General features: G+C 40.4%; 9 protein-coding genes across 10 annotated transcripts in view; 4 read left to right on the top strand and 5 right to left on the bottom strand.

Moving 5' to 3' along the window:
- frmpd1b (FERM and PDZ domain containing 1b) overlaps nt 1-18679 on the bottom strand; it is a 24301-nt gene extending 5622 nt beyond the window's left edge. Inside the window, 16 exon segments of the mRNA XM_054597392.1 lie at nt 1-124; nt 387-534; nt 860-1042; nt 1310-1402; nt 1759-1885; nt 2510-2643; nt 3351-3470; nt 3576-3701; nt 4742-4837; nt 5046-5150; nt 5481-5526; nt 6006-6108; nt 7514-7686; nt 9438-9548; nt 11765-11915; nt 18622-18679. The exon segment at nt 1-124 is cut by the window's left edge and continues 839 nt beyond it. Coding sequence (XP_054453367.1) covers nt 1-124; nt 387-534; nt 860-1042; nt 1310-1402; nt 1759-1885; nt 2510-2643; nt 3351-3470; nt 3576-3701; nt 4742-4837; nt 5046-5150; nt 5481-5526; nt 6006-6108; nt 7514-7686; nt 9438-9544 — 1685 coding nt within the window. The 5' untranslated portion in view covers nt 9545-9548; nt 11765-11915; nt 18622-18679.
- Nucleotides 18680-20071: 1392 nt separating this feature from the next.
- On the top strand, nt 20072-20938 carry tomm5 (translocase of outer mitochondrial membrane 5 homolog (yeast)). Its single transcript, XM_054598006.1, has 2 exons — nt 20072-20296; nt 20619-20938. The coding sequence occupies exons 1-2, from the start codon at nt 20176-20178 to the stop codon at nt 20651-20653; spliced, it is 156 nt and encodes a 51-aa protein (XP_054453981.1). The 5' UTR covers nt 20072-20175; the 3' UTR covers nt 20654-20938.
- A 985-nt stretch (nt 20939-21923) lies between these two features.
- On the top strand, nt 21924-24432 carry LOC129090358 (zinc finger and BTB domain-containing protein 5-like). 2 transcript variants are annotated; one of them, XM_054597994.1, is made up of 2 exons: nt 21924-22222; nt 22328-24432. In XM_054597994.1, exons 1-2 carry the CDS (start codon nt 22216-22218, stop codon nt 24340-24342), a joined length of 2022 nt encoding a protein of 673 aa, XP_054453969.1. In that variant the 5' UTR covers nt 21924-22215; the 3' UTR covers nt 24343-24432. The 2 variants fall into 2 exon arrangements, with proteins under 2 accessions (XP_054453969.1, XP_054453968.1); XM_054597993.1 differs by having other exon boundaries at nt 21924-24432.
- Nucleotides 24433-24736: 304 nt separating this feature from the next.
- grhpra (glyoxylate reductase/hydroxypyruvate reductase a) lies at nt 24737-28435 on the bottom strand. Its single transcript, XM_054597518.1, has 9 exons — nt 28332-28435; nt 27999-28129; nt 26835-26907; nt 26610-26726; nt 26426-26514; nt 26171-26272; nt 25873-26008; nt 25553-25683; nt 24737-25416 (listed from the first exon to the last, which is right to left on the bottom strand). The coding sequence occupies exons 1-9, from the start codon at nt 28415-28417 to the stop codon at nt 25295-25297; spliced, it is 987 nt and encodes a 328-aa protein (XP_054453493.1). The 5' UTR covers nt 28418-28435; the 3' UTR covers nt 24737-25294.
- Nucleotides 28436-29403: 968 nt separating this feature from the next.
- On the top strand, nt 29404-40293 carry si:ch211-203d1.3 (protein phosphatase Slingshot homolog 3). Its single transcript, XM_054597517.1, has 17 exons — nt 29404-29584; nt 30630-30798; nt 32235-32272; nt 32388-32574; nt 33931-34046; nt 34183-34251; nt 35015-35080; nt 35261-35443; nt 35622-35715; nt 35806-35934; nt 36179-36225; nt 36386-36532; nt 37371-37571; nt 37760-37976; nt 38068-38151; nt 38286-38372; nt 38751-40293. Exons 1-17 carry the CDS (start codon nt 29463-29465, stop codon nt 38886-38888), a joined length of 2094 nt encoding a protein of 697 aa, XP_054453492.1. The 5' UTR covers nt 29404-29462; the 3' UTR covers nt 38889-40293.
- A 2408-nt stretch (nt 40294-42701) lies between these two features.
- Nucleotides 42702-47342, top strand: LOC129090546 (uncharacterized). Its single transcript, XM_054598194.1, has 9 exons — nt 42702-43162; nt 44018-44608; nt 44721-44811; nt 45042-45163; nt 45383-45442; nt 45726-45794; nt 45975-46198; nt 46627-46786; nt 47275-47342. Exons 2-9 carry the CDS (start codon nt 44095-44097, stop codon nt 47340-47342), a joined length of 1308 nt encoding a protein of 435 aa, XP_054454169.1. The 5' UTR covers nt 42702-43162; nt 44018-44094.
- A 4160-nt stretch (nt 47343-51502) lies between these two features.
- Nucleotides 51503-52392, bottom strand: mrpl18 (mitochondrial ribosomal protein L18; the record flags this gene model as incomplete). The annotated part of the gene is made up of 2 exons (XM_054598042.1): nt 51503-51977; nt 52078-52392. Coding segments are annotated over 2 exons (393 nt in total), but the record flags the coding sequence as incomplete, so codon positions are not given.
- A 1205-nt stretch (nt 52393-53597) lies between these two features.
- On the bottom strand, nt 53598-61730 carry tcirg1b (T cell immune regulator 1, ATPase H+ transporting V0 subunit a3b). Its single transcript, XM_054597171.1, has 21 exons — nt 61581-61730; nt 60468-60590; nt 60091-60169; nt 59838-59986; nt 59619-59714; nt 59431-59492; nt 59219-59345; nt 58997-59079; nt 58795-58888; nt 58371-58583; nt 58127-58277; nt 57863-58002; nt 57498-57655; nt 57317-57407; nt 57102-57220; nt 56761-56974; nt 56036-56146; nt 55863-55958; nt 55629-55749; nt 55283-55454; nt 53598-54452 (listed from the first exon to the last, which is right to left on the bottom strand). The coding sequence occupies exons 2-21, from the start codon at nt 60582-60584 to the stop codon at nt 54359-54361; spliced, it is 2487 nt and encodes an 828-aa protein (XP_054453146.1). The 5' UTR covers nt 60585-60590; nt 61581-61730; the 3' UTR covers nt 53598-54358.
- Nucleotides 61731-62469: 739 nt separating this feature from the next.
- Nucleotides 62470-68366, bottom strand: prpf19 (pre-mRNA processing factor 19). The gene is made up of 16 exons (XM_054597681.1): nt 68180-68366; nt 67845-67994; nt 66670-66746; nt 65935-66076; nt 65687-65760; nt 65510-65575; nt 65350-65391; nt 65122-65196; nt 64948-65023; nt 64749-64858; nt 64439-64594; nt 64270-64339; nt 64005-64178; nt 63695-63777; nt 63377-63482; nt 62470-63275 (listed from the first exon to the last, which is right to left on the bottom strand). Exons 1-16 carry the CDS (start codon nt 68196-68198, stop codon nt 63178-63180), a joined length of 1518 nt encoding a protein of 505 aa, XP_054453656.1. The 5' UTR covers nt 68199-68366; the 3' UTR covers nt 62470-63177.
- Between the last annotated feature and the right edge of the window lie 350 nt (nt 68367-68716).

The following is a 68716-nucleotide window of genomic DNA, read 5'->3' as shown; positions in this document are numbered from 1 at the left end:
TCCTCTCTCCTCCTTTCTTCCCAGTCTTGGCTTGCTGGGTCTGGGCGTTTGTAATTCTGAGAATCCATTGGGTCATCCTCATCTGTTGAGTCATCTGAGTCACTGCAGCAGCGAGACACATAACCTAATAACACCAGAAAAATACAGGAACAATAGGTTAATAAATTAGTAGAGCAGGGTATGATTTAAAATGTGATAATATTGCATGACTGGCTTTTCTAACAGTACCCGTACTGGCTGTTGACATACATCACTATGTGATGTGAAAAAAATCTAATCAAATGGCCAAAAGCCAGAAAGTGATTATTTTAAGTGAAACAGTTTTTGCTCACTTGATAGGGATTCATAGCACACGCCCTCTATTACAGCGAACCTCCCACACACACCTTCTTCAGCAGGAATCCGGTGCACCCTCACTTTTGGGCGCCCCAGACGGAAGACATTGACACTGGGATCCACAAGGAGTTTGCAGTAGCCTCCCAGCAGACACCCTAAGTCTTTGGCTGCCAGGGAGTCCATCAGTAAGGCAAATGGCTGAAAGGGGGAGGGCATTGCAGAAGATAAGGTAAAGTGATTAAGGCCAAAGGGTAAGGGAGAAAAGGCAATGGAGGGGGACAAAGAGGGAGAGAGAGTGTCACGTTTGAGTCCAGAACTAGCTTTGTATGGCTTCCACACTCCCCTTTAGGCTGTCTACTGTTCGTGTATTGGAGGAGAAATGCTTGACCTATATTTACTCAACCATGAGCTTCGGTGTGAGTATGGTGTGTGGAGTGAATATCCATTTTTTTCAATCTGTGTCAGTGTATGGGGCCCACGTGTTTATGAATAAAAGAGTCTTGTATTTCAATGTCTTCCTTACCTTCATGTCGTGCAGTGAGATGCGCAGTACACTGACTTTGTCTGACTCCGAGAGCAGCTCCACTCGGCTGATGCTGCTGAACTCAACCAGTGTAGAGATCATATTGAGCTTGTGGTTGATGATCTGACTCATCCCATATTTGGCACCCACCAGCAGGCTGACCAACACCTCCCTGTCCTGAAGCTGAGTGCGAATGAGAGCAACTGGAGTTACATAATGATACAATTTGAGCAGAAAGGAGGAGGTAGAATAATGAGGATTAAGGTAGGGATGCAAATGTGGTTCGATATGGAAGATAACATCTATAGTCATGCTCAGACGGATTTGTCGAGCCTTTTGAATGGTGACCTATAGAACATAGATGCAAGACTCAATTCTGATTAAGTTGTTCACATAGTTAATTCCTTGACAAACAGACCTACCAGGTGATATCAGGCTCTTAACCCTTACCATCATCGTAGCTGTGTAGGACCGTCCCCCATATGAAATGAGCTCTCCCAGCTGAGTGAGGTATGCCAACCGAGCCTGACTTGCAGAAATGACCTAATACAGAGCAATAGACAAAGAAGAAGAGAGCGGAATATCATTGAGGTGGACAGCAAGGGGACATAATGAAATAAAACCAGGGGGATTTTATGGTTTACTCACTGACCAAAACAATTTTCCACAGATAAATAGTCCCCATGTATTTTCCCAGAAACATGACCTAAGCCCCAGACCTTCTTTTCCCTTTTTAATCATCCTCCCAACCTGCTCTCAACACTTTACCACCACTTTAAACCTCAGGAAGAAGGTAAGTGTCAACTGAAAAGCACCCTGAAGTTATAACTAAACTTTCACCACCTATCCCTTTATGTCTCTCAATGTGTCCATCCACTCATCCATCAGTCTGGATCTACCTTCTGGCGTGGCTCTAGCAGGGACTGGATCTTTTTGAGGTGGTAGCTGATGGCTTTCCTCAGGTCCTTTTCCCTCATGTTGCTCAGCAGTGTTGGAGAGATGAAGCTGTCCATGCCAAACTCCCTCCTGTCATCAACACACACACACACACACACAGAGTAATAAAAATCACACAAATAATGAAGAACTCTGTAGCCCCACATGTACAAATCACTTGATTCAGTTTCCTAATAAATATTGGAACAGCATTTGAATGGAGAAGGAGGCTGGGACTGAGAAAAAGTAAAAGCAGTTTTGTGCTGTAGAAATACCTTCTGATGTTTTTTTTATCTTCCCTGCTGCCACTAGATGTTACTAAGAAGCCATATTTTAACCCAACTGAAACCGTGACTGAATCATCAGTTTATTTTGAGGTGAAAACAGCCTGCGTCTGCGATACACAGAGTATTTATGGCTGCAATGACGTATAAAATCACATTAATCTATGACTCACTGAGATGGTCCTTTGGGAAATAGATCTGCGCTAAGGTGTGTGCATTTATAGCTTCAAATGTGAGAGAGAGAGAGACTGAGAAAGACAGAAAGGGAAAATTGAAAAACCCAAAAAGACACTTTTTATCCACACGCTGGAAATAGGGCCAATATGCAAACCCTTGTGCACACATGAAAAGCATTTATCACATGAATCACATTAATAGATTAGGCATTTAGAGTGCACCTTTATCTTTCACACACACACATATGACTCACGTAATACTCTTGATAGAGGCCCTGGTCTGTCCACAACTATCTAGCCTCTCGTGCATGTGCAGGGCAGCCAGGCGGAGCGCAGTGTTACACTTCATCTCTACTGCAAAACGCTCCAGCAGCACGTCCCCAACACTCTGGAAACAGACATTACAATTCACATGTACATTACAGTAAACAAATCAATGTACAACTGAAAAGCATCATATTTTCATATTTACTTGTTTAATATACCAGCTTGCACTAGCAAAATTTAACAGCTCATGAGCATCTTTAGAAATAAACCAACACTGGGACACCCAAAGAGTCTCTTATACAGCAAAAACAAATGCAGCATGAGGCAAAGACTCCTCTAGAACAATAAATCAACATGACATAAGTGGCACTCCCAATGCTTTACTGTGCAACACAAATATGCAAAGACAAACTATGGCTTTGAGGCTTTTCCTCCAGGGTTGACATATGGTCTCAAAGTTGAGCTACATAACAGCACGTACCTGACAGTATGCAGGAGTTTTTGGTAACTCAAAATATGTACAAGGCCTCAGGTATAAACTGTGTTATATTGTTAACTTCAAACACCTTCTCCACTTTGATTTTGGCTCTATTTTTGTAATGTTTTACGCCAGGTTTAGAGTACACTAGAGCAAGTGAAAATATCGGATATACAGCTGCATTTGGCAAGTGGGTACAGAACAGTTCTTTTTTTAATTGAACTTTTAGACTTGGTTTCCACAGAAACTGGTCTTCTGAATGATGTTGAACAACACCTAGTCTCTCAAATGGATGAAAAAGGAGACGGATAGAAGGTTGTACTGTGGATGAGAGAATTAGCTTCTCTGACCTGTAAGAAGAGGTACTCAAAGGTAGAGGGGTCATCCTGCAGCAGGTCCATGGGGTCTCTCGGGATGAAACACACCCTGAACAAACATCTGTAGTCATGAGAGTCTTTTTTCTGCACCACCTGGTGAAGACAAAAAAAATAAAGGTAAATTACACCTAATATGAAAAGCCATTCACAACTACAGCATTTTTGTGTGTGGATTTGTGCATCCATTGTTTCCTTCACCTTCTGTATGAGCTCGTCTTCATGCAGCAGCAGCAGTTTGGTGATGCTGTACTGTTGCTCTAGCACCAGGGCAAAGTACTCAATGGCCCGGATGGACAGTTTATCCTTCAGAGTCAGCACAATGTCCTGGAATGGTGAAAAACCAACAGTTCAGACCCCCTTAGACAAACATGCTTCATCCCTGTCTGCTGATGGCAGATGGTCAAATCTGATCCCACTCTCAGTTTCCCTTTGGCTGGAAATACAAACTGAAACACAAAAACTGTTGTAATAATAATGATGTGCTCTTGAAGACGACAAGAGATATGGACCTAGAGCTACTGATCCAGTTATCCACCTTCTATCTCATTATGATGATTGTATACAGCAAAACTCTCAGTCTGCAAATGTCCAACTGGACTGAGAGATGATATCTACAGCTACGCACAAAATCCAGCTCTGCCTTTCAAACAAACAAGTGCTTCATGGTTTTGAATCACAGCCTACTCTTCTCCTCACTTTTAAATGTTTCATAACTTCCTCCTCCAGAAGCTATAAAATATGGCAGCTACAACAGCAACAGCCTACCCATATTCTTACACCCTTGGGGCAATCAAAGCATAACTTGTGGTGGGCTTAATTACAAAATACACCCACTCGTTTCCAGAAAGCCTTTCGCAAATAGATCAAATGTTTGGTCACATGATGAGAAACTGAGGGGGCCGATGAACTTTCTTCTGAGGACACTAATGTAGGCAGCGCATAACACAATTTAACTTTCTATATATACTCTTTAAATCTTTATTTTGAATCTAACGGTTGCTTATTGCTATAGTTACAGTATGATATGAACATTCGGCTTATTCAGCTTGGTATATAATGAATATGAATAAGAAGTTGCTTCTCATTGGCTTCCATAGGGCGCACCGGTATTGACAAACATGTCAGCCGCCCAAGAATGATGCTGCCACCTCTTGGACCGGCTAGTAACGAGATGCATCGTCCAAATACCCCTCTGCCTTTAAAGTTTCATCAAAGGTGATCCAGTAGTGTAGCAGTTATACAGCCATTTAAAGGGTCACATTTTATCTTCCATTTTCAGTATACACACAGTAAAATTCTTATAATAGGTTGGTAAAATTGCCTCTCTTCTACTTTCAATAACTAAAACCAGTTTAAATACACACCTTGACTGTGGTGCTGTTGTCAAACTTGAAGGCCTTGGTCTGCCCATTCTCTAAATAGACTTTTAGGACGTTGGGCAGAAAGAGAAGAGAGTTTCCCTGATGGAGAGAAGTGAGAGATGTCATTGTGGTTAGACGGGAATCAATTTCAAACTAGGGACGTTATAATAGGAAAATGTCATCTTAGAAAAGTAGAAAATATAAGTCCAAATGAAGACTGATCGAAAGACTGAGAGATCCAGAGATTGGAGTCATTCATCAGTGGCTCACAACAGCTTTATTTCTGTGTCAAGTAAGGTTTTCCCACCTGAGTGTGCCCGTTGACCACCACCTCCTCTGCAAAGCGCACTTTAACTGGATTACTCCTCAGACGAGCTCTCTTCTCTGCCGACATGATTGATGACTTGGGATTCTGCAACACAAAGACAGGCACCAGTGCCATTATGCGGGGACTGAGACGCACACTTGTCAAGCTCAAACAAGTGCAATGATATTCATTCTGAGACGAAGAAACTTTGAGACACACAGCCGTTATTAAATGGTCGACACGCATATATTTACATTTAAACATGACGATCTAAAAGCAATGTCAAGGCAGTAAATCAGGTCAGAAGACACGGGTTTAGAGTCACATGCTTGGAGAGCTTATGTCTTACAGTAATGAAGGATGGTGTAATGACTCTTGGGGAATGCAAGTGTGTTTGAGTTGATGGGAGGCCATCAATGTCTTCTCTGTACTCACTGTCATGTGCCGCAGGATAGTCACATTGATACAATCCTCCAAGTCCCTGGGCGGAGAAACAATACATACACATAAACACATACACAAAGAAACAGACTCATATGCAAAAAAACACACCCACACATGGTCCCACGCACATGCACACGAAAGAGATCATTATCTTTCTGTCCAGCTGTCAAGTAAGCACTTTCTCCTCTGACCTTTGCCCTTAACTTGTTAAGTCTTTCTCTCATACACACACACCCTCACGCATGAATCATCCACACACATGGTCAGAAATGCACTCAAGCAAGCAACTATGACAGTGTGTTTAGTCACTGGATGGACCGGACATACTGGTAGTATGACACTGGTCCCAGTGACTGGGATAGATAGATAGATAGATAGATAGATAGATAGATAGATAGATAGATAGATAGATAGATAGATAGATAGATAGATAGATAGATAGATAGATAGATAGATAGATAGATAGATAGATAGATAGATAGATAGATAGATAGATATCTCTACAGTTATTCTCACCTCAAGAGGTTCTCCACCTGCTCAGCGCTCAAGTCCTCCAGCACTGTATCATTAATCTGCAGCACATGGTCCCCTGGGTACAGTATCCCATCTGCAGGACTCCCTACATGTAGGCACACACACACACACACACACACACACACACACACACACAAACAATGAAAAGACTGAGCGCTTACATGAAACAAAAACCCAGATGCACATGTGGGCTTGCATTTTCAGTTCAAAGCAAGGGAGACACACACACACACACACACACACACACACACACACACACACACACACACACACACACACACACACACACACACACACACACACACACACAGTGACACATATGGTTATTCAACATGGCTGACTCAACAGTGTTCAGCTGAGCTCTCCAGGATGTGAGGGGTTACAGTTTTTCTGGGTCTCATCCAGCTCGGCTCCGCTCTGCTTTCTCTAGTTATTTATATTCATTTGTCTTCAGGCAAGAGAGCACGACTGAGACACAGCGGTTAGAGCTCACTCTATTCCACATCCACAGACACACACACAGACACACACACGCACACAACATACTAGGTGTATGTATGTGTAAACACATATTTTCACACACCCTGACTGACTGGCAAAGCCCCGACTGTCCCTGATTTTTGACCCACTGACGGCATCCCACACTGCTTTGCGGGCTTACACACACACACACACACACACACACATACACACCCACACCCACGTACACACACACAGGGAACACTTGCACACATTCCCTCTCTCTTGCCAGAGAACTACCCCCCCCACCCTATTGAGCTTTCATGTCAGCCTTGCCAATATCCTGATCTGTGCGGTTTTTCAAGTCCTCTCCCTTTTTCGCTTCCTCTCTCTTTCTTCCTCATTCACCACTTCTCACATTCACCTCGTCACATGGCCTGTCCTCGCTGACTCCTCCAACACCCAAAGGTGTCAACTCCCCCCTTTTGGTCTCCCTGCCAGCATCTTCTCTGTCTATTAAATCTTGTTTTCTGTTATCACTTCTCTTTCTTTTTTGGCAGCAGATAGCTAAAACAGAGCTGGTGGCAGGATAGGACACGTTATCAGCTTATCTTACAGGATAAACATTAAAGTGATGGATCAATCTCTCTCTCTCTCTCTCTCTCTCTCTCTTTTCTCTTCCTCGCCTATCAAAGTTGCCTAAATGGAAAGTGATTTAATTTATAAAGGATGAGCAAGTTGCTCTGCTGTTTCTGTGGCTTTTCTGGCACCGTGCCCTGCAGTTGGAAGAGTTAATCAATGGTCAGTGTTTCTTAGTGTGTGTGTGTGTGTGTGTGTGTGTGTGTGTGTGTGTGTGTGTGTGTGTGTGTGTGTGTGTGTGTGTGTGTGTGGAGAGTGTGTGAGAGGGAGAGAGAGAGAGAGAGAGAGAGAGAGAGAGAGAGTGCACTGTTGCATAAAGCAGCTGCAGTTATCCCCCCTGACAAACCTGCCACACTCAAACACACACCGTCACCAGCTCACAGCCCATGTACCTGCGGCGATGTCCCTGACCAGCAGGGGTGCATTTGTGGTGAGGATGAAGCCATGTCCAGTGCTGCTGTCCAGGACCGGGTCCCTGGTGATCTGCAGCGTCAGCTTAGCCTGGAAGTTCTGATTGGATAGACTGTTGGAGCGCTGCGACCTCCCATCGCCTAGCAACCGCTCTCTGAGGAGGTCAAACAGGGTTAACAGGTTAACTTTCTAGAGAAAAACACTGTAGTTATCAAGAGATAAATTTAGGCTGATCAAGAAAGAGGAGAAGGATCACTGCTGTATACGCTGTCTACACTTTCATCACTTTGTACAGATAATATTTTTACTGAAATTTGACTAATCATAACCATTTTTATTAGGCAATGGCTGACTATTAGTCTTCACTGAAGGTTTTAACAGAGACTTTGTGATTGCAAATAACAAAATATTTACCATCAATTAGTAGTAGGCATTTATATTCCGATTGATCAAGTTCTCATTACCAGCCATGACAGTAATGCTGGTACTGTTTTTACAAAATTTAGTTTGGAGGTGAGGTTTGAGCACAATTGTCTGAAGTTGTGATCCACTTCGAAGATCTCTAGTTTTATATTTTTTAGTTTTCACATTTTTTGCTTTAAAATTGACTCAACTGAATGAAGACCCCTATGATCATAAAACAACATGAAAAGAAGAGTTTACAGCCATGCTAGTGGCTCTGTGATGCTGTACTTTGACACAGCAGTGCTTTGAGGTAACATGCTCACAACGACAATGTCAACATGCTGGTTTGTAGCAGGTAGAATGTTTACTATGTTCATCATCTTAGTTTAGCATGTTAGCATGCTAACATTTGATAAGTAGCACTTAACACAAATTACAGTTGAGGCTGATGGCAGTGTAATAAGTTTTACCGGCATTTCATCATAATTCAAAGTATAGTATTTAAATTGATCTGATGATGGTGTTGTAACAAAAAATTAAAGATCACTAAAGCTACTGCAATTCCTGCTGAAGGAACCTTTATATAATATCTGGCCAAAGAGCCAGAGGTCACATTCATATAAACTGCTACACACCATCAGCTTAAATGCACCCTGGGAATACACAGTATCCAAACATGTTGTGTTTAAATCAGTGGCTTCATTTCCTTCAGCCTGCTGTCCTGATCAGCTGGTTACATGGTGAGACTTTTTTCCCAAGAATGACAAACAGGGAGTTTAGTGGGCTTCCTCTGCACTGCCTCCATTGCTGAGATGAGAAACCACTTCATGGACAACAAGGGAATGGAGGGCCCTTGAAGCATATTTGTGGTCAACTGTGGGGTGTATTTGTGTGTGAGAGAGAAGGACAGTCAGGTTTTGAATATGTACTCAACTATGTGTTATGCGTCTGAGTGTGTGGGAGTTGGGAGGGAATATGGTGTGAGTTTTATGACAGGTTAAGAAATCAACTTTTTCACATTTTCTTATGATTTTGGGGTATTTTTTTCTCTTTTAGAGAGAAATTTCAATAGCAGTTTATTTTAAAAAACGCACCATCTGTACAACCATCTCTTTTAAATCTTAAATGATACATATCACACCTCCCACACTTCTTCTCCACTACAGAATCTGGCAGCATACCTAGAAGTGGATGGAGCTGTTTTCTCCACTCTCCAAACTCGATTGTTTGGTTGTTTGCTATATAAATTGTTTGAGTTGCTGCTGCAGTGGTTTGTGTGGGGTTGGCATTTTCTGCTACTACTGGCTGTGTGGTGCCAACATTTTCTACTGCAAGCTCAGTTGTTTTTCCATGGAAATCTACTCCATTCTCACTCAAAAGCAAATGTTAGGGCAACCTCACAGGGGGTTATTGTTCATTCCAAAGTATTACTTTTACAAACATTTCCTGAACTTTGGATTGGATTTTTGCCCTGAGCTCTGACCCTTGTTCATTCTGTACCTGCTAAGCGACTCTCGGGTACGTCGTATTATTGTTCCCACCACCTGCTGCACCCGACTGGTTCTCCGAGCTGGAGACCTGCTCCTACATCGCTCCTTCTCCTCCATTTATCTAAAGAGACAAAAGAGAAAAGCATATGAGCTCCAGACATAATCCCAACAAGATGAACACAGAGAGAAAAGGAAACGTGAAGAGAAGATGAAAGGATTTGGAGACACAAAATAAGTTATAAACTCTTTCGAGTTAAGCTCCTTCTTGTTGGACTGTGCATTCAGCACCAGCATTAGGCTTCAGCTAAATTAGCATTTCATCTGCTCTGTTTTTATATTCAAAGCATGTAGCTGCCTTGAATCCGATGAATAATCCGATATGCGAACAAAGGCTGAATGAGAAAAAGAGATGGGTATGGGAGTGTAGTCAGCATGAACAACAACATGTCCCACACACACATATGCTTAAATGACTTGATTCTCAACAACTGCACCATCACATAATAACAGGATTCACAAAAAGTTAAATGTAAATATGCTTCAATCTGCATGTTCACTACAAATCAGCAGCTGTGCGCTTTCCTTTTTGGCTGCCCTTTAAACAGGGGACTGCTCGGACATAATGAAGAATGGAGGACTCAGTCAAACCCCAGGGAGGCAAAGCTGGTCAGCATTGAATCCTTACCAAACCTCAAGACTTACGATTCCCTTCAACTGTGTTTTGTTTCTGTCAGCGAATCAATGCGCTGGCTTTGAGCTTGTACAGCCTCTGATAATTCCTTTACAGGGTTTATTGAAAATAGGATATTTTCGGGGTGCTGCATTATTCATGTTCATGTTTCTTTTGTGTTTTGTGTAACAGCAAAACATATTTTAGAGGGCAGGGATGTGTAGTGGAATCAGATTTCAATGTGTTTTTGATTATTTTGTCTAAGAAGCTGTTTCATTTGTATGTGGCATCATATACTTCATCTTCCTCTCATTTCTGTGTTGGACTGTTTCACCCCATGAGGCAGAGTAAAGCGAGGGAAACTTTGGCAGGGATGTGAAAGAGTAGCAGCCCAGACCTGATCGATACAGCTAATGATGATGAATGTGCCCCTGAATCCTAATGATCGGTAACTTGGCCTCAACAGACAGCTGCAGAGAGCTTAATTTGATCAGCTCTCTGAAATGATGCAGGTAACTTTTGCAAGCCAAGACCTTTGTGAATATCTTAAAGGAGCCCAACAGCTTTAGCCACGCTTGTACAAGACATTTTAAGACAAGCCTTTGTGAAGTGAGAAGAAATTAAAAGCCCTTACATCGCAGTTAACTTATTGAACTTTGAGTTTTGAATTGATGGAAAGACAATACACCCTGCATTGCAATGAATAGAGGACTTCAAGCAGTTTAGGTCATAATTGTGAGATTGAATACTAAATTCATTTATCTTCACTTTACTTTAACCAATCAGCATCTACAACGGATTTCAGCTCGTCTCTGCCAGTGATGACTAGCCTGCGTCAGTATTAGTTAAGCATGCAGTGAAGGTCTGTCCTTTAAGAGGATTAGAGGCCCTCATTCTGCACAGGCCCACGCTGGTCAGGGTGTCACTTTAGCACCTCCCGCTGATCTGGATTGAGGCAGATTGATGTGGATGAGGAGGGATGAGCGAGGCTAGGTGGCTGACAGCTGCACATAGTGATTATTGACACAACGTTCGATCACCGAGGGAAGCGTCATATAGATCATGAAAGATGTTTGGACTGCTAATAGAGACTTCCTTGCATTGTGTGGAATGTGCAGCATGCTTGCAAGTGCATGGATGTGCATGTGTTTGTTGTAGTGCTGCAGTCAGTGCTGAGTCAGGCGACAGATTTTCTGTCATTTTCCTTCTTTCTCTCTTCTGTCTTTTATCTTGTCCCCTCCCTCTCTTTCTCTCTTTCTCTCACCCTCACTGTCCTTGCCGAGTCAGGTAGTCATCTCGGATGACAGTCTCTGTGGGCAGCAGCAGCCAGCCATTTCTTATATACATGCACATCCTTTGCACTTGATCCACGGGTTTACTATCCTCCCTCACACAATAACAACCCACCTTTGTAACGTTACTAAAGCAGGCAGTGTGTATTGGTGTATATGGTTCGACCCTTTAAATGCATATCCTAAGTATAAGATATTCTAAAAAATAAAGTAGGCCTACTTCACATTCATTTCATGTGGTAAGCCTCAGAAAAATGCCAAGAAAGATTTTAAATAGCCCTATGTTCTGTCCTCAAGAAACCTGCACTTTCAAAAGCTCCACATATTTTAAGAAAGAAGCGCATTTTAACTGAAGGCTGTGAGAGTGTGACTCACCGTGATGTGGCTTGTCTCTTCAGGACTCCAGAACACAAATACCCTCTCGCCCTCTCAGACATCAGCTCTGCCGCCCCTCCAGGATTGGCTGAAAAGAGGTGGAGGGGGGTCCTTGTGATCATCAGGGCCAATCCCAATCTGGTGCGGCCACCTGTGCAGAGCAGAGCAACACTATCAGTAAGACCTGTCAAAACCCATAAAGAAGATGCATAACCCCACGACGAGTTTATTTTTATAATTGGAGCGTGAAGCGAAACGTTATCAAGTCTGATTAAGTCAGATCAGCTGTATCTGCCTTGATTTTCTTTTACCTGTTTACAACTTACAGAACTATATTCTAGTGGTTGATGTTTTTAGAGTGAAGACGCAAGTATGTCAAGCAAAGCAGATGTGAGTCTAAACCAGCTATGTGGTTGTGGTTTTCCAAGAGGCCCCTCCTCTGGTCCCCAAGGCTCTCTCTCTCTCTCTCTCTCTCTCTCTCTCTCTCTCTCTCTCTCTCTCTCTTTCTCCCTCTCTGTACTCCTCCACAGTCTCAAAAGCACATGGCGATGTAGAGACGAGGCACTCCATCTCCGCCTGGTTGTCTAAATTAAAATTTCATACCGCCCAGTTCAGTTAACAGTTCTTACTGGGTGCACTCTAAAAGCAAAGAGGACAGCTTGTGAATTCTGATGTGGTGAAGAGAGAGACAAGCTGCAGGCAGAGACAGATCTTGGCCAAGGAGAAAATAGGACAAGTCTTTCATACGAACATCATGAAGGATATGGATTGAAACCTTAGCCGGCCTCTGGTTTGGGGAGAAAAACATACCCTTGGGGAACGCTTTGTTGCGAAAAGCTGGACTGTTAAATTAGGAGAGACACTGAATAAACATTCTTGATCTCGTCCAAGGAAACCAACTCATTTTGTAGTTAAATGTTGATCTGCGAAGTAAACTTTCCCTCCCTGGAGCTTTCATCTACAAGAGGGAGCAGAAATCAAGGAATTGATAGTCTCGTCTGTGCAGCTCTTCCATCAGGCCCTGTGTCTCACACACAGAGCTCTTTCACGAGGCCCAATGTGTCCAAATGAAAAGCCAGCAGAAGACCTAGACCCACACAGACTGCAGGGCACATGAATAATGTATGTGGCTAATGCAGCTAGCCTCCGACCGCCTCCTTCTACATCTTTGCCAACACAGGCAACAAGAACAGCGGAGGACAGAAGAAGAGAGGCACACACACACACACACACACACACACACACACACACACACACACACACACACACACACACACACACACACACACACACACACAGGAAAGACATATGGGGGTTGCAGAGGTGAGGAGGGGGAAGAGGGGAGGGGGACTCTGAGGGGCTGAGAAAAGGGGAAAGGATACAGAAAAGAGAATTGGTCTAGGCAAAGAAAAGAGAGAAAGGACAGGATATGGCAGGGGGAGGAGAGGGGGAGCATTTTAAAGAGGGTGAAGAGGGCAGAGTCAAAGAAACAGGAGAGTAAAGCTGCGGGAGAAGAAAAGAAAGAACAAAAGTATCTACAGTGAGTTTGTCCACAAGAAGCAGTGGGGAAAAAACTGATAAATGCAGCATTTCTCCACCAGCCGAAAGCAAACAAAGCCAGCCAACAGACATTGATGTATGGTTAAATAAATAAATAAACAGCAGTCCTGTAGCATTGTGACATTTCTAATGCTGTCATATACTTTCTTCTATTACTATATGGTCTCTTAAAGGAAGAGCTTGTTCCCCCTCTCTAATGATGTAGCAGTGGTTTTCAAATCCAAGTAAAACATGTGTCTGCAAGCTGGCCATGAGTTTGCTCCTAATCTGGTTCTGAATCAATAGTAATCGTGGATCCTGTCCTCCGCTGTCCTTTAGTCCCCAAGCTGCCCACAAACACGGCTCATCTGCAGGCCTTTCACTCTTTCTCACTTCTCTCCTCCATTTAACCTTCTCACCCCTCCACCAATCATAACTGTACATGGAGCATAAATGTATAAAGTGCTGTTAGGTAATTAAGGCAGTCTGTATCTCTCTGTGTCGATGTCTGTGTCTCATTTTTCTGACACAATGGCTGCCCCTCTCTGCTCCTTTGCCCACACAATGTCTCTCTGTCTCGGTCAGTCAGTCAGTCAGTCAGTCAGTCAGTCAGTCAGTCAGTCAGTTATTCAATCCTGTCGCCTGGTATGATATGAGCACGAATGCAGTTCATAGACATACACTCTCTCCTCAGGGGTTGAGAGGTGGCACTGAGCTCACAGCTGCTGTGCAGCCAGCTGGATAGAAAACAACCCAATTAGCACTACTGGGCTGGACTGGGCCACGGCAGGTCAGACCAACCTGGACAGGATCTGGTGAAGTTGCATTAGGACAAGAAGTAGGAGAACAATTGGCCCGATACAGCTGCTGTACTGCTAAATGACACAATCCGAGTTTATGGATATGACAATCTGACTGACGGGATTATTTGATCAGTAACAAACTTAAATTCTTGTCAATCAGCTCTCCGCACTAATAAATGATGACTGGACTCAGCACTTGGACACTCAGTTAATGTGGTTACAAACACACAAGAGCACACCACATGCATGCACAAAGACACATACACACAACTCACATGGCTTAATATGATAAGCAAGTGGAGTGTTATACAATGGGTAAACAGATTCCAGCAGAAGCCTTACTCGCTGACTGAACGACAGCTTTTACTTAGAAAGGGCCAGTTGGCTGTTATTGACAACTTGTTCTCAATCTGTCACACACACACACACACACACACACACACACACACACACACACACACACACACACACACACACACACACACACACACACAAAGAAACACACACATACACCCTCTAGCCGAATATGACACACCGGATACAGCTGCACCCCATGAGGCGCTGGGTAGCAGCAGCAGGGGTCGGTTCAGCAACTCAACAATTCATTTTGGCTCATAGTAGCTGGCACCAATGTTGGACACTCAGTCCAACAGCAGCAAACTTGGCACAAAATACTGTGATGATTTGAGGTGTGAGTAATTTCGATTCATATGGGGCAGCTGGATTGCTTCAGATTTTCTAAATTGTAGTTGTAAATACGAGGAGCAACAAGTAAAGTCGACAGTAAATACTCCAAAGATGCATGTTCGCTTAACAGCAGACAAATTAAATACAGATGATATGCTATGCTTTTAATTCAGGGTTTGATTCTTGTGGAAAGTTTACATAAAGGTCAATAAACCTTTATTGAACAGGCTATGGGAGAAAAAATATCTATATTATGATTCCCAACAAAAGTTTGAGAAAGTGTCAGAAAATGTCGAGAAAGGTCACAAGAGCCAATTCAAATACATTTACACTCATCAGAGACTATATGCTGCAAATATTTCTTTCATTTCATGATCGTATTACAGTTATTGTGCAACATCATGGCCACAAGCAGCTTCTACAATAATAAATACATTTGAATTTTGGATAGGAAGCCAATAAGATCTCCCCAATTCCATGTTTTCAACAAATAGACTTATCCTTAACGTCTAAATAACCAGGCTCCTGAGGTACTCTGCCGTGTAGTGACTCAGGGTGCGTCGAAAGGGTAAGATGTCTTTTCATAAAACCCCATGTGGAAAGTTTTTTTCAGTTGAGATGATCAACATGTGGAACTCCTTATTCAAAAAACCCAAAATGCATCATGACTGAAATTATATTTAACTCGAGTTAGACTGAAAATGTTTATGTTTGTGACTATCAGACACATACAACAAAATACATCTCAGGTAAAGGCAGACATTAGACAGCATAGTGCCTAAGAACAACATCACCATTTTAAAAAATCAAGTACAAGAAAAGGCAAGTGACACAAACCATATCACAAGGATTTTTTTAACAGAGCCATACAGGAAGGTATGAAGGATCTCTGAGAACAATTACATTCATCCTGATAGGAACAACTCATATTCACCATAGAGAGGATCTGATTTATCACTGAGGACTACACTCGTCCTCACCATTTGGTACTGACATGCATGCTCCCCAGAGGACAAAGTCTAATAACTTTATTGATACCCTGCCACCAGAAAGTCCAAACTTTTTCTAATCCAGTAAAGTATCTTATTTTTTACTATATGAATAGGCACAGGCAGCTACCACGGTTGTAGTTTGTGTTTTTATAAAGCTCCATGTACGGACGTTGTAAACAAGCTAGGCTATATATGCTTTCTATATGGTTACTATGTATTCTACTTATCCCTGTGAAAATAACTCTTTAAATAAAATAATTTTGCGCTGAGGTTCACCAAAGAAATAATAAAAAAAAAACAGTATTACAGTCAACTGCCAAACAACAGCTTGTTTACATCTGGTGATTGCTTCACTGCTTGTTGTGTTTTGCTGGTTAATTTTCTGTCCTCCAGACATAATCACGTCTGCCTTTACTTCATTCAGCCAGTCAGCTCATTCCATTAGCATTATGAAGACAGGACTCACTGTGTGCCGCTCATTTCATTTCCCCTTTCATCTGCGACCTGGCGAGGCTTGAGTTCCCCAGTGCACTATTAAATAATGGGTCTTTTGAAGATTAATAGTGTGCTGCATTGTGTTACAGATCTCTATCGATGGTTCTGATGGTTCCGGAGAGACACAGACAGCGAAAAAGAAAGAAAGAGGAAGATCTTGATGTTAGAGGATGATAGATTCTGCAAGTCTGGAAAACTGTCTGCCTCTTCTCTTCTGTTGCTGTCCGAACCAATTTCCTTCAACTCAGTGATTCTTCAAAAACTGCACAATAGAGGTCTTATCTTTAAATAAAAGTAATATGAGGGCAGCCAGTGAGCTAGCAGCTCAATAGGCCTCTGGGCTTTGGAATAATACTTACATATAGCCAAGGTACGACTTTAATATTTCATATCACAAAGCAGAATAAAGGGGGATAAACTTAGTAGAGCTGATTATTTACTTCAAGGCTTTATGATTGATTTAGTCTTTTCATACTCTCAATGTTTCACTATATAGTCAGAAATAGAGTTGGCCTACATTATGGCGCCACTGCCAGTCAAGTGTGCCATCACCATGGAGCTGTCATCTCAATGAGGTCATGTCTCATTTTTCCTCTGTAGGAGTAATACTGGTACAGTTTGATGGAAAACACATAATTACAGTATACTCGTTTGAACTATACATCAATCAATCCACCCATCCATCAATATATCCGTCTATCCATCCACTACCATTATCATACACCAATGTAACCCCTGACCCATGAAATAATTGAATTCCTTTCCTGAGAAACACCCGTAATGATTGATCAACAGCTTCAAGTGGCCAGTGGCTGTAACAATGTGAATCACATTTCTGAACAGCTTCAATTATAGATTTATCTAATGATCAGTTGGTCCATGGATTGGGCTGGAGCAGCAAAATACCAGGCCAGCTATACACAGTTTGCCCTGGAGACATGAAGCTAAGATTTAAGAGGAAGAGAGGGGGAGAGGATGGCTGGCGTGGCTGCGATATAAGTGGGGCAGAGGAGCAGTCAGTGGGGCAGATCGAGGCTAATGCAGCTAGGCATCAAGGCTCTCCTGATGTGCAAGTTCTGCCCTGTTTCTCCTCCGGCAGACTGACCTCGGGGTAGCAACTCCCATCACATGTTGTAGCATACATCCCTGAGTCACAGCACAGTGGCAGAGCACAGTCACACACTCTCAGTGACCACAAGAGTGAAAGGAAAACACTAAGCAGCCACAGCTAGGCTGCTCATCGGGGATAAAATGGCATTCATTCATTGAGCGTGCATCTGTGTTTTGTGTGTGTGTGTGTGTGTGTGTGTGTGTGTGTGTGTGTGTGTGTGTGTGTGTGTGTGTGTGTGTGTGTGTGTGTGTGTGTGTGTGGCTGCATATGAAACGCTCAATGATTAACTCAAGTGATGTCTCTATGCACAGTTAAGGCTGCGGTATAACACGTGTTTAAATGGAACCATAACCGGCGGTCATATTAAATCATGTCATGCATTAAATGAAGGCCCCAGAACAGCAAAACGCATTGTTCCGGTCTAGTTGTGTTGCGCTTGTCATGCCTGGCACGGCACGGGAAAGCGCAGGGAAGAGGCTGCTTCTGGCCAAAGGATATGAGGAGAGAAAGAGAAGGAGAAGGCGACTGTCCCGGTGTGGCTGCACATCGCCTACGCCCATTCACAATGTGCGTGTTTTACAACCCAGACTCATGGCAGCCCCCCCCCCCCCCTGATCCGTCAGGATTTAGTCCGTTTATTCCCAATCTGTAGCCAGTGACGGAGATTTCACTGCGCATAGGGCAGCATGGATCTCCACTATCACTGATGAATATGTAGAATAAATACCATTCAGTGTGGTACAAAACAAAAAAATGGCCAGAATTGTGTCTGTAATTCTGTATAGTATCTCACGATGTATAATACCAATAACCTGAATGGACTAACTAGTCTATGCATGGTATTGACCGTGTCTATTGCTCCTAAATGCGTTAAAAATTCCCTTTAAATTATCAATATTTACCATTGCACTGACCGACCACTAACTCTGATCACTGGTACAGCCATGCTGATCAAACCAGGGGTCTAAACAAAGAAAAAAAAAGGTCAGTCTTTTGTTACCTTTATAATCTTAATCGGATTTAAATCTCTCCTCCGCCTCCCTCAAACAGAGACATGGGTGTTGCCTGCAGGCGTTGTGAAAACGAGCGTCATTTACATTATTCATTTAGATGTGATTAAAAATCAGTCCAAATGGCTGCAGGAATGGATGCAAGGTGCAGGCGCCTCCGCGAACAGCCGGGCGCTCCTTCATCAGACAATAACACCGGGAAATACCGAGGAAAACTCACCTAGTTTTGTCTGAGGAGGAGACAGACGGACCGGGAGTCTGGGAAGGTTATCCCCCCAAAAAAGAGCAGCGATGCGGAGAACCTGAAGGGAAACGATGTTTGTTTCGCCAAAAAATATCCTCGGCGTCCTCCCTGGCCGGATGATGGTGGTGATGTGGTCTGGGGGGTTTGGCTATACGCTGGATGCTGTCATCGTACTGGGACTGCTCTCTCCCTAATCCTCGGCCCTGAGCTCAGAAATAACCCACCCCCTCCCTCTGCTCGGCTCTCTCATCCCTGCCTCCTCCGCCGTCTGCCCGGAGGACCCCCACCCTCCTCCGCAAGGTCAGCTCATCCAACGAGCTACAAACAGTAATAATAATAATAATAATAATAATAATAATAATAATAATAATAATGTAAAAATATAATAAAAAATAATAATAATAACAGTAATAATAATAATAGTAGTAATAACAGTAATAATAATAATAATAAAAATAATAACAATAAATAACAATAATAATAATAAAATAATAATATAAAAATAATAATAATATAAAAAATAATAATAATAATAATATAAAATAATAATAATAATAAGTCCACGTTTTATGTTTATTCATAAGGACGATGTGGGGGAATAAATACAGTTGGAATTGATCCAGTTTGACAAAATAGTTGACACCATGTTATCACCTTGATTCAATGAACACCATGATTCCTAAAACAAAGCAGGGCTGGATTACCCACTCGGCAAAGTGGGAACTGCCCCAGAAGCCCCAGAAGCCCCAAAGGCCCCATATTTATAATGTGTCAGCTGCTCCCTGGTAATTTAATAAATTGCATTTTTTGGGGCATTCTGCACCACTTCATCACGATATCAGCCAAAATGATAATTTCCTCAAAGCTGGTCCTGCATTGCTTCATGTTTTGTAAGACCCTGTGTCAATATTTAAATGTTCATACTCCTAACCTTATTTGTTAAACGTTCGCCTTGTTGACTGATCTGAACATATCCAAAAGACAAAATTAATTTAATTCTTTCTTAGAAATTATTGAAAGTTATGTTCCTCAATAATAGAAAGCTTTGGTTATCCGAGTTGAACTGTCAAACTATATTTAAGTGGATATATGACTATGGTGTTTCCTCCCCTAACAGGACGTACACATCCATAATATGTACAGGACAACACACCAAAACAAATCATACAAATAATACAGCCAGAAAATCCCTTTCAAACGGAAGAAAATGAAATTCATTTAATTTATTAGAAATGATTAAAAGTTATGTTCCTCAATAATAAAAAGCTTTGGTTATCCGAGTTGAACTGTCAAATTACATTTAAGAAAATGAAATAACGATAGTTAATCATATATTTCTGCCATATTTAAAAAATAAAAATCAATATTAGGGGGCCACATTTCGTCTTTGCCTTTTGGATTTGTCCCTCCATGCGCGCCGTCGTTCTACGTCACTTCCTTTGTGTCGTACTTCCGGTATAGATTATCACATCCATGCTCCTGAGACGGTGAATTGTGAACAGAACCAGACCCAGTTAAACCAACGCGACCATGTTCAAACTGGAAGGACTCGGGCCTAAGATGGACCCAGAGGAGATGAAGAAGAAAATGCGACAAGATGTCGTCTCATCTGTACGAAACTTCCTTATTTACGTCGCCCTTCTCAGAGCCAGTGAGTACAAGCAGATGACATTGAGATGAAGCGAAATACTAACAAATCAATGACGTTTTGAGTGCTGCTTTGATAATTATAATGGTGTTTGGCAAATGTATGCACTAAAGGGAACAGGAAACATATTCTGGTTTGTTGAGCATTTGTTTGTTTACCACATAATTCCATATGTGTTCCTTCATAGTTTGGATGTCTTCAATATTAATCTACAATGTAGAAAAATAAATTTAAAAAACCATTGAATGAGAAGGTGTGTCCAAACTTTTGACTGGTACTGTAAATGCATCATAAAACTAATCATCTGTGTTTTCTGTGTTTACAGCCCCATATGTTTTAAAGAAGCTGGACAGCATATGAGCGGAGCATCAGGTTTCTTCTTCCACCATCCACTGAGAGTTTACTCCATCAGAGGCCGTATGGATCATCATCAGCAGACAACTGGAGCCAATTGTGTTGGAGACGACCAGTGTCTGTCCATCACTGCACCCCCGAGGAAACACCTTTGTTCTCATTTCAACTGTCCTATTCCTTTTTGTAAACTTTAGTTTTCCTTTTTTGTTCAACAAATTGTCATTTTTCTTAAATGCAAAGTTTAAGAGTGTGTATGCTTGCCGTGTTCGCACATTAAAAAGAATCCATGTCTATTTGTTGGTTTCTTTTTACATAGCAGATCTGCTCATGCACATATTGAACGTACACTGTAAAAATGCATCACACATGTACACTGTTGGGTGAACATTTTCATGAATGAATTTTAAATCTTAATGTCATGATGAAATAACTGAAAATAAAAATGGAGACAAAGAATGGATTGAGAAGTGTTTCACTGTCTACTTATATTTTATAACTGACATCTGCAGCAGCAACAACTATTGTGTGATACCTGTCTATGTTTCAACTTTAGGATTGGCCTTTAAATGCATTTTTTAACCTGTCATGATTCTTACCGGTATTTAAAGTGTATGCCATAGTGCTCAAAGACACCATTTTTGTATTTGTGTACATCTCTCAAAGTAATAATAGTGTATAGCTTTTCCATGTCATTTACTCCAGTGATGGCTGCTCATGGTCTTAAGGTGCTCTACTAAGCATCTTCATCTTTATATTTACAGTATTGACTCATCATTTGGCAAACCATCAGTTCAGAAAGGGAATCTAAATGAGTTTAAGCACACAATACAATTTACATTTTGATTTTAAAATGTCTGGTTGATACAGTACCAGTCAAAAGTTTGGACACACCTTCTCATTCAACTACTTTGAAGAATCTAAAATATAAAACATATTCTGGTTTGTTGAGCATTTGTTTGTTTACCACATAATTCCATATGTGTTCCTTCATAGTTTGGATGTCTTCAATATTAATCTACAATGTAGAAACAAAAAATAAATAAAGAAAAACCATTGAATGAGAAGGTGTGTCCAAACTTTTGACTGGTACTGTATATACAAAGCATAGTTAAAATAAATCAGACTTGCAGTGTGCTGGAACCATTACAGTGTTATTTTATTAGCCAGATATCACCAGCTATGACAAAAGGTGTACCAAAATAAAACTCTGCTGCACTTCCACAGGATCACCACCTGGGGGCAATGTCGTTTAATACTATAGCTGATGAGACAACAGACGATGGAGGCGTCGATAGTGGAGGCTTAACCGGCTGATAACATGAATAATAACCATAGAAAAGGTACAATTTCGGATATCATATTTGATTTCTCAGGAGAAGACCCGCTGTGCAGACATCCGGCTGTTCTTGGAGACAAAGCCTGAGTGCGCGCCGCATCCTTCCGTGTTATTGTCGGACGAGGCCCGCCCATACTCCAGAGCATCAGTCGGAAACCCTGCTGCAAAAGACAATACACATCACATCGGAGGAAATGTCAGAGTCCTGTCAGCCGGATGACATTTTCAGCAGATGAGAGGTGGATCAAAAGAAGCGTTTTGCCAATAGAGCAATGGATGCTTCAAAATAATAACCTGCCATATTAAATAACAGCACATTCCACCTCCTATTATGGACTTTCCAGGTCATTTCCAGCACATTTTCAAGCAGCTCAACCACCAGCGCCTCCATGCTCAGCTGTGTGACTGTGTGGTGCTGGTTGGAGGCCAGAGCTTCCAGGCTCACCGCTCCATCCTGGCCGCATGCAGCTCCCACTTCAGGGCTCTTCTGAGCTCCAATGACAGTGGTGATGAGGTTGGCAGACCAGGAGCGGACTCGGGTGGAGGTGGGGACCCCAGCGTGATGGAACTAGATCCAGAGGTGGTGACCCCAGAGGCCTTTTCCACCTTGCTAGACATGATTTACACCTCCACCCTCTCCCCTGGGGCCTCCAATGTGATGGATGTGCTACTGGCGGCGTCGCACCTGCATCTCAACACTGTGGTCAAGGCCTGCAAGCTCCACCTGTCCAGGAAGAACTTTCCTGCATCGCCCCCGAAAGGGTGGAGGTCGGTGCAACAGCAGCAGCAGTTTCCATCGTGCCCTGCAGAGAGGTCAGCCGTGCTGCATCAGGCGGAGTGCATCGATGAGGAGGGAGTGGGAGTGGAGGTTAGTCAGTCTGGTGGGGTTGAAATCCATGGCGTGAGGGGGATGGTCAGTGGGGAGCAGAGTGCTGCACCTATTTTGAAGCACAAGAGGAAGTCTCAGGAGGACGGACTCGCTGGCAGAAAGAGGTCCTGCAGGCTGGCAGAGGGAAACTATAAGGAGTGTTCAACTACTGTAACTAGAAGCACCGTCAGTGCAGAGGAGGGTGGAGAGGAGCTGCTGTCCCCGGACTGCCTGAAAACGACAGACGGACTCTGGGAGAGCCAAGGCGAGGAGGAGGAGGTGGAGGAGAAATATGAAGCAACTAAGGGAGAGTCGGAGGAGATCCAGCTCCCGAGCCAATCGGACTGCAGCACGGGAGGTGTAGGTGCATGGAAGATGGGTGGAGATACTGAGGGAGACACTGTGGTCAAAGTAAAGGTGGGAGAAGAAGGGGAGGAAGAGGGAGAGGAGCCAAATATGCTGATGATTGAGGTGAAAAAGGAAAATCTGAGCTCATACTCCCCAGGTTTAACAAACAATTCTCCTCTATCTCCACCACAAGACTGCACAGACACTTTTGAAGCACAACTAGATGAGGAGAAAATGGCCACAGCCTGCCCAACCGTGTGTGATGTTAGCTCTTTACAAGCTCAGCTGTGCACAGATCTTCAAACTGATGCACAGAGAGAGGCTGGGAATTTGGGTGAGGGGTCAGTAGACAGTGAGGGACTAGACAGCCTGTCTGAACTTGCCTTTTCCTGTTTCCTCAACCCCAGTAGTGAAAGTGTAATGGGAGCTTTGGAGGAAGAAGACAGCCTAGCTAGTCTCACTGCTGCTGCTACTGCTGCCGCCACTGCCAGTGATGCTCCTGCAGCGGCTAATGAACTGTATCAAAACTCAGAAGAAGTCTCTTCTGCTCAGTCTTCTGATTCCTCACTAGTTTTTCCAGTAACGACTGTCCCCTTGCAGCAGCTTCTCCCAACTCAGGGCCCTGGTTTCAGTGACACACTCATCCTCCAGCCCACCCAGAACTCTTTAGCTGGGTTCCTGAGTGGCATCGGACCAGGCCTCGGTCTGGAAACCTCCCTCGTCCAACCCTCCAGGGCCGGGAAGAACTCCGTGGCAACAACCTTCCGTCGCATTGCCCCCAAGGTGCCGCCTGGATCAGAAGCGGGCACAGACTGTTCCTCAGCGTCGGCGGGGGATTCTGCTGAACGTCCGCCTCTAACCAGAGCTTCAGAGGACGTTCTGTCCAAGTGCAAGAAAGCAGCCGCTGAAGACCACGTGCTGCTGGTGGAAGGGGAGAAGAAGTACGCCTGCAAAATCTGCTGTAAGACCTTCATGAACCTGACTGACTGTAAGAAACACATTCGTGTCCACACAGGAGAAAAGCCCTATCCCTGCCCCAAGTGTGGCAAACGCTTCAGCCAGTCCTCTCATCTGTATAAGCACTCGAAAAATACCTGCCTAAACTGGAAAGATGATCAAGCTTTTGCAGATACACTGCTGTGACCTGCACTTACCTCATAGACGTTTGTTGAGTCGCAGAACTCAACACAATTCTTTGAACAAAATGAACTCTGTAAACTAGATTATTTATTACCCCACACACTTCATTTTTTATTTTATGTTACATGAATTAAAAGTCAATTAGCTAATGTTATTCTATTCTATTTTAATGTTTTTAATGTTCTCAATCATGTTGGTTTTTAAAATTACTCGACAAAATGGAACAAATACACATTTTGCCAATCTGAAGTGAATGCACTGAAACTATCCTACTTGACTGGTGCTAAAAATGACATTGAGTGATAAAAGAATAAATTATAATTTTTTTCTTAATTGATCTTCAGTTTATTTGAGCATTATACATTTCTAAAAATAAAAAATACACAAACACGGAGCATTACATTTAAACTGGCCCAAAACTTTTTATTATTCAGAGAAATCACATTTTTCACAAAACAGGAGTGTTGTACTGTCAAGTAGTATTTTTGACAGCATTACCATCTGAATAAAGTGCAAACAAAGAGGTATAATGCTAATCTTTTAGTTTCATCTTGAAGGAGACATTTTAAATGCAAAGTTTTTCACAGCGTAACTGCAATTCTAAGCACATATAGTGTGTTCTGATATGAGCTAATTTTAAGGAGTGCTTCTTGGTTATTCATTAGCTTCATTTTTGAGAACATGACAAAACCTTCCAACCAGCATTTACTTTCTCAAAAATGCACAATGTATATTAAAATTCAGTAACTGTGACAGGATGAAATGAAACTATCAAGTTAACACTGACATGATGTAAACATGTATCTGAGCATTACCTGAACTACAGTAGCATTCTTCTTCTTTCATGCCTTCATTTTGATCTCACATAGGAGACCATTACTAGACCAGTACATTACTTCTATCTGTTATTGCAGCACCAGAGGAGGCAGTAGGCCCGGCGGATCAGATTCAGCGGCTAGAAGGCGAGTTCACTGGGCATGTCTCCGCCCTGTAAACCTCCCAGCAGGTTTTGAGCTGACAAAGCTCCCATGATGCCTCTCGTGGAGTAGGTGGCACTGCCGATATGTGGCAACACCACTGCACAAGAAAGAATAGCACAGAAAATTCCATTAAAAAAAAAATCGGATGAAACAAAATAACATTCTTGTCAAATCAGGATGTAAAGTGGGAAAAGAGGCCAAAAATAAACATGTCTCACATCCTGTCTACTCACCACAGTTTTTAAGCGTCAGAAGAGGGTGGTTTGTTGGGAGTGGCTCAGGAGTTGTGACATCCAGTCCGGCTGCAGCTATCTGTCCGTTGGCTAAAGCCTCGTACAGATCCTCCTGGTTCACCACGGTTCCCCTAAAAGCAAGAATTCACCACATCTTCATCTTTACGTTTTTTAACCGCAAACACAGATGGTGTCAGAACTACGTGACATATTTTACACCCATAAAAAAGTAAATCAATCAATAGAGAGTATGTTTTTCAAACCAATGCTTTTCCCATAATGCAGAATGTTCATTGCACAGCGCTGCTTTGGAAGCTTACCTGCTTGAGTTGACGAAGACTGCTGTGTTTTTCATCTTGCTGAAGAAGGCCTTGTCACACATCCCCTGGGTCTCTGGCGTCAGGGAGCAGGAAACAACTATGAAGTCGCTCTCAGAGACGAGTGTGTCCAGAGGAACTGTCCAACCGAGAGTGGAGAAGGAGGAACAAAAGAGGAAACATATCAAATGTGCAGACCTTCTAAACAAAACCCCTTATTTATATCATAGTTTGATAATCTTATTGGATTTTTACTTCTTCTGTCTCCTGTCACTATGTAAGTTTCTCTTCGTTTTCTTACCAAACTCTCCATTCAGCTCAGAAGCGTAAGATTTGGTTGTTCTCCCAGAGTAAAGCAGCCTCTTCACTCCAAAGGGCATGAGTCTCCGAGCAATGGCCATGCCTGAACACAAGCACAGCAAGCAGAGATTTAACTATCAAACACACACGATGCTAGTTATGTTTGACAACACTGGATTCGGCTACAGGATCTAGTCATATGATATTAAATCCTATGATACTGAAGTTACAGTGACGCAGCAACAGCAAGCCTTACCAATGCGTCCCAAGCCAATGACTCCTACTGTGCTGCCAGAGAGACCATAACCGCACAGCCACAGAGGCTTCCACGAGCTCCAGCCTCCACTGAGAGAGAAAGGAAAAAATATATATATGACTGTTGTGTCAATCAATCAAATTAGACACGAATGAGTGTAAATGTGGAACTAGGTGAGACGTACTTTTTGACCTCCTCCACTCCCTCTGGTAATCTGCGAGCAGTGGCCAGCAGCAGAGCTACGGTCAGTTCTGCTGTGGCGTCGGTCAGGACATCTGGAGTGTATCCAACACGTATTCCACTGTTGAAAACAGACACCGATTTAACTCAGAAGCCACTTGACACTTCAGCCTAAGAGTTGAAGGTTAGTTTAATAAGCACGAGCTGCAGTTTTTTTTATGTGACCTACCGTTTCTTGATTTCGTCAAGAGCCAAGTGGTCAAATCCCACGGACAGGGTGCTGATTACTTTCAGGTTTGGCCCTGGAATCAGAGACAGACCAGTTGAAACACTTAAATCTAGACGCTTAATGAACAAACTATTTCTACTGTTTGATATGTTTTCATTAGAACTGAAATTATCAGTGGATTGAACAATAAACTGATCAAAAGATAATTAATCTCCAACAATTTAGATAATCAATTATTACATTTATTGAATTCACTATGCATACAAACTCAGGTTGTTTGAATGTGTTGCTTTTCTCTGTTTCTCATCATTGTTTCCTCTTGGAATCTTTACGTTTTGCTGTCTTACACCGTTGAATCAAAGTAGGGGACCTTTGTCTCTGTACTCAATGTTCTACTACTATCTGTAATAAAAGCATAAAGTACCTCCAAAACACTATAGGCTCTGATAATATCGTATAGACTGATTAATAAAAATAAAAATAAGAATCAATGGGTTTCTCGATAATGAAAATACAGTCATTGTCACTTGCAGCCCTAGTTTTATTTGTCTTATTTGTTTTTAATTACATGTAATGTATGTGTGTAGTTATGTTCTTTTTAGATTGTACTGCATGTTTTTAAGCTTGAATGGTCAAGCTGCTGCCTATATCTGCTAACTCCCTTTCAGCATTGCTTGTACTTGTTCAATACGAGCCATGCCATTTTTTCATCTTGTTGGGAAACTGTAAAGCACTGTGTTTGTTTTAAAAGGAGCCATATAAATAAAGGTATTATGGTTATTATATAACTATGTACCCATGACACCCTGTATCATATCATAACCTGTTGATAGAAGATTACATAAGCCATACTACAGGTCTGTTGGGCAGTGGGCCCACCAGAGAATAAACCTTCATAGAGGCAAATAAGGTGGTGAAATATATTGATTGATAAGAACAATACACACAGAAATATTATGAGTATGTGTATGAGTGCTTTTTCAACAATATTTCATACCATATGTATTGTCTTTTGTATTCGTTATAGTATTGTGATTTTTTTAATATTATATAGGTGGAGGCTTTCTGCCTCTTCCTGCACTGTAATATCATTTATCAATGTTGTGTTTTTTATATTTTTCAATTGTGCAAGTAAACTAAACTAAACTAAACTAAACTAAGTACCTGCAGCATCCAGAACCTCTGCATCGATCTTGTCTGACAGCAGACACAGAAGACCATGAGCCCCCTGCACACCTTTAAGAAGGTCTGCCCTCGGCACCGGTTCATCCGAGTCCCACAGGGACACCTCGCACCTGTTCACGTGGAGATCATACATCAGATCAGACATATGTGGATCTGCATGAATGAGTGTGTGCCACGAATACAAGCAAAACTGATGACTTTCTTCACACATGGTTGAGAGGCAGTCAGCTGTGAAGGACAGACACGTGGCCTGCAATTAGTAAGTAAATGCTGCCATGCAAATGCTGTAAAGTGAGCGTTAAATATGCATACACTCCAGACGCTGACAGGATCTTCATCCCCTCCTGCGGGATGCGCCTCGTCACGAATACTTTCATGAGTTTCCCGACTGTCTGCATCTCATCTAAGGGTCGAAATGAAGTGAAGTGAAGACCGTGTCACTCTGCGGGGAAGGTGCACGTCCACGCAGTCAGCCCGGACAGATTATATATAACCTTGAAGGTCTGCTCAACACTGTGCCTGTGAGAAAACTCCACTCTCCTCAATAACACATCAGGAAGTACTTGTGTTCATAGCACTGCGCATGCGTGGGGAGCAGACTGCTGGTCTGCTGCCTGGTGGTGGTTGTGTAATCTGCTCCTCTGATTGACGTATTTTATTGGTATTCCAATACTTATTAACTGTCCAATTTAATATCTTAGCCAAAGCATAATCTTGTTTATTAGGTCAGTTGTTGAATGTCGTAAAAAGCTAAATATATCAAAAGTCTATTAACACTTGGCTCTGTCTTTATCTGGGTTTATCTTTTTATCTTCTCTGATTTCGACTTCTGGGATCGTGTAAAAAAATGTAGGAGCGGACTTTGTCATATATATATATATATATATATATATATATATATATATATATATATATATATATATGTATATATATATATATATATATATATATATATATATATATATATATATATATATATGTATATATATACATGTATATATATATATATATATATATATATATATAATATATAATATATAATCAATCCTTTATTAGTCCCATATATGTATATTATTTCTCTATATATATATACCCAACCCATATATATATATATATATATATATATATATATATATATATATATATATATATATATATATATATGTGTATATATATATATATGTATATATATATATATATATATATATATATATGTATATATATATATATATATATATGTGTATATACATATATATATATATGTGTATATATGTATGTGTGTATATATATAGCCTGAAATCCAATAACTGTATTTGAAACGTGAGTTGAAATGAACTACATGTGGGGGGTCAACGTGCCTGGAACTGTCTTTGCGTGTGACGTCACTGTCCACTCCTTCGCCTCGTCCTCGGTGCAGCTCACGGTGCGGCCGCTGAGCCGTACATGGTGCAGACTTCACTCTCTGAGGCGACAGAGGGCGGAATAAGAAGCAGCCGATCATTTGAGGAACAAACAAGTAGACGTCGAAAGCAGGAAATACGAGGACGGGTCCCAGTCTGGAAAAGGTGAGAGGAAAACGCATGTCTTATTTATGGAGGGTTTCATGATGTTCATGTCGGGAGCGTCAGCTGTGAGCGTGAAATGGTTGTGACAGGCTGGCTGCTTGTTTGTGGTTGAAGTAACGAGCCGCTGCCTGTTTTCTAGCCAGTCAGCAAGCATCAAAACACTGCTTTATGTTAACTCAGCTATTAACAATGCTGGGTATACAATAGTGTACTATGGGCATTCAACGAGCTGAAGCCATGTCGCATTGTTGCGGTCAAATCACGCAGGCGTTACCGCACTGTCTCTCCCACAGACCCATGAAGCCCTTTATGGGAAGATATATCATTAATACAATTTAAGATTTATAATGACTAAGATTACTGTGCACGATGATACATGCACATACTTATATGTAAGACGTGATTAACCAACCCACACAATTATCAATATTTTTACTTATTTAATTTTGTGTTTATTTTTATAATCATTTTCTCATTTTTTTGTTAGAGTGCACAAAAAAATGGGTTGCCCTAAAGGAATGCATTTTTTTTTAATTTGATTGATAAAAATCGTTCACCACAGTATATGTAATTTTATACCTTGGTATTTGCATGTTTCATGAACATGTTATGACCTTTTTTTTTGAAACTCAATTGAAAACCCTTTTAAAGATTAAATTACCAGATTAAAAAAAAATCTGAATTCTGCTGCTAAAGGGGAGTGATTTACTTAAATATCAAGGCTCATCATGCCACATTGATGTAAACAGAGCCTTTAAATCCAATTAGGTCATTGAGCATGGATGGCCCAATACAACTAGAGATGTGACATCATATATTATATTATCATATATATATTATATCCCGTGCTATATATCCTCACATTGCCCAATGTTACCTGTACTGTGCTTAACAATAGTAAAACTATTATGAAACTATTCCTTCTATTTCATTGGTCGCCCTGAAATAGACAATTCATTTCCTCACACTTTTTTTTTTAGTAGTCTCTGATGTAACGCCTATTTATAAGTTGTAATCAAACCCCAATATCCACATTTCATTTCAGACAAAGATACCTCTATTCGCCACGCCCCCACAGCAGTCTTTGGTCTCCGAGGAAAACCTGCAGAGCCTGTCTGAGCCTGCCATCAACAACAGGTTTAGTGGAGACAGTCCTGCACTCTGCAATGGCTCTGTTGACCGTGCATAGGCTCCCATCCATCTCCACCGCTCCAGTGAGTTCAATCATCCCCTCGCCTTGTTATACACACAAGTTGGGCATATTGCATTATATCCTAAGATATGTGATTTTTTTTTAAAGTTTGATTTACAAAGTGGGATTCAGAACTACATGTGCTGTTCATGCTGGACCCTCTACGTTCTGCGTAAAGAGCAACTATTCCTGGATGTGTCTCTCATCACCAGATTTGGCTGAAAGAAGGAGGAGTTTTGTTTTTCAATTGCTGCCAGGGAAGTTGTATTGGCGGGTTTACAGGGCTAACATGCCTCAGATATAGTCATCATCATCAAAGTGCCATTCACATTCATTACAGTGATGTCAGAGCATGATTGGATCAGCTTTTGTTTGTCTAAATGCTCATCGCCTCTGTAGTTTTTCAATGGATACATATAATCATATAATCACTGTATCATTAGCCACTGTCTTTAACTTTATCTTCTCTCATTCTTTTACTCTATCATGAAGATTATTTAACTTTACTCCCCAAGTCATGGCTTTTCTTCTGGTCTTTGTCATTGCCAACTAAACCATAAATGACCTGACTGTGGGTCCAAGTCTAATTTTTTTGCATATTTTGTCACAGTATCTAATCACTCTGCTCTCTTAACTTGTGTTCTCTCCTTTTTTTTTTCTCTTCTTCGAACCCCCATCATTCCTCTCCTGGCTCCGGCCCACTTCTCCTCTTTAAGTTCTTTTTTTTTTTTCTTGACTCTGTCTGGACTTGTCAGTTGCGTAACAGGTAATGTTACTGTCTCAAGTTTCTTTCTCTGTAAACCCCTTGTTACTACCACTACTTCTCTCTCTCTCTCTCTCTCTCTTGTTTCCTCCCCCTCCCCTCTGTTGCACTGTCGTTCTCCTTAACTTCTTATCCTTTTATGAGTTTACTGCCAATATATTTTTATTGTTTTTATCCCAAACCCTCTTAGTGTCCTTTTCCCTGTGCTTAAATATCACTCTTTGTGTCGGTCTCCTCACTTCCGTCTTCCACTGCACCTTATCTGTGTTGCACCATATTTCACCCAAGGAATTACTGAACATTCTTTCCAGACCTTTGTGTCCACACTTTGCGAAAGGAAAGACATCACACACACTGCCTCCAATGTTCCCAGGAAATGTGTTAGTGTGTCAACACTTTAGTACTCATCTAGTTAGAAACGTGCTGCTTTGGGAACATTTTGTGTTACAACTCCAGCATCTAATAAGAACTTTCTTTGTGATGAGTATATGTCAACCCTTTTTTGAGAATACAAACAGTCTATACAAAATAAATGTACCGTCTTCTGGAGTGTATAGAACACACCATGTGATTTTAAAAAAAAAATGTAATTATATAAATGTTCTTCATTGGAAAAAAAACAACGTTTGAATCACACACAAACAAAAGGAAAATATTTCTATTTCTTGTGATTTACTTGATTTGATTTTTTAAAGGATGAAAGCCTCCAAAGAAGAGGGAGACTTCAGAAAAGGTAGCTGTACACCTGTGTTATCTTTGAATTGTCATCTAATAACAGTCCTAAAAGAATGATTCTCAATTCGTGGATTACAGCGGCATTATACTAAGTGGTCTCTGTCCATCTTTAGGGAGAGCTTTGCCCTTGTGAAGGGGGCAGTCCTTCTGCTGGAAGACGGCGACGGGGATGGCCCTGATGAAGGGACTTTTCCCACTCCACATTCTCCCGTAAAGGAAGGTGGTGGAGCTCCAGACACAAGGCGCAGACACCTTCATGCCATGGTTGAACATCTCCGACCAGAAGATACCATTAAGCTGGTGAGGCCTCATGTTAACCTGCATGTTGCAAATCAGATCAGTAGAAAGATGATATCAATATGTTGAGTTTACTCATTTATTGAGTTTATTATGATTGACTCATCTTGTTCATCTAACAAAAAAAAGAAATTCAAGCGAAGTTCTGGCTTTTGGAGTAATTAACCTGTTCAATCAGAGATCGGACCGTCACACAAGGTGTTTAAACATGTAATTGTAATGTCAACAGTCCAACAGTTGGACAGTTTGACAACAGTCCTGTGAAATATTGATTTGACGCATCAGATCAGGCACTCTGAATGCAAAACATCTTACACACATCACATCTGATCAATTTTATTTGACTGTTATATGATGATTTGTACGGATGTAGTAGGATAGTGTGCAGTAGTTGGGACACATCAGGTAGGCGGTCATTTTTCTGTAAGTTGTTATGGTCCACATTTCTACAGGTAAGGTTATTAAAGCTTAATGTAAACATGTAAGCAAAATTCCACATCAATGGACTATACTGGTAGCGTTGTATGTTTCATTTCAATACTGCCAAACAACATATTAGTGACACTTTACAAAGCATTCCACTGATATTGAGCTGGACCATTACGTTTTGCATTCAAAGGATTTTTGATCCATCATGCAGAACATTTAGCTAGGTTTCTTTTTTGTTATTTGTTCGCAGCGATGCAGATGAAATCATGAAAAAAATCAAATACTGAATTGACGATACCAAAACAGACACGGACATTATGAAATTGTCCCATTAGATATAATAGATCAGCTTGTATAGTTATGGGTTTAAAAGCTTCCAATAAGCCTTGAATACATCACTTTACATTCAGCTGTATTGCCATTGCATCAATGAGTTCCCAACTTTGTGAATCTCTCGCTAGATTTAGCAATTCTTGGATCTAGTGCTGCTAGCTACTGTCATTGGTAAAGAGTTGGCAACACTGGGCTGGGTTAAAAAGCATACTCTTACTGGTTTCTCCAGTTTAACCTACCTACGCTTTAAAGATTGTAAGGATTTGGACATAATGGGCCTAAACATGTGAAAAAAGAACAGGTGTGGTCCTTTAAGTGGACTATAACCAGTATCTGTGTTTCTCTTTAAACACAACATTGACTTTCCTGATTTGATTTTACCAGGAAGGCCAAGGAAACTATGCTGCACAGGATCTTTTTTTACTGTTTGTAATCAGACAGGTTTATTTGGTTTAATGGGTGACTTCATACTTTAGAGGAAACTGCAACATGTTGCATATGAAATACATTAATTGTTCTCGTCCTCACTCCTCTTGTCGTCCCTTATGTCTCCTTTCTGTTGGACACCTCCTTTGTCTCCCTCCCTTTGTCACGCAGGCGGTGCAGTTAGAGTCCGTCTCCTCGGTCAGAGTCAGGTATCTGATCGTTGTCTCCACCCTCGGAAACAAACAAGAGAGCATCCTGCTGGGCATGGATTTCCCCAAATCGGACAGGTGTGTGTAACAAGATGCAGGTGTACTGTGTCACAAAGATACGATTTCCATTCAGTTAATAGTTTCTGGTTTAGCCTTGTCAAGTAAAGTTTCTTTCCTGGTCCTGTGTTTACTTGCCCTCCCTGCATATTTGCAGCGATCTTTGCACCATCGGCCTGGTTCTGCCAGTATGGAGCGACACACAGGTGTATCTGGACGGAGACGGGTAAGAAATATATTTTTTAAAAAGGGAATGAGGAATGATTTGAAACTGTAAACGAACAAGCAAAGAGATTGTGAGGCTGCAGCACAGACGGTGCATGCTGATGTCTGGGATTCTGGCAAGAGATCATTTGAATGAGTAATGCTCTCTATTTATGGAGCTGAATCATTCTCCATGAATTACAACTGCTCCTATCCATCACTCAGACCCTTACATAAGCATGGAGATCATGTGTTTTGGCAATGAAATGAAATGAAAGTTTGGTTAGCTTCTTTCTGTATCAGTAAAGAAGTGGTTGGTGAGAGTTTAGTGGGTTATAGTTTAACCAGAACCCTAAATGTCCTCTCCTCTTCTTTGGCTTGTAGCCAGTCATTACAGTGTTTTTCTTAGCTGTCGATGTTTAGAGGAGGATATAGAGTAGGGCCATGTGAAACTGAGAGTTGGCAGCTCTTAAAACAGTCGAGCTCTGCTGTGTTTAAAGGAATCTGCTGTCACATGTAGAGTGTCAAAAAAAATGCTCTGATCAGCTGCCATGTCACACCAGCATGTTCACCCATATCAGGCTGTTCCACTCTTCTAACTAGCTGTCTTCACATTTTCATTCTCGACGTTCTTTACAAGGCTCATCATTAATTTACACTGAATAATATTTCTGCCTTCTTCGTGTTTTGTCCAATAATGCTTCTTATCAGTGTTACTTCCTCCGTTCCATTGCTAATTCTTAGTATTGTAGCTCACACTTGTTTATTTCTCTCTTTTTCCACAGTGGTTTTAGTGTGACCACAGCTGAAGAGATCAGAATCTTTAAGCCTGTTTCCATGCAGACCATGTGGTGAGTTTAGTTAAAACGTATATGTTGCTATGGCATCCAGCACATCCCATCCTAAAGCACCTCATCAACAACTACATGTCTTACCTCACTTTAAATCTTGCGTTTTATTTGACCTCTGTAGCTTCTTCTCTTTGGTGTCCTCAAATATTCATCATCTTCTGTCCTCCTCTCCGCTGTAAGGTCAGTGCTGCAGGTTTTGCACGGGTGCTGCGAGCGGGCGGTCAAGGCGGCGGTGATCCCAGGCAATGGGCTGGAGTGGGCCCAGTACTACCACCAGCACACCGAGTCAGACCGCCTCTGCCTCAATGAGTGGGAGGCCATGAACGACCTGGAGTCGGTCCGCAGGGACATTAATGAACAGGGGTAGGGAAAATGCTAGTGCTTCTAAGCTGTAGTTAAGTGTAGTACTTTTAGTATTATATTAAGTTACATTCCACCTCTGCTATGAATGTGGAAATAAAATGAATGTTGTTGTCTGTTTTTATTGCTAGTGCACACCTGTCAGCTTGTGCTTAAGTTTCACTTTTTCTTGGACGGGTAGTTCGGCAGAGAGACTGTCCAATGAGGGGTTGATCAAAGAGCACCTGAGAGACATCATGAGGACCGAAGACTTGGATAACCTCACGTCTAAAATGGTAAGACACACAGGCAGAAAATATAAGATTAAAAAAAATAAGAGAATGTATATTTGCCTGTATAATTTGACCTTTCCTTTTCCACTGCAGGTGCACTCTGCCCTCGAGACCAGGATAGGCTTCGACATGAGACCCTTTAAGGAGTACATTGACAATGAGATCCTGGTCACCATGGCTCAGATGGACAAACCCTCCAAAATATTTGACTATCTTTACCTGGTGAGTGATTGCAAAGCTACAAAGACAGTAATGAGCTTTATTATAGCAGCATGGTGAGAACTCTTTCCGATGCTTTAGTCAATAAACTGACGGAAGTGAGCTTTTACCAGGATGTCGACATGTGACTGTAACTTCCCCTTTGTGGGACAGCTGTGTTGACAGCGATAGGGAAGACGACTCTGATGGCCCTTTCCTTTTTGTCCTCTGCCCTCGACTGAACCTCTTCTTCTTTATCTGGTTTCAGGGCTCTGAGTGGAACGCAGCTAACTTAGAGGAGCTGCAGAAAAACAAGTCAGTGTTTTTTCACCTGCAACATTTTTCTATAGCTCTGTGTATTGTTGTTGTTGTTGTCTACTTCGCATTGTCTCATCACAAGGGTAATACTGAATTGTGCATTGTGTTTTGCTGAGTCACCTCTGAGGCTCTAGGTTTATGTCTGTATGTTTTGCAGTGTGGGCTATATTCTGAATGTGACGAGGGAGATCGACAACTTTTTCCCCGAGTCCTTCACTTATCTGAACATCAGAGTGTACGATGTGGAAGCCACCAACCTGCTCCCTCACTGGAAAGACACAAACAACTTCATCAAAACTGCCAGGTAGTCCTGAAACCTGAAACATAAGAAGACACCTAAAATCCAAACTTGTGAAAAAGTATTTTGCAGTCCTTGACAGATTGTTGACAAGCATATCACTGTCACATTTGTGTCTTTAGTCACATTCCAATTTCCCCAATTATTAGAAATGAAAACCATTTCACCATGAACTGTATGCTACTTAATAGTTAATAGTACAGTTTAAAATGAATGAAAACAATTTACCTGAAGACCTCAAGGAGTTAAGTCATATAGAGTAGCTCTGGGTATCCAGCAACAGGCTTGGGGCCTGCTGCTTATGCTGAGCGGAAAAAACATGAGGCGCTCAATAATGCAAAAGCAGCATGCAAAACGCTAAGTCTCATTGAAATTCATTACAAAAAGCCACCCAGGCTGCTCAAAAGTGCTCAGTCTGATCGTGGCCTAACTCCCTCTCATACTTAATAGTGATTTGATGAACTCATGTGTTGTTGCGCAGATCAATGCAGATATTTTATAGTCCTTTAAAGCAAAAGTTTGACAGTTAGATTAGAAGATTAATACCAATCTAACATCTGTCTGTCAAATATCAAGCTGGACCAACGAGATTGTTAGCGTAGCACTCAGACTGGAAGCAGCTCGCGTAGCTCTGTCCGATGGTAACACCAGCACTTTTTAAAGCTCACAAATTGCGGGACGATTCCTTTATATCATTTACTTTGTTCCTATCTCTGCCTCGCCAGCAATTTTGCAGTTTTGCCTTTTATTTGCATCAATTGATTATCCTTACAATATCTTTCAATTCAAATCAATTTCAATTCAAATCTCTGAGTGAGTTTTTCTTTATTTGTGTGTGCTGCAGGGAGAGTGGACAGGCCGTGTTGGTGCACTGTAAGATGGGCGTTTCTCGCTCTGCTTCCACGGTGATTGCCTACGCCATGAAGTACGAGCACTGGCCACTGGATATGGCGTTGGCCTATGTGAGGGATTGCCGGTCCATCATCAAGCCCAATGAAGGCTTCATGAAACAGCTGCAGACCTACAACGGCATCCTCAATGCAAGGTCAGACATAGTGTTAGGTCTGATGCTGTACAAAGGTCTCTACTCCAAAATGAGTAATCTGTTGTGGCAAAAGCTTTGGCGACATGAAAATATAAACATTTCTTGAATTTGTCTCTGTTTGTGTCTTTCTGGCTATTTATTTGTGTGCTTATCTGAGGAATGTGATGTATGTTCCTTCATCATTCCAGCCAGCAGCGTCACAGCGCACTCTGGAGGCGAAAGTCGAGAGACCAAAGACAAAAGTCAGTATGCCAGGAGGAGGGAGGGGAGGATGGAAAGCCAGATGAGGAAGAGGAGGAAGAGGAGGATGACTTTGAGCTGAGTTATGACGAGGATGAAGAAAGTCCAGATGAGAAAGATTCTGGAAGCCCAGATGAAAAACAAATTCCAGAGGGGGACAAAGAGGTAATGAGTTACATCAATTTTATGATATTAGCACTTTAAATCCTCCAGATTTATTTTAATTTTTAATCCTTTTATCTTCCCAAACACCCAGGTATTTGAAGAGCCCACCCCCCAATCTGACACCAACCAGGGAGAGACAGGATCACCTGTTATCACAGTTACTGAACCGAACAAGGTGACTGCCTGACACAACTTTACTCAAACACGCTGCACCTGAAGCTGTTAATCGGCATCTGTCTCTTTTTGCGGTGCAAACCTCGCTCCTTCACTAAATCTTTTGATTTTTTTGCTTTTCTTTCTCATCACAAGGTGGCTCCGAGCGTTAATCGCAGTGGCAGGATGAACCTCTTCTCCCTCATGCAGTCCATCAGTGATGAGGATAAAGGAAGAGAACAGGTAAACGAAGCAGAGTGCCAGTCTCTCTTTCAAGAACTTGCAAGGTCAAGAACTTGAAAGAGAGACTTTATAGTTACGATGTTGTGCACACAAATAGTTGATTTGTAAGTTGAGAACATTTTGAGTAGGCTGGTGTTGAAATTTACTCAAGAAAGAGGCAGGCGATGTAAGCCTATTTCAGTGTACAATCTCACTTTAATTTCAATAGTTGAAGTTCTTCTTTTGCATCATTTTAAAAATCCCACAAATGTTCTTTTTTGATTAAAATAGATGCTATTAGCTTTCTTTTCCTGATTTAATGTTGAAAAACTGTCAAAGTTTTAGTTTAAATTTGGCTGCTCTATAAGCTACACTTCTACTTCTTTGTTGCTTTCAAAGCTGCTTGGCAGTCCGAGGCGGTCTCCAGTGCAGCGGAGGTGTAGCCAAGGGCGACGGGGTCTGATTCACCAGAGAGCATATGTGGACGTTTCACCTGAACCACGAAGCCTGCCAGATGCCAGTCAGAGCAAACCCTAAAGTTATCAAAGAGACGGAAGAGTGGGGAGTTACTGGAGGGTGGGGGAATCTTGAATGAGGCAGAGAGGGGGAAATAGATGGAGGGGGAAAAATCTCTTCATTTCTTTTTGTACACTGATACACTTTGGCTTTATATATTAGATTAATTAGATGAAGAAAGTTTTTAATTTATGTTCCATTATATATTTCTGTTCATAATATTATAACTGAAGGTTCACTGTTGATGAAACGATCTTGCTGTCATATTGCTATACCAATGAAAGCCAGGAAATCTGATGGCTGAAGTCATTATCAGTGTCCATCGCTGTATTATGATGTTTTTTTCTGTGTTTTTAGAACATATCCTACCACATACAGACCTACCGGTCTCTCCCTCCCCCCTTGTTCCCTCTTCCCTTCCACAGCTCTCGCATCACCACTCTAGAGATGATATCTATGCAATAACCTTTTTCTTTTCCTCTGTAAATATGAGGCTGTATGCTGCCAATCCAAGGTAGATGGTTTTAAATTTTGTTTTCATATTCTCTCTCATGTTAATTGTTCACAGATGGGAGTATTTCAATTTATCTAAGCTGTGCATCACGGGCCAAGTCAGGGCCAGTTTTATGGCACAAGCCTGTTTGCCAAACAGTGTGTTCCAATGTGCCAATGATCATATTAAATTAAAAGTCTTTATCAAGTCAGTACATTAAGAACAATGTCACCCATTTTAATTTTATTCATTCTATTTAACACCAGGGCTGTAGGAGTGCCTTCAACGTTAGAATGAAATACAAAATATGAATGACTGGTGTTTTTAATGTTTTTACTATGAGGTGGTGGCTGCATATTGTATGAGTCTTGTGCTGTTTCTCTGATTACAGTATCAATGTGACTGCCCAAAGTGTTAGCATGTATGCATATATACAGAGTATAGATGTATCAAAAAAGAATTGCTGGGTGCATGTTATGTGTTTTTATACCAACATGTGAGAGAAAAATGTTCAGGGTTTTCTCATATATTTATATTGACATTTAATGGATTGAGGTAAATTATTCAAAATACTGTTTTCAGACCTACGATCACTGGATGCTGAAGTGGAATATTCTACGTTCATGCTGGTATTTTTTGTTTAATCCAGTGAACCCAAGCTAAAGCCTATTTACTTCATTTAACCTGCACTTTATAATCCCAACGTACACTGTCCCCACTGCCTGAGCCAACATCACACTGTACTACGAAAAAGTCTCTTTTTTTCCTTTTTAAATCTTGTCCACATCTCTAAGCTCTTTTGTGTTAAGCTCTCTACTGTCTGCACCTCACTCTTGTTTACAACAAACACTATGAGTGGAAAAATAAATTATCATACTCAAACCAAATGCTTTGTTTCCTGATAATACACCAGAGGATGCAAGGGGCGATGTCCTCAGCATTGTTGAATTGCTGTTATAAATACATGTTAATTAAAACATATTATAGTATGTCGGCAAAAAAGGCACACAAAAGTTATAGTACGTCGAATAAAGTAATTAAAAGACATATAGTATGATTAAAAAAACACATAAAAGTTATAGTCTAGCATGTCACAAAATAATCTTTAAAAAATCATCATAAAAGTCATAATATGGTATGTTGGGAAAAGTAGAAGTATTGTTTGTCGAAAACAAGTCCTAAAAAAGTCATTGTATGTCATTCTAAAAAGTCATAGTATAGTAAGACGAAAGAAGTCATAATAAAGTATGTTGGAAAAAGTCCGAGTATATGAAGTCAAAAAAACTCATTAAGTCATATTAAGGTACATCAAAAAACGTTATGGAACATTATGTCGAAAAATAGTTATAGTATATTATGTCAAAAGAAAGGCATAAAAAGGTCATAGTATCAAAGTATAGTATGTCGAAAAAAGGTCTAGTATGATATGTTGAAAAAACCCAAAGCATATTATGCTTTAAAAAGTCATAGTATAGTATGTCGAAAAAGTAGTAGTATATATTATAGTATTTTAAGAAAAAGTCCTAATATAGTATTATAGTATTTTATGTCGAAAAAAGTCATAGAACAGTTTGTCAGGAAAAGTCATAGGATAGTATGTTGGAAAAAAGTTATAGTATTTTATGTCGAAAAAAGTCATAGTAAGGTAAGTCAAAATAAGTTATGGAAACGCTTGTCATGTATATTATGTCAAAAGAAAGGCATAAAAAAGTCCTAGTATAGTATGTTGAACAAAGTCAAAGTATAGTATGTCAAAAAAGTCATAGTGTAGAAGATCTAAAAAAGTCATAGTATAGTATGTCGAAAAAAGTAGTATAATAGTATGTCGAAAAAAGGTCCTAAAAAAGCCATAGAATAGTATGTCGAAAAAAAGTCAAAGTATGGTATGTAGAAAATAATAGTTATAGTTATAATAGCTATATTATATATATATAGTCATAGTATAGGATGTTGAATAAAGTTGTACTATAGTAGGTCAAAATAAGTCATAGTATAGTATGTCAGAAGAAAGGCATTGTATAACATGTTGAAATATTATGCTATAGTGTTTCGAAAAATACCAACTATAGTATAGCAAAATCAGTGACATAATAGCATGTTGAAAAAAAGTCATAATAATGTCATACTATACAATTTTGAAGTCAAGTTTGAAGTAAAAAAAAAAAGTCATAGTATTGTATGCATGTTGAAAATTGTCATATTATAGTATGTAGAAAAAAAGTCCTAAAATTGTCATAGTATAGTATGTCGAAAAAACAATTTTAACATGACAACAAAAAAGTAAAAGAAAGTCTTAAAAATGTTATGGTATAGGGTTCCGAAAATGTCCAACTATAGTACACCAAAATCAGTCATATTATAGCATGTTGAAAATATTTATAATAATGTCCTAGTATAGTATTTTGAAAAAATGATATTGATAAATGTCATATTATAGTATGCCGGAAAAAAGTCCTAGTATAGTATGTCGGCAAAAAAGGCACACAAAAGTTATAGTATGTCGAATAAAGTAATTAAAAGACATATAGTATGATTAAAAAAACACATAAAAGTTATAGTCTAGCATGTCACAAAATAATCTTTAAAAAATCATCATAAAAGTCATAAAAAAGTCATAATATAGTATGTTGGGAAAAAACATCATAGTATAGTAAGTCACAATGTCATAAACAGTCTCATGTATGTGAATGTAATAGAAATGACTTGATCATATTTCTTTATGTCCTTCTCTTCTTTTTTCCCCCAAAATGTTTCTGGACCAAAACTCAGGACGTCCAGATCTCTTCAAGCACTTTATCCACATCTACGACCATATAAATGTACTCAGAGGGGTCATTCAGGGACATGCCAATAAAAATAATTCATTAAATATCTGTTCCATAACCCCCTCCTTTTAAACAATGGAGGAGAATCAGTCACATACTAACCTGTGGTGCTCTGAGCACTGGTGTTTTAACAACGATGAGGACTTTAACCCGGCCCTGGAGCTTCCCAAACCAGGAACTAACCTACCAACTACTGCCACATGCACTTTGAACTTTCCTCTTTGTGTATTTCAGTTCTTCCTTTCACGTATTACGCAAAATTGAATGAACGACACAATGGATGAACTCACAACCTCTGGTCTTCTGATCAGCCACTAACTACCTGAGTTACTTGGTCAAATTGCATTCACCTAACTCAAACACACAAAACTATGGAAAACATAAAATCTGACTGATTCTTTTGATACAACAAAAAGCAGTAAATCAATATTGATTATGAAGCTCATTTTGTTTTTAATGTTTCAAATATGTTGTGGAAACATTACATTACATTACAGTCATTTAGCAGACGCTTTTATCCAAAGCGACTTACAATAAGTGTATTCAACAAAGGTATTCAAGAGAACTACTAGTCACCAGAAGTCATAAGTGCATCTCCTTTCTTAAACAACCCAGCTAGCATGTATATAGCGGACCACTGGTGGCGTTAGGACGGCAAGCCACCGGTGGTATGCCAACTGTGGCTCGACATCGGACCACTGACAGTTACAAAACACACATCGGGCCATCGGCGGATTTTGGTAGGTAATCCGCGATGGTGTGCGAGTACAGCTGCACTGTCAAGGCGGTGGCATGCCACCTTCGGACCGCTGGAGGCCCGCTACTGTTACCACTGAGTTAGTTCTACTCATTCAATATGCGCGAGGGTGGCGGCTTGCCACCCTCGGACCGCTGGAGGACCGCTAGACTCTACCCGTTTAATAACGGAAAATAACGGACGCCAGCATCAAGACTCGATCCAGACATAGAATGACTAGGTAAGTAAAACATCTCTTCTCCATATCTCCACTGTTTTAATTAAATATACCATCATTTTCATATATAAAAAAAAAAATGTAGCCTATTTAGACCGTTAGTCTGTTTCCAAAATGTTGCCTTTTTGTTGTGTGGCATAGCGACATTCTCTGACAGCAAGACAACTTTGTCAACATACCGGTAGGGTACTGGCTTGTATAGTTACCGTTACCTCAATCGTTTGACTAATAAATTAGGCCAGTAGGATAAACAAAGTACATCGTCTCGTATATAAGTGGCTGCGCTGGAATATTTTACTCACACATGATAAATGTAAACAAACAAACAAAACCAATTTGGCTAGCCTTCTGGTGTGTGTTTCTCGACAACATCGTTGCTAACTAAGTTAGCAACTTACTTGCAATACAATTTCCCATTGGAAACCTAGTAAGTTGCTAACTGGTTAGCAACGATGCTATCGCGAAATGGGGTATTGATCGACAAGCAGTTTTAGATGTCGTGGGTTGATGGGCAAAGACAAATCACAGTATGACTTTTTCGAAATTAAGACTACTGGGGTTTATGGATGGCGTATGAGGTTTAACACAGGTCCTGTCACCAAAAAATGGTTAATTACAGCTCCGTTTTAGTTTCACCAATTCTGGTAGGCCACCCTCTCTCGAACAAGCCTTGGCTGTTATCATACCCATAGTGCTAGCCCCACACGTTTCTGTTTTGTGTGTGTGTGTGTGTGTGTGTGTGTGTGTGTGTGTGTGTGTGTGTGTGTGTGTGTGTGTGTGTGAGAGAGAGAGTGAGTTGATGCAGCTGTCTCTTGTGAAGAACAGATAGTGATGTGTTTTTTCTCTCTCTCTTTATAGGTGACCAACAACAGTCTGTAGGCATACACTGTAAGGTAATTTAGGAATTTAATTTAATAGGCAACACTCGTGGCACAATGTCCAGTTACTGGAGCAAACGTAGAAGAATAGCTAGAGGGGTGGAAATGGATTTACAGAGCCTCGCTTCCTCTTCAGCAAAGTGTGGGGGGGAAGGGGTATATGAAGTGACTGAGGGTAGTGGGGACTATGTCCTACCAGGACAAAGCAGGACAACAGTGTGTGAGCTGGCCCTTTCAGGACAGAGTAGCACTACAGTGTGTGAGCAGGCCCATGACAATGATGATGATAGTGATGGTGGAGTGAGTGATGACGATGATGATGATGATGATGATAATGATAATAATGATGATCATCATCATGACAGCGACGACACACAAAGTCAGTTAGCACAGTGGGCAGTTAGGAGAAGGATCAGCCATGCTGCGTTAGGGGATCTACTATCCATTCTGTCTGGCAAAATTCATGGGTTGCCAAAAGACCCAAGAAAAGTCAAGAAGGCTGCCTTAGCAAATGAATCCCCTGACCCCCAGACATGGACCTTGTATCCAGTGGTCATACTTAAAGTTAAAGGTAGGATTTGTGTATATTTACACATCATAATGTAGTGTTTTGCTTTGGGAGAAAATGTTTCAGGTTAACTATTGGAATGTTGTTTGTTTGATTTTGTTGTTGTTTGATATAGAAACGTATGAAAAGGCCCACAATTTTTATATGAAGGCAAAAAAAGGAGAGTCATTGGATACCACCGATGATGATGTGAAAAGAAAAAGAAAGTAAGATCATCATATTTTTTCACAATGATGTGCAATATTATATTAAAAGGGAAGAAAATCTGGTACCACACGGATGTCTTTTTTAAATAATAATAATACTTCTTATTCGGTTGGTTATTTATAGAAAGGCGGAGTATGTGTTAACATGTGTAACATTATGGCATTTATAACTAATCATCAATTCACCAATGATAATACCCTTAACTTTTTGTAATTTGTTTCATCTCAAGGCCAAATATGAAATTTTCCCTGCCCGACTACTCCAGTGAAGACGATGACAATCGGAATCTCCCCCGCCTCCAAAAATCCCAAGAGCACCAGCAAAAAAAAAAAAAAACTATTCCAAATTCAGGTTAGTGATCTCTCTGAAAAGAAATTCCATTTTCTTTATATTTATGCTTTGTCATGGTCTCTATCTCCTCTCTCTATCATGGTCTCTTTGACTTTTTGTGCACACACATTTGCCACCATGCCCTCTGCATAGCATTGCTTTGTTCATTTTATAAGTTGCTTTAAAAGTGCCAGTTAAGTGTAACTTAACACGCTTTTACTTTTCCAATCTGTTCAACAGAGTTGACCACCGTTACTGCTCTGCCAGTAGCACCACCGCTCTTCCGCTCCAGCCATGCCGGTAAATACATAATACAGTGCACAACAGTTGACAGTCCACACCCCTCTCCCTCTCCAAATGCCAGCTGCTTTGTTCATTGTGGAATGAGGTGTACTTAAATGTGTTTGTGTTTTGGAAAGGTATTGCATTACCTTACTCTCCACCTTTTGCTTTGGTAGTATAAAACATCTTGTTGGTAGTAAAAAGGGAACAAATGTAGCACAAGCCATGCGGATAAATACATAATTTGCTTTATGAACTCTGGGTACTAAGTATGCCTTTTCATTTCCAATCTGTTCAACAGAGTTAACAAGTCAGACCACCACTCCTCCGTCAACTTCGCCCACATCTCTGCCAGTACCACCCCAGCAAGGTAGAACTGCATTTTCATTAATCTGGCGCCAATATTAAGGGAGAAACAAGCCATGAAGGCCTCATTATGTGGGAAGGACATTCATCCCTGATTAAGTCAGGCAATTTCAGTCTCAACTTCTTTACATTACATACACTTTTTGTGTCATACCAATTCTAATATATATTTTTTTATTCATAGATTTTTACAGACTTGTTCTGCAGCACCTCCGCACAATTGAGGAGGAGCTGAAGGAGGTGAAGCAGCAGGTGGCGGTCAACACAGCCATGATACAGAGACTAGGTGGTGGTGGTGTGGCAGATCTCGGCCTTGTGGAAGACACCAACATGCCATTGAGCAATGCCGAGGACCTGGATGAGCTGGAGAGGCGGCTTATATCTGATGTGGACCTAAAAAATCAACTGGTATGTCTTTTTAAATGTTTTGCAATATGATTATTGTAGCTATACAATTCCTAGCCTGGCTCTCGTAATGAATGTGGCTCTGCCTTGCTTTAATGTTGACTACTCAATGATTCAAAAATGCCATTCAAATCATGGAATGAATGCCGGGAACTGAGACCATGTGTGCATCTGAAACACCTGTCGCGTTTCACATCTGTTTTCCCTTCCCCACTACATTTAAATGTTGACCACGTCATATTAAAAGCCAGGCTATCCACGTCCTTGTTGTGTTGTTAAACTTGAATCTCATTCCCAAGTGGAGCGTTGTGTGCTGAATACATGACATGTTGTCCATTTTTGTCACCATATAGCAAAACAGCTTAAGCCGAAAACAGCTAAAATGTTTGACTGGGAGTTATGCCACTGTAATTTTGGTCTTTGCATTTCAGGTGAACATACTTGCTATTTTGGGAGGGAAAACCACCAAAGACGCAGTGAAGAGGATGCTGGGCCGGGCTTTCAGGAGGTCCCTGGCGCTCCAAATTAATTGGACTGGCGCAGCTGGAAAGATCGCTTTCAAGTCCCTAAACCTGAAGAGTGTGTTGCACAGTAAGTGATTTTGTGAAACTATTGTGAATGTGTTCAAGTATATAACCCCTGGCAAAAAAAAAAAAAGCATTTTGTGAGGGCACGCATACACATTGATGAAGGCAGACATGAAAGTGCTGAACATTAAAACTGAACTTTATTTAACTACTGCATCCTATTATACATGTAGGCTGTCTGCGTATCTTTGCGGTACAGAAGAGTGTTGAATGGGGAGCTTATGTAGCCCCCGCCTAAACGCATGGCATTATGGGGAAGTGAAGTTTATATACACTACATGGGTTCTACATTTTTGTTTTCTCCCAGCTGCGCGACACTAGCTGCGCACAACTCAACCTCTGATTGTTGGAAACCGCTGTCGGTCAAAAAATTAGCTTACGTGGTTGGCTGCTGGTGTCTTGCCCCTCCTCACAACACCGTGTTTATAAACACGTGAATCCATGTATATTCTTCCATACACAACATCTCACTTACTCTTTGTTTTACTACAGGAGCCGTTCGGAGAGTGGTAACCACAGCCACTGAAGAGGAGCTTCAAAAGAAGTCTCCCTGTATTTGAAGGGGGCGGCTGACAGGGAGGGAGGGAGAAAAGACAGGCAGAAAAGGGTGGTGAATGGGGATGGGGAGTGTTGAGCCCATGTTGGCCATATGCTTATGAAATAAACAAAATGTATTGAACCTAATAGCCTATGTGTGGTGAGTCTGTGTAATAGTTGCTGAGGATATATGTTTTTGTACTGGATTACTAAATTATAGAACACATTATAAGGTTTCTCATCAGCAGGCTGTCTTTACCTTGGTAAATTTTGGTAACTTTGGTAAGCCCAGTAAATAATTGTAATTTTTTTGATTGAGGGCAAATGGAAAGTGTTGTAATGTATTAGATGACTATTTTAGTACATCATTTGAATTATTATGGCCATAAATAAGACCATAAAGGCCATAAATAAGGCCAATTCGAAGCTGGTGGCCCACCATCGGTTCTCTGGTGGTTCGCCGGCGGCTCAAAAGCGGCACAAGGGCGGCCCTTTATCTGCAGCCGCTTTTGAGCCGCCGACGGACCACCAGAGAACCGATGAGCAAAACTCCAGCGTTGATGTTACTACGACTATGTATCTTTAATTGATCAATCATTGATGTGTTATTAAATAACAGTTTATTATAACACACCTCATCTATTCAACAAGCGCGACATAACCGGTGGGTACCGCCGTTGGACCGCCAACTCTGCCGCTGGTGGGCCGCCAGTGGGCCGCTAACCTAATGCTATCTGGGAAGCATCTTAAAGCATAAACCAGAGCAAAAGTATAGTGCAGAGGCAACAATAAGTGCAACAAACTAATACGAATACAATAAGTGCAATACAATAAATAAGTGCAACAAACTAATAGGAATACAATAAGTGCTAAGAGGAAGGCTCAGGGTAGTACTTCTTGAAGAGGTGAGTTTTCAGCCTGCGCCTAAAGATGGGCAGCGACTCTGCTGTCCTGACGTCAGTGGGGAGTTCATTCCACCACTGAGGGGCCAGGACAGAAAAAAGCTGTGACCGGGTGGATCGGCCGCAGGGACCTCTGAGCGACGGGGCAACCAGTCGCCCCGAGGCAGCAGAGCGAAGTGGTCGGGCGGGGGTGTAGGGCTTGACCATGGCCTGGAGATAGGAAGGAGCTGTTCCTTTCACTGCCCTGTAGGCTAGCACCAGAGTCTTAAACTGGATGCGAGCTCTTACAGGGAGCCAGTGTAGAGAACGGAGAAGGGAAGTTGTGTGAGAGAACTTGGGGCGATTGAACACCAGACGAGCTGCAGCCTGGACTATCCTGAAACACGATTGGGTTTTGATCCTTTCTCCTCAGGTCATGAATTGTCAGATGTATCATCAACATTTCTTGGGCAAGCAGCCTACCTTGCTGTTGCTATAGCCCTAAGATTGTTATTTGAGGTCCCAATTTACATCAGAAAGCAGAAACTATAATAATAAAAAATCTTTCTCTGTCTCTTATTGTTGGTAAATGGAGCACTTGAAGCAGTTCAGCTTATTTGCTGAAGTTAATTTACTTGCATGATTCTTGCAATCTTTGGTTTGTATCCACATGGTTGAATACATTTATTGGAAGTCGCTTTGAAAAAAAGTGTCACTTAACTGAATGTTACATTATGCTACAGGATTTCTTCAAAACATCCTCAAAACTTTTGAGTAAGAGGACACTTAAGTTTGCTTCATAATTGTGCCAAAGAATTAAGTATGTTAATAGTTCTTCGAGATGTCCCGAATTTCTATCCAATCAAATCATTCATACAAAAAAAGGCTCCAAAAATACACACAACCACTTGATTTTTGTAACTTTTATTAAATGCTTAATGTCACCACTGGATCACGAAAACAGGGTTAAAGCGTGAAATGAGAGAAAACGCTGCACATAACAAAGAATAATGTTATAGAAAAAAAGTAATTTAATAGCATGTCGATAAAAGTCATATTATTGTATATACAAATTTCATGAAAAAAGTCATATTTTAGCATGTCTAAAAAGAGTCTTTAAAAGTCAAAGTATAGTTTTTCAAAAGGTCGTAGCAAAGTATGTTGATAAAAAATCTTATTATAGTAAGGTGAAAAAAACCAATTTATGCATGTTGATAAAAGGTCATAAAATAGTCATAGTATAGTATGTCGATAAAAGTCATAGTATACTTTGTCAAAAATAGTAATTATATAGAATGTAGAACAATATTAGTATGTCCAAAGAAAAGTCCTATAGAAATCAGGGTAAAGTGTTCGAAAACATTCAACTATAGTCTAGCATGACCAAAAAGTCTTAAAAAGTCATAGTATACTATGTCGAAAAAAGCCCTAAAAAAAGTCATAGTATACTATGTCGAAAAAAGCCCTAAAAAAAGTCATAGTATAGTATGTCGAAAAGGACATAAAGGACAATTATAGCATGTCGCAGGAAAAGTCTTATAGAAGTTCCTAAAACGTTCAACTATAGTATAGTATGTAGAAAAAAAGGTCTTAAAAAAGTCGTAGTATAGTTTATCAAAAAAAGTCATAGTATAGTCTGTCACAATAAGCCTTAAAAAGGCCTAGTATAATATGTCGAAAAAAAGTCACTTAAAAGACATACATTAGTATGATGAAAAAAGAGATAAAAGTCATAGTATAGTATGTCGAAAAAAGTCATAAAAAAATCTTAGTATATTATGTCGAGAAAAAAGTCATAAAAAAGTCATAGTATATTATCTAAAAAAAGTCATAGTATAGTATGTAAAAAAAAAGTTATAAAAAAAAAGTCATAAAAAGTATAGTATTGTAAAAAAAAGTCATAAAAAGTCATAGTATATAGTATAGTATGTCGAAAACGTTATAGTGTAATATGTTGAAAAAAGTTATAAAAAGTCATAGTATAGTTTATCAAAAAAAGTCATAGTATAGTATGTCACAAAAAAAAAAAAAGTCATAGTATAGTATGTCAAAAAAATAGTATAGTATGTCAATTTTTTATGTGAAAAAGTCATAGTATCATAGTATGTATGTCGAAAAATAGTATATGTTGAAAAAAGTTATAAAAAGTCATAGTATAGTATGTCACAAAAAGTCAAAAAAAGTCATAGTATGTCAAAAAAAGGCATAAAAAAGTCATAGTATAGTTTATCAAAAAAAGTCAGTCACAAAAAGTCATAGTATAGTATGTCAAAAAAAGTCATAAAAAAGTATAGTTTATAGTATGTCAAAAAAAAAGTCATAGTATAGTATGTCAAAAAAATCAAAAGTATAGTATATTATGTCACAAAAAAACGTCATAAAAAGTCATAGTATAGTATGTCACAAAAAGTCATAAAAAAGTACTAAAAATCATAGTATAGTGTCGAAAAAAGTGTGTGCAATAAAAAAAAAATCATAGTATATGTCGAGAAAAAAGTCATGAAAAAGTCATATTATAGCATGTCAAAAAAAGACCTAAAAAATTGATAGTATAGTATGTCGAAAAAAAATAGTATAGTATGTAAAAGAAAGTCTGAAAAAAGGCCTAGTATAATATGTCGAAAAAAAAGTCACTCAAAGGTCATACATTAGTATATCATGTCTTAAAAAATCATGTAGAAAAAGTATGTCAAAAAAAGTCAATTATATTATGTCTAAAAACGTCTTAAAAACATCATGGTATAGTGTTTCGAAAAGGTCAAACTAAAACTGTCATATTATAGCATGTCTAAAAAAGTGTTTAAAAAAGTCATGGTATAGTATGTCGAATTATATTATAGCATGTGTTCTAAAAGTTATAGAATTATATGTCAAAAAAATTCCTAGTATAGAAAGTCAACAAAAAGTCACAGTATAGTTTGGCGAAAAAGACAAAGTTTACTGTGTCAAATTTCACAGTATCGCATGTCCCAAAAAATATAGTATGTTGCATGTTAAAAAAAATCTTTAAAATGTCATAGTACAGTATGTCAAAATAAGTTTTTGAAGATGATGATATACTGTTACGAGAAGGTCCAACTATAGTATAGTGAAAACAGTCATATTATAGCATGTCGAAAAAGTCAAAGGAAAGAGCACAGTATGAAAAAAGAAAATCTGTATAATACCCTTAAAAGTGGTGACAGTATATTTTATAGTGGAGCTTGAAGTGTCTAGTTTAAACATTGTTAAGAGGAGATCAATTTTGAAATCTTGACATTTTTACATACTAACATAAAAAAATGTTCAACTCACTTTACACCTTTTGCTTTATCCATCACCTTTATTGATTTGTACAAAGCTTCTTATTCAATGTGATGGCCTGAACTGTGCCAACATACCATCATATATTGCCTTTAGTAAAAGTACATCTTTGAATTCTAACTCCTCTAGACTCTAGTTTTATAATTAAAACACATTTTGATATTCATATTGTTTTGAGGTGTAGGGCAGATGTTTCGGTCTACTGGACATTTTATCCACAAGAGACAAAGCACAGGGACAAGCAACCTTACTTTCGTCACTCATTTTGTTTCTCTTTATATTGTAATCTACTGTAATGCTGGTCATCTTAATATCAATACAGTTTTAATTCACAAAAGAGCTGAGGGTAAGTGATACAGTGGACATTTTGAAATAACAACAGATGACACCCTAAATTCAGGTACCGATGTATTTTCTTCTGGGTTCACTAAGCGTGATTCCTCCCTCTTTCATTGCTGCCCTGAATGACTTTACCTGTGAAAGAGAAAAGACAGGGAGAGAAAAATATAACTCAAGGGGAAAAAAAGACACACAAACACATTTACTAACAGCAGTTTGCGCTGCATGTACTTACAGCGTCAGAGCGGTACGTCCAGGGAATCGCCCTGTACACCATCCTGTTGATGCCGGCCTGCTGGCATCGATGTGCCAGCACCTCGCCCACAGCCTGGCACGCCGACACGCAACTGGTGGAAGCCAGCTCCTTCTTTAGCGCCCACTCCTTGGTTGAGCAGGAAAGCACCGGGACGGTAGAGCTGCTGGAGAACACGTGTGCCGTCACATGATTCTGGGTGCGAGAAAACTCCAACCTGAAAACACGGGAGAGACAAACACGGTGAAACAGAAGTGAGAGGGACAGGAGTAATATGGGGAATTTAGATCTGTATGATTAAATGTCTGGTAAAGATGAATTTATGTATTGTGACTTTTCTTTTTCTTTTTTTTTTTTAAGTACTCAGGTCTCCCTTGAAAATAAGACCTCAGTCTCAGTCAGATTTAACTGGTTATATTACGGCTGTAAATGCATGCACAGTTTAATGCAGACTAAGGAAGAGCAATTAAGTCCAAGTCCATCTTGACTCAGAAGTTTAGTGTCTAAATTAAATGAGCAGTATTTGTTTGACAGTGTGATGGACATCAAAAGGGAAATGAAACACTCGGTTCATGATTTTACATCAAAACTACAGTACCAGTCAAAAGTTTGGACACACCTTCTCATTCAATGGTTTTTCTTTATTTAATTATTTTTCTACATTGTAGATTAATATTGAAGACATCCAAACTATGAAGGAACACATATGGAATTATGTGGTAAACAAACAAATGCTCAACAAACCAGAATATGTTTTATATTTTAGATTCTTCAGAGTAGTTGAATGAGAAGGTGTGTCCAAACTTTTGACTGGTACTGTATGCTTTGCTGTACATTTCTTCATACAGAATAAAAAGATACGCGTTGCTGTACATTTCTTCCCTTTTACTTTACAATAACTTCCAGTGGTGGAAAGTAGATTAAACAAATACTTTACTTAAATTGGCTTGAGGTACGTGTTGCTTACTATTTCCGTTTCATACTTATAACATTGCCTCACTAGATTTCAGTCGTACTTTTCACCCCACTACTATACTATTACAATTATCTGACACTTACAGTAACTAATAAGTTCAACGATTTTTCATACAAAACATGTGATCATCTTAAAAATAGGATCCATTATAATAGATTAACCTACTAACTGTACAGAGGGTAGTTAAACTGAGCTCCGCCTTAGTCAGCTCCATTAAAATGCCAGTTACATGTTAATGTATCAATAATATAATCCAATGTTATCCATATACCACTCTGATTAATAGGTACTTTTGATATGTAGAGTGTATTTTCCGCATAATAAAATGACTACTTTTATTTTGGTAAAGCTAGGAATGCTAGACTTCTTACTTGTTATGGTCTATTTTTGTGAATACTCATTATAGTTATAAGGATTTTAATACTTCAAAAATGTATTTGACATATGTGACACAATAAATGCTAAAACAGGTACGTAACCTATTCAGTGAAGGACTGCAACAATAAGATTAAACAAGAAAATCATATTTAATTTCAGTTCAAATTTAATCCATTTTACAGCGCAAACTGGCAGAAAAAAAAGAGAGAAATGTCCAGGTAGAGTTTTGTTCAAAATAGTGGCATGACAATGGAAGTTGTTATCCGTCCAATAGACTGAAAGGATAAACAAGCACTCAGACCCGGTAAGGCACCTGAAAAAACTTTAACTACCAATAAATACCTGTTGTGTGTTGTCCTCGGAAGATGTGACAATGAGGAAAAAGTGTCTTTGGCTCATGAAAATCATTCACGTAATTCCCTGCTATCAATTGAAGAATCCTACAGGGCTGACTTACACACCTATTCAACAAGCATACCTTCTCTTAAACTGCAGAATAGAGTCATTAATTGGTGTCCTTTCCCTTTTCATAATTTATGTCTATAAGACATGTTCATACATTGTAAATGATTACTATTTTTTGAGTTACTGACTGATTAGAAAGTACTACATAACACTGATGGTGAAAAAACAATTTAGCAAGGGGATACAAAAGTACATTTTTACATTTCATATAATGCAATTGTAATTCATTAAATATGGACTTGTTCATAAATAACAGTCTTTACGGTCATGATCATTGTGCAAGTCAATTAAACCATTTCACAGCCTACAGGCAATAGAATGCCATCGTTAAGACGGGGAGACAAAGTCATTCTGACGTGATTAGTTGTAGTCCAAGTATTCAATAATACACATACACATATATTAACATAACCGTTTGGAAATCCTAAGAAATAGTTTGGCTGATCAGATAGCAGATGATGCATTGATCAGGGATGAGAAGGAGAAAGGGTTTAACTTGTAGCCTGTTCCACTGTAGAACTTGTTCTGAAACTCCACCCTGTAAGAGAGAAGCAAAGTCAACATGCAACAATACAAACCACAGTACATTGTCCATTTTTATCCACCCACTCCATCTCTCTACATCTCTTCATCATCATCATCCTGTCCAGTTTATTCGACAGGGTACATGAAGCTGAACATTTCTTATTGATGGTTTGGTCACCTTCCGATTTCTTTTTAGCACCACCATCAGGAACAAATTTCCATTTACAGACAAGAAATATCCAAATGTAATGTGCACACAGCCACGAAATGTACTGAGCACATTCATCCAAACAAAATGATGAACCCTTCTCATTTTGGAGCCTCACTGAGTTTAAAACAGCCATAAGCCAAAAAGTCAACTTTGCATGCAAGATGCACAACTTATACATAACACATAAGCAGATTTAGCTGAACACGTCACCTCCATCATATTAGTCAACAGAAGGACAGTCAACAGTGTGAAATTTGTACATCTCTGAAGATGAAGTGCCTTTCATCTTCAGAGATGAATTTCCTTCATCTCTAACGAGTTCTACTGGTTTGAACATTGAGTTGTATTTAAGGAAGTAAACCTTTTCTTTGGCAGCATGGGACAGAACACAAAGGTCTTTGTTCGCAATGTAATGTTGTATGTAAAAGTTATGTACTCGTCTGTCTTATTTTTTTGTTGTGTTTTTAAGTGTCTAACAAAGGTCTTTTAATAACATAACTTACTAATTAGCCCACTTATACATGGACAATAGCAAAAGCGATCACAGATTTTCAAAGTGCAGATATTCAGCCTACTCATTAGTATTTTTTTTAAACATTTTTGCTTTGTCTTTTTCTCCCTCTTATCCTTACCAGTGCAGACGGAGCGCATGCAGGAAAGCTGAGAGTCCCTCCATAACTAGCAGGATGGAGACAGTCAACATAGCGAAGAAGGCAAAAACCACAAAGAGGACTGCAGATCCCACAAAGCCCTGCCACCTCAGGGCAAGACGCATCACCATCACCCACAACACCTCCGAGAGCTCTGTGGAGACACAAATAACTCACCGTCAGACAACCATCATGCGTGTATGAATAACAGTCTGAAAAAAGAATAGTATGAGTGTGTTTGGATTTAAAGAGGAAGTCTGTCTGTGTCTGTGCATCATGTGAGTATGTATATTGTGTGTTTGTGTGCGTCAGTATGAGCGCCACTAACGTGCATGTGCCAAACTGAGAGCCCAGAGTCGGAGGTAAGAGGCAGTGTTGGAGATGCAGCCCAAGCAGTACTCTATGGTGTGGATGGCTTGATGCATGAACTCGTCTGCAACATCAAACTCCTGCAGACAGACACAGATTAAACACTTAATTCACTCAATTCCAACAGCACATCTTTTGACTCGATTTAATCCATTTGGTGAATTAAATTAAATTAATTAGGCTTCTCTCTTACCTCCACTTCAGCAGCACCTCCCTCCACCTCACCCTGATGAGTGTTGATGGAGCCTTCATCGGGCACCAGCATACGTCTGTCTTCCTCCTGATGTTGCTGAGAACCAGAAATCTGTGAGGAAATACATTTAACTCAACATAAAATAAAAGTTAAAGTTCCGTCGAACTACTCACTACTTGACGTCGTCTTCTCTTGAATGTGATGAATTCGAACAATGGCTTCCCAAACAGGAGGAAGGGTACAGAACACAGGGCCAGCACCACCAGGATCCTCTGCACCACAATCTGCACATGAAGAGATACAGGATTGAGTGTTAAGCTTTTAAGGAACACATGCTCACTTTAGCAAGCTATTTTGAAGGACAACACTGGTTTTACGGAAATTATTGAACAATTTACTTTAAAGGCAGGCAAACCAAAGAATGCCATGGTTTTGGGGGGGTTAGAGTGCTTTTTATTTCTATCTTCCAGATGTTCACTGGTTTCAGTTCATTTACAGTACAGTATGAAAATGAACAGATTTGAAACAGGCTCAAGAAAAAACCCAGAGGACCCAGGCACACACCAGAAAAAAGGTTCAATATGATAACTTTAGCTGCTGGCTAGCTGTTATGTCGTATTATTATCATGTCAATTATAGATCAGTTTTAATAACCCAGGAACAAATAAATAACTTTGACATAAGATAATGTAGATTAAATGTTCACTGTGAATTTGCAGGTTTCAGGCAACCTCAGGTGTTTTTTATACTGTACTAACAAAATAAAATAAAACCAGTGGTTTCCAGCACTCTTCAGTATAAAAACTATTACATGCTTAAGAAATGCTGGTTGATAAATTGTAAAACATGACTTAAAACATTGATATGTTCCTTTTAGGGAAATGAACAAACCACACACCTGTCCTTCATAGAGCTTTGGGTTCTCAGGGTTGTCTGTGAAGAGGAACATGTCTATGAAGTGGATAAGTATACTGGGAGCTATCTTGGAATTGGCAGGAGTGTAGACGATCCACTTGAAGATGACCATGAACACCAGGTAGCCAAACAGACACACCATGAAGAACAATTCAGGGATCAGCACAAAGAACAAACTGCTTATCTTGCCAAAGTGCCTGGGGAAAAACAAAAACAATGAAGAGGGAAAGTAGGGAAACAAATATGAGTGAAGGCAAGTCAGAAAAAAAATGGAATGGAGGTTTTCTCACAACAATCACACCAAAAATATAAAACATTACATACCAATAGTTGAAGAATGACAAGCAGACTCCAAAAGTCATGTGAATGACACCAATGATGACTGACATCTTCATCTTGTACGAGTTAAGGAAAGTCAGTTTGTTGTTGGACAGCCCCCAGACCTGATAACGACACAAAACGAGAGAGGATGAGGATGGATGCAGTGCAAACAGGATGACAGCATGAAAGAAAATAGCGAATGATTGTGACGGCCATACCGGGTCAATGCCAAATGGATATGGAGAGGTGAAGACACCAGACACAACAGGATCCATGGACAAATACTGGTTCCCTTCCAGGACTGATGCACTGAAAGAAATTATACAATTTAGTAAGATGGAGAAGGAGCAACGTGTGTGGAGAATGGAAAAAAACTAAAAAGGTATGAAATGTCCTCACTTCCATATGTTGTTCTCAAACATTGGGCCGACGTGCCACGCTGAGTTGAAAGTACTGAGGCCTCTGCTGAAGCACTCGTTGTAAATGGCCCCCGTGTAGACAGAGAACAGTCCCATCAGTAAAATCAGATACCTTCCTCCAAACATCATCCTCCAGATCTGAAACACACAGGGAACAATTTAATTTCAGTATTTTTAAATGTGCAAGGTCGAAAACTTGTTTCAGCTCATTTAAAACATCATCATTCTGTCATGTGAAAGTGTTGACTTTTAAAACAAAGTAGCTAGGCACTTGCTAAGGGATTTGAACTTGTGGTAACCTTAAGATTGTGGTTGTCTGTGTGCGTGTGTGTGTGTCTAAATTACCTCATTGTTGTTTTTCTGTAATTTGGGGTCCTTCTCCTCAAGGACCATCCAGAGGGCAGCCAGAGTCATCAGTAAACCATGACCCACATCCCCAAACATCACAGCAAACAGGAAGGGGAATGTAATTATGGTGTATACCGCTGCAGAGGCATTGAGGGAAAATGTTTGATTTACAATACACTTTTGGCTTCCACTTTGAGCATCACATCCTTTTTTCTTTCAAAGCATTAATGAAGAAACTTGTTTAGATGGGTGCAAACGTACCTGGATTGACTTCGCGGTAGCTGGCAACTCCGTAGGCATCAACAATGTTCTGGAAACCAGCTGTGAAAGAGTTGATGGGAAACAGGGTAGGTGGAGGGGTGGAGCAGGGCAGGCGGTTGTAGAAAGAGTCAACACCACTTCCACTCTTCCTCTGAGGATGGAGAAGATTATTGGAAAAAGATGAAGAGAGTGAGATATCAGGGGGTTTACACATCTATCTCAAGCCTCCTCATCCACAACTTACCCCTCCCTCTCTCAGAGCGCTCTGCAGTTCAGGCAGCTTGGCAACGGGGCACCAGGCCTCAGCGATCAGGCATTTGTCCGTGACGGAGGGGCTGCAGAGGTTCAGCACCATCTGGACCGCCTTACACTTCTGCACACGCACCTTCCACTGGGGCAACACAGCCACGGCCCGCATCAGCAGCTGCTGCAGGAAGGACTCGGTCTGTAACAACACCTGGAGTACAGGGAAGTGTGAGGGTTTTAAAATAACTCAGAAGAAAAAACACTTCTTTGAAGGAAAGCCACATTACTGCTATTTTTGTGCTTTCTTGAATTTTTAAAAAGGTTCATATCCAGACATTTAAAAAAAAGAGGGTGAATGCTGGTGATTGTATCAGTGTTAAACAACAGTGATCTTTGCTTTTATAAGCACGCAATGTACTTACTGATTTGATATCTTCAATTCTGCCTTGAAGTCCCTGGAGGATCTCCTCTCTTTCGGCAGTGCTCTCAGGGTATGCAAACGTCTGTGTGCGGAAGCTGTGAGGAGGGAAAAAACAAAAGACATTCAACAGGTTCAACAGACATTGTAGTGTAGAAATTTACAATGAAAAAAACATATCAAACTGATGCACAAGGTTTACCCACCAATCACATATCTTCTTGACCTTCTGTCCAATCTGATCTCCCCAATAGGAGATGAGGAACACTGTCCATTGCACCATTTCCCCCTGCAAACCAAGAGACAGCAAACAGCTGTGATAAAACTGATCAGATGTGGGAAATCATCAGAGACTTTCCCTGTAACAGAACTAACGTTCATATCTATTTCTCAACCATGATCCCCTCTCCCTGTCTCCCAGTCCCCACCGTCTCAGGATGCTCGAGTCGATCCTCCATTTCTCTGAAATCCACAATGATGTAACCTCGACATGCCCGCCATAACAAGCGTTCAAACGAGGGGACCTTCCAAGGATGGACCACTCCTGCCACAAAACTGAGAGAGAGGAGACACATTCAATACATTGAGTGTAGATAAAAACATTAAGCACATGATGGATATTTTAGAACATGAGATCTACCTGAGGCGGATATCTTGGCGGTTATCAAACAGCCCTTGGCTTTCCAGTATAGGTGGTGGTGCCTGTGAGATGAAGCCAAAGAAAGATTATTTGTAGCTTTAGTTTGCAGACAGTTTGCTAACACCAGCGCAATAATTATACATTTAAAAGAAAAGGTACATGATATAATACAATGTAGTTTTTCCCACCTGTGAGGCTGTGAGAGAGTGTGTGCTGTTCAGGACTCCTTGGTACTGACAGAGCTGGGTCAGCTGAGCCCGGAGGCTGTCTCTGTTCCTGGACACCTAGTGAGACACAAAAACAAAAATCTGTCAGGCCAATAAGTTCAACCTCTTTTGAAATTGTGCTTCTGAGACAACAGAGGCGTTTCTTTGATTCATCATCTCAGCCTTGTTTTAAGTGCTCACCTCTTTGAGCTCTCTGGCCAGCCTCTCACACTCCTCCTCTATGGTGATGAGTTCGCGAGGCTGAGGGGACGAAGGTGTCGGGCATGGAGGAGGGAGGGGAAACTGCAAAGGTGGAGACAGGGAGCGCTTTATCTCCTGCTCCAGGAAGGCTGAGGGGCGGATAAAGAAGGATCAGAAGGGAAAATCTCAACAAAACTAACAAATAATAAACATGCACGAAAATATAGGCAGGAAACAATGAGCCAATACTTACAAAGAGTTTTCTCAAGTTCCTCGCATCGTCTGACCTCGCCGACAAACTTCCTCTGAAAGGCGTTCACATTGGGATTCAACTAAAGCATCAGAGCAGAGGGGAGAAGAGAAGGGTTACTCATGTTCACCTGATGACAGTGATTTGCTGCATCACGAGAGTAATGATCATCAGATGCTTGTAATAGGAGCCAAAACACATGAAAACAATCTGTGGCTTGCACGTCAAGCATTTTAAGCATAATAGTGGGCTAAATTAGATACACATGGAAAAGTATTCTGGCGGAAACAGTAGCTGACAAGTTCAGGAGGCTGATGGGCCTTCATTTGTTTTGGACTCTGATCTTTGAATCTCATGAACCAAGAGTTTAATTAACTCACATCTCTGAACTCAACCAGGCCCAGTTCTCCCAGCTCACTGACACAATTGTAGGCCGAGCCTGACTGAAGGAAGAGCTGCACCAGGCACACCTCCTCACTGCGAAACATGGAGCCCATAACTGCCTGCACGGAAGCAAAGTCCAAATTAAGATTTCCAAGAAAAAGTGACAAATGTAGCCAAAGTACAGCAGTTTAAAGTGGAATGAGGGTTATTATGGAGAAAGTGTAGAGGACAGCGGCAGTAAATCACAGAGGTCATTTATGTTCAGAAGAACAATAAAAGCCTCTATGTGACCAAGGAGAAGTTAATGAGAGGAAACTGAATAAAAGGGAAGCATCACGTCCCCCTGACTGTGATGATCGGACGGGATTTCCATTCTTGCACGGACATGTTTCTCGGTTTTGTTTTTTTTCCGGCTGCAAGTTAAATCCCTCTTCAATACACGGATAAAAACCTCGCTACATATACAAAGAAACATTCAGTTGCCAGTTAATAAAATAAGCCAAGCTTAAAACGAAAGCACTCGTACAAAAGATCTGCAATAAACCCTACACCCTACCTTTATGAAGGTTACATGTTCAGATTTTGATGTGTACGTGCTGATTCAACTTTTTGATCTTCTGCTGTTGAGTTGTATTGTGTTGCATTTAGACTAACAATGTTGATTTCAATGGGGGAGACAAAACACCTACAGAAACTACAGCCCCATAAATGACCATAACTTTGCATTTATACTAGTGTAGTTTCTGCAGGGCGTCAGACTGTATTAGTTTTAAAGTTATAACATTAATGAAGACTTAGTGTTCCCTAAATCAACAATGACGACTACATACACATACATTCAAGCAACCTTATACATAGAAAAATAATAAATCTGTCTCAGTCTACATTGTTCTGAATAATCATTAGAAATAGGGTGACATGCCATGTTAATGAAACAAGTCTGAAAGAATGGAAATCAAACTAAAGATGTAACGTTTAAACGTAAAAGGAAAGGTGGTGATTGATTAGGGGGATTCCGTGACGAAGAAGAAATGTAGCACAAGGTTTTGATTTCTGTCCTGATGGACAGATAAGAGGAATAAAAACACTCCAGGTGTCACACGTCTCACCTGCAGGCCTCCTGATCCCGCTGGACTCAGACGTGCTTCGTTTCAGGCTGTCCGGTCCCAGTACCGACGGACACACCGGTGACTGCTGCCGGGGAAGAACCAGACGTGTTTATCAGAAGTTCTCCCACTTCCCGTTTGTGGAAGTCACGTTACTGCAGCCTCACGTGACAGATGGCGTTCGTCTCTCATTTGGCCACGAGGGGTCCGGAAGAGTTTCGTGTTACAACCATCCATATCCTCATTATGCCTTTATGAAAGAGTCAGAATCTGAAAACACTAAATGTATTTCATGTGAAAACTTGAACCAACTTGACACATGAGATGAAGGTTTGCTTCAGGTTTCCACATTAAACTTGTGTTGGTGGATTCACAATTAACCCTTTCATGCATAGAGGTCACTACAGTGGACAGCTATTCAAATGTTTTCTTGTATATGCATGGGGTTTTATTGCATAGTTGCACATCAGCCACTACAGTGAGCACTATTATAGTGGCTGATGTGCAACTATGCCATCAAAACCCATGCATATACAAGAAAACAACATTTGAAAAGCTGTCCACTGTGGTGACCTCTATGCATGAAAGGGTTAAGGTGAGCACAGACACTTTCCTTTTGTGAATGTGAAATATGGCCTTTTTGTGTCATTTTCAAGTGACGCTAAAACATCCAGGTGAAATTATAATGCGCAAACAGACCAGTAGTTTGACTTTATCATACGACTATGGACAGCAAATGAATATCATAAGGCAGCTATGGACTAATATGCACTTACTGAGCATCTTCAATGTGTGTGACTTCCTTAAATGTCTGTAAATAAAGGCGAAGTGAATTTATTCAGATTCATGTTGAGGATCCAACAGTGCCCTTAGTCTTGACCTGACAAACAGATGAATGGCAATACAAAAGATATTTTATTTTATTGTAAAAGGGCAGAGTTGCAACAGGTAAAATAGCAAGTAATGAGAAATATACAATTGGTAAACAACAAAAGTTTAAATGGAGCAAATGAAACGGGAATTGAAACTGAGGGGAGGTTAAACAAGACTACATTTTTTCACAGAGGAACAGGAATCTCACACCTGCTGATTCTTTGCTTAGTTGTTTCGTATATTACTACAGATGCATTTTTTTTCATTTTACCCTAAAGATACAATAATGAAGAATGTTGTCACACAATTACAGTCCCCTACAGTGTAATACAACACTTTGGGAGTTGTATTACAAGCAACTTTAGACCCCCCCCCACACACAAAAGAAAACTACAGTAAAATCATAATTGACGGAAAAAGTCAGACAAGAACATTTTACTGGCTTTGCATCTCATTTCACATCATATACATGTCAGACTTACAATGCCAGCAAACATGTTATCCTAACCATGCTGCTGTGGTTTCATATAGCAGACAATTTCATGTGGTCTCATTCCTGGACACGAGGACTAACACACTAATGAAGCAAAGTTAGCAGTGATTTTTTCTTTCTCTTCTTTTTCTAAGAATGACAGGTCTGTGCCCAGAATAGAGACTGATCAGACAAAGGGACCATTTGATTCTCCTCTAAATTGTCCTCCTCTCTTCAACTTGAATTTATCACTCTCTACAAACTGTAAAATTTCAGACTTCTGTCCATCCCTGCAGAGGTCAGGAACTGGGCGTTCTCTCCGAAGGCCACTCCAGTCACCAATCCTGTATGGTCTACAATTAGAAAGGCAAAAGCAAGGTCAGAAATCTGCTACTTAGCAACACCATATGACATGCATACTGGATGAACATTTTAATTGTTTTTTCCCCCTCACTTGTGAAGTTGAGGACCTCGGACCACTGTTTGCAGATGTAGACACGGATGTCCGACCCTCCAACAGCCAGGTAGGTTCCGCTCTGGTCAAACACGAGGGACTTCACCTGAAACCGAAGAAAAATCACAAAGGAATGAGATTCAGAGGCACAGAGGAATGAGAGCCTAGTGAAAAGAGGAATGGCAGCCAAGACCAAACTCAGTGTAAAAAAAAAATGCATGATTATTTCCTCACATGCTCAGTTAAAACCACGCACAGGATGTATCAAGTAATATGCTTGCTAAGCTCATACATTTTTTTTAATTAGCAATTTCTTACCTCATAATTGTTGTCCAGAGTGATAGTCTTGAAGTTCTTCAGTTTCCTCAGATCCCACAGTTTCACGGAGCTATCCTGGGCACCTGGAGCACAGGACCAGACAATCATTTGAGCGTATTTAAAGCAATCAATTAAATGTATAGTTCCAGATCCCTTTGGTGGAAAAACAAGATGCTTGTAGAACTTTAACATATTAATGCAAGGGGAGCAATTTTTTGGTATTCCCAAATGTTCCTGCAACTTTGCAACCCAACGTAGATCATCAAAGATTAGCAGAAACAAAGTGTTAAAAACGCCTAGTGGTTCTAACCTGTAGCCAGATAATATCCGTTCTCAGAGAAAGCAATGGAGGTGACGGGGCCAGAGTGGCCTGGGAAGTTGGCCACGTTGGTGCGCTCTTTCAGATCCCAGATCTTGATTTGGGAATCAGCCGTCCCAGTTCCAAAAATGAGACCATCAGGGTGGAACTGAGCACAGGTGAGAGCTGTAAGGGGAAGAATGAAACATTACCACCTGGAAACAGAAGAACTGCTAGTCAAACTGCCAAACACACACGTTTACATTGAGGCACTCACCACAGCCAGCACTTTCATCAGTAACTTTGGTGAGGACGCGACCGGTCTGGATATCAGAAAAGGCCCAGTACTGCAGAACAGTGATGAATAATATTAGTGTGGTTAACCAGTGAAGAGGTCAATTGTATTTCAGTTTTAAATATAACTTGAGGTCTGTCAGTACACATACCTGATCCTCAGAGGAGCTGAGCAGGTAGTCTCCAGTAGCATGCAGGGAAAGTCCAGTGACACCCCCCTCGTGAGCACGCACCACCTGGACACAGTTTCCCCCGGTGACGGACCACACACGGATGGTGTTGTCTGGAGAAGCAGAGAAAACCACGTCCTAGAGGGGGAGGGATAACAAGGATGTGAAGGATGAAAAAAAACAACAACAACAAATGAGTAAGAATAAAAATAATTCAAAGGCTGTTCTTTGTGCAGTCACAGAATTTGTTTGTTGGAGATTTGACTGGTTGAGGTTTGAAACAAAGCGTTACCTGGGATGGATGGTAAATGACAGAGGTGACCTTCTTGGTGTGGCCCTTAAGTGTTGCCACAATCTGTTCTTCGCTCTTGTCAAACACCACCACGTTCTTATCAGCTCCACCTGAAGAACACGAGAGGATTGATATCAAATGTAATTGTACAATTGGAAATTGGAAAGATGCAGCTGAACATTGGATGAAATCAATGTACCGGTGAGAACTTTGTTGGTGTCTGAGGGACACAGATCCAGAGCCAGAATACCAGGGACACTGGCACTATGAAGACCCTGAAGGCATCAGCGAGATAGGATGTTAACACCATGTGCATCAAGTAAATAAAACAGCCCTTTTTATTAAAAAGAAACAAATAGAAATCCAAACTCACAGCATGAGAGGCCACTTGGCGGTATTTGCTGAGATCTTCACCTCTAACGAGCTCCTCTGGAACAGTTTTTCCTCTCTGGAGAAAAATATTAAAGCAGTGAAAATGAGAGAGTGCATTTAACATGATACCACAGCGGTTATAAACATGTGCTAGAACAACTTTACACAACATTGAGATATTACAGGAGAATTGGGCATAAGGAAGCTAAATAAAAGAGCAATACAATACCTTCTTTCTTTCTGTGGTGAGGATGGTAGCTTTGTCTTGAAGCTGCAAACAGAAAAAAAAAAGAGCATATTGAAACACATCTTAGACCTGCTAAAGAAAAATGTAAAGCTTATAGCCAAATAATGACTTATGTAGATAAAAAGAAAAACAAACAACTTACCTTTTGGATGATCTCTGGGGTCATTCCCACCTGTTCACTAATCTCCATGGGCTCTCCGCCAGCACCCTGAGATACACAGGGCAGCAACAGAGATTGTCAGGAAGACGAATGGCAAAGGATTTTGATAAACATTTATGTTCAGTATCTTATTGACTTGAACTCATATCGATCACTCACTGTTGCAGTTGGCTGGGAGGCCGGGACTGCCTGAGGGGCAACCAATCCAGCCTGGGGTTTGAGTGTGGCAAGAGCTGTAAATAGAAAATAGACCCCATTAGGAAAAAAATGCTCTCATAATATTATCTATGACCTCATGTTTTAGCGGGGCAGATTCTGGACAGACTTGGGGATTGTTTAAAAGCTGTTCTATGTGCTTTACAAGTGGTGTTATGTCCTACAATAGAGGACAAAGATTGTCAACCCACCTTCTCTCGCAGCAGTGACCTCTTTGGTGAGTCGAGCGATGACTCTGCAGGCTGCATCATGTTGGTAAAGCGCATGGGACAGTTCTTGGCGAGTAGTCTGCAGCTGTTGCCGCAAGGTGAAGCTGTGCAGCATAACAGCATCCTAAAACAGAAAGGAGAAAACAGGATGAAGGAAAGAAAGAAGAAGAAGCATCTCTAAGCTACCATAAACCTAAACCTTTTTTTTGTCATCTTGCGGAAACAAGCTTCGTTATAGAGATATTCATTTGATGTCACGAGAAAACAAAAGGTTGTTTCCTCTGACTTAAAATGTTTCGGGTCAAATTGGTCGTCAGTAAATTTATACAAACAGTGATAGCTGTTACAATAGATAGTGTTAGCAATACATTGAATTTCCATCTTTATATTTTATATACCTTGTTAACACCTACTTTGAAACTGATTTGTTTTCTACTATGACCAGATAGCAAAGCTTGTTTCCGGCCATAATATCCTAATAAATTGTGATCGAGATAAGGCTATAAATATATATTTTTAAATCATGTCCGTTTAGGGCTTCTGTACTAAGTTGTTGTATTAGAAGCTCTTAGCAATAGAATAAACTGTCATTGAAAAATGGCATGGAAAGAAAAAGTCACCTGTTGATTCAAAACAGAAACTCTGGGTACAATTTACAGTATGAAGGTGTTTTGTTGTGGATTTCTCCTGTGCCACCACCTCAAAGTTAATACTTACCCACTCATCTTGAAGGGACTTGAGAATGGCAGGAATGCTAGTTGCTGATGGAGCCTTTGGTCTAATAGGATGGGACACTAAAACAGAGAAAAGTCGCTCATGTTTAGAACAAGTAGTCTCGTTTAAAAGTCTTAAATCAAGTTAGTATTTTGATTTTGATTCTTGTGGTTCCAATAACACATGCTGCAGGATAGGATAAATCATACAGTACTCCTTAATAGGGTATTATACCGAAGCAAGTACGACATCAGATATCTGTACAAATGTGTGTTTAAACATCACCACAGCTAAAACATTTGGATCATCAAGCAATTGACAAACTAATATCAGCAACTATGTACTATAGCTGCTGCATTGTACATCAATATACAGTACCAGTCAAAAGTTTGGACACACCTTCTCATTCAACTACTTTGAAGAATCTAAAATATAAAAGATATTCTGGTTTGTTGAGCATTTGTTTGTTTACCACATAATTATATATGTGTTCCTTCATAGTTTGGATGTCTTCAATATTAATCTACAATGTAGGAAAAATAAAGAAAAACCATTGAATGAGACGGTGTGTCCAAACTTTTGACTGGTACTGTAATAAAATTGGCATAAAAGTTTACAAAAAATATCAGATTCAAACTGATTTCACTTTTTAAAACTTGCTTAGTTTGCTCTTTATAGGGTACACATTACTTTAATAATGCAGTTTCTTGAAGGTTATAATGTTGGGATAGGGTAAGTCATGCAGTACTCCTTAATAGGGTATTTATACTGAAGCAAGTACAACATCCGATATCTGTACAAATGTGTGTTTAAACATCACCACAGCTAAAACATTTGGATCATCAAGCAATTGACAAACTAATATCAGCAACTATGTACTATAGCTGCTGCATTGTACATCAATAGCATAATATAGGCATAAAAGTTGACCAACCATATCAGATTCAAACTGATTTAACTTTTTAAAACTCACCTAGTTGCCTCTTTATAGGGTACACATTACTGTAATAATGCAGTTTCATGAAGGTTATAGTGTTGGGTGTTGTTGAGTAGTGTTCATTCATTCATTCATTCATTCATGCATGAGGGGGGTACTTTGCAGTGCATCTGTACATTGTTACATTCACTCACACACTGGACCCTCAGTGCAGATGTGTTGCTGCTCCCCGTAGTCTCACCTTTGATGTCTACGAGCTGCTCCTCGGACAGAGGCTGTCCGTTCATCGGGTCGGTCCCATTCTCTGCGATGTACTTCTCGATCAGCCGGCGCTCAAACACCTGGCTGGACACCGGGGAGACGCAGGGATGCTCCGGCACCTCGTTGGAGACTACAAAGACGCATTTACAGCTTTAATCATCACATAACACCGACAATAAAACTACCACATGTTGACTATCACAAGCAGACGGCGGCACTGCATGGCGGCTAGCGTTAGCCACGTTAGCATGTAGCATTAGCGCGGTAGCTCAGCCACACTTCCTCCGTCATATACGTTCATTCAACTTCACTTACTTGCACAAACCAAAGACATCTTTCCAACAGAGTCCTCACAGTCTCTTCTAAGAATGGAATGATGCTAGCACTGTGCCTTGATAGTTATTATCGCTGAAGTAAATCTTTCCTTATGTTTTGCTCAAATTGGAAATGGCACGCTGTCCTTTCATTGCCGCTACAAACGGACTTCTTCTTCTACGCTCTGTTCAAAGCGTCCCCGCAAAGCCGCTCCGCCGCTCCACTGCCCCCTGCCGGCGGACAGACGCAACTGCTCTCATCAATGAACCACGACCGGGTGGATAAGTTAACTGACATCAAATTTGACAAAAATGCAAACAAATACAGTACCAGTCAAACATTTGGACACACCTTCTCATTCGATGGTTTTTCTTTATTTAGTACTGCATGACTTACCCTATCCCAACATTATAACCTTCAAGAAACTGCATTATTAAAGTAATGTGTACCCTATAAAGAGCAAACTAAGCAAGTTTTAAAAAGTGAAATCAGTTTGAATCTGATATTTTTTGTAAACTTTTATGCCAATTTTATTAC

This window comes from Anoplopoma fimbria, chromosome 4 (genome assembly GCF_027596085.1).
Source record: "Anoplopoma fimbria isolate UVic2021 breed Golden Eagle Sablefish chromosome 4, Afim_UVic_2022, whole genome shotgun sequence".
Lineage (NCBI taxonomy): Eukaryota > Metazoa > Chordata > Actinopteri > Perciformes > Anoplopomatidae > Anoplopoma > Anoplopoma fimbria.
Note: the sequence above shows the minus strand (reverse complement) of the source record. Positions and strands in the feature narration are given on the sequence as shown.

Excerpts from the sequence above, each read along its gene's own strand:
- tomm5 (XM_054598006.1), top strand. The coding sequence starts at position 20,176 with ATGTTCAAACTGGAAGGACTCGGGCCTAAGATGGACCCAGAGGAGATG. Across the intron at positions 20,297-20,618 it reads CGTCGCCCTTCTCAGAGCCA|CCCCATATGTTTTAAAGAAG; the intron begins GTGAGTACAAGC and ends CTGTGTTTACAG.
- prpf19 (XM_054597681.1), bottom strand. Across the intron at positions 64,179-64,269 it reads TGATGAAAGTGCTGGCTGTG|CTCTCACCTGTGCTCAGTTC; the intron begins GTGAGTGCCTCA and ends TTCCCCTTACAG. Across the intron at positions 63,276-63,376 it reads CGAGGTCCTCAACTTCACAA|ACCATACAGGATTGGTGACT; the intron begins GTGAGGGGGAAA and ends TTCTAATTGTAG.
- LOC129090358 (XM_054597993.1), top strand. The coding sequence starts at position 22,315 with ATGGACTTTCCAGGTCATTTCCAGCACATTTTCAAGCAGCTCAACCAC.
- si:ch211-203d1.3 (XM_054597517.1), top strand. The coding sequence starts at position 29,463 with ATGGTGCAGACTTCACTCTCTGAGGCGACAGAGGGCGGAATAAGAAGC. Across the intron at positions 30,799-32,234 it reads CATCCATCTCCACCGCTCCA|GATGAAAGCCTCCAAAGAAG; the intron begins GTGAGTTCAATC and ends GATTTTTTAAAG. Across the intron at positions 35,935-36,178 it reads TATTTGACTATCTTTACCTG|GGCTCTGAGTGGAACGCAGC; the intron begins GTGAGTGATTGC and ends ATCTGGTTTCAG.
- tcirg1b (XM_054597171.1), bottom strand. The coding sequence starts at position 60,584 with ATGGGCTCCATGTTTCGCAGTGAGGAGGTGTGCCTGGTGCAGCTCTTC. Across the intron at positions 57,656-57,862 it reads TACAGAAAAACAACAATGAG|ATCTGGAGGATGATGTTTGG; the intron begins GTAATTTAGACA and ends TGTGTGTTTCAG. Across the intron at positions 55,959-56,035 it reads AGAGAAGACGACGTCAAGTA|CAACATCAGGAGGAAGACAG; the intron begins GTGAGTAGTTCG and ends TCTGGTTCTCAG.
- LOC129090546 (XM_054598194.1), top strand. The coding sequence starts at position 44,095 with ATGTCCAGTTACTGGAGCAAACGTAGAAGAATAGCTAGAGGGGTGGAA. Across the intron at positions 44,609-44,720 it reads GGTCATACTTAAAGTTAAAG|AAACGTATGAAAAGGCCCAC; the intron begins GTAGGATTTGTG and ends TGTTTGATATAG. Across the intron at positions 45,443-45,725 it reads CTTCCGCTCCAGCCATGCCG|AGTTAACAAGTCAGACCACC; the intron begins GTAAATACATAA and ends TCTGTTCAACAG.
- grhpra (XM_054597518.1), bottom strand. The coding sequence starts at position 28,417 with ATGCAGACAGTCGGGAAACTCATGAAAGTATTCGTGACGAGGCGCATC. Across the intron at positions 26,009-26,170 it reads TGAGCTGAATGGAGAGTTTG|TTCCTCTGGACACACTCGTC; the intron begins GTAAGAAAACGA and ends TCGGTTGGACAG. Across the intron at positions 25,684-25,872 it reads GTCTTCGTCAACTCAAGCAG|GGGAACCGTGGTGAACCAGG; the intron begins GTAAGCTTCCAA and ends TCTTGCTTTTAG.